This window comes from Triticum aestivum, chromosome 6A (assembly GCF_018294505.1).
Source record: "Triticum aestivum cultivar Chinese Spring chromosome 6A, IWGSC CS RefSeq v2.1, whole genome shotgun sequence".
Taxonomy (NCBI): Eukaryota; Viridiplantae; Streptophyta; class Magnoliopsida; order Poales; family Poaceae; genus Triticum; species Triticum aestivum.
In genome coordinates, this window is record NC_057809.1 from 590,760,169 (window position 1) to 590,831,268 (window position 71,100).

Here is a 71,100-nt window from a genome sequence, read left to right on the forward strand (position 1 = left end):
GAATATGATGATGAGCATGTTGAATATGGGTGGGTAGGGTTTTGGGTGTGGCAGAGAGAGGTGTGGGGGAGGATGGATTTGTAAAATATCACCAATGCCACTTTATTTTATGAGAACACTGCATGTATTATTGACATGATTAATATTGAACTATTAGAATTTTTGTGACTCTGTTGCAATGCACGAACAATTAGCTAGTTAGCACTAAAGTGACAATTCTCGCCAAGTCTAAGAAAAATGATTGAGATTAATCCCGGGATGGAGTGGTAAATTCACATTCAACCAGAATGAATGATCATAATGAAAAAAACAATGAAAATGTCCTACTTGTTATTTAAACAACTGGGTCCGGTGGAAAAAAACCACGCCCTCCACTTGTCATCTAACAAATCCATGGGGGCTATCAGCCTAATAGTGGTGGATCTCATGTCAAACACGTCATTTGTATCTGGAAAATACATGACATCCTCTTCCACTTCTCCGCGAGCAGAGAAGGTACTGCTAAAGCGATTGCTGATGAAGATCGCCTGGCCACCGCCTAGCCCACGATGCATTTAAGTTTGAATTCTCCAAGGTCTTTTAAATAAATTCCTAACGTTTATTTTTACTACTGAAATATAATGCAAAAGGAATTATTCAACTTAAGTCTTTAGTTTTAATTTAAAGTTATAACCACTTTAAGTTTGAATTTATTTGGATGCATGCCTATGGTAACTTTATATGAATTCTGGATTTAATTTGTGAAACTTGAATTTCATCATGTTCATTTGAAAGTACAATTTTTTAGATCAGTTTGCAAAAAGAATTAATTAAAATGGAGTTATAATTTGCAATTTAGACTCTAATTATGTTTGAAATGATTCTATTTGGAATTCAAACTTAAACTCTACAAAAGTTAATTTAGTCTATTCAGATTGAAAGCTGTTTTTCGGTGTTCAATATGCAAAAAGTTTCACTCCATTTAGACTCCTAACTGGTTGATACCGTTTTGAATTGAAACAGAACTCAACCGCTCGATTTAAAGGGCGATGGACGTCCAAGATGCGCCTGTATCACTTCACGTCATAATTGACGTGGCCACAGCCACCTAAGCCACCCGGTAGTTTTAGCTTCTTGAGCAGCTTATGTCAGTCCCCTCTTTTCAGATTGGGCTTGTACATAATCTACTTCTTTGAGCTTAATCGTCAAGATGGTGTAGGTGTATAGGAAGTCATGATAAACTTGTCTCGTGCTCTTTTCCACTTTTGGAATTTGGGTGTTCCGCATGGCTTGGGTAAAATTTACCTCAAAAGTACAAAATTTTGTAAGAAAAAAATGATTAAAATTAATCCACCGACGGAGTGGGAAATTCACACTCAACCAGAATGAGCGGTCCTAATTAAAAAAATACAATGAAAAATTTCTACTAGTTATTTAAACAACTAGGTCCGGTGGAAAAACCCACGCCCTCCTTCTGTCATCTAACAAATCCATGGGGGCTATCGGCCTAATAGTGGCGGATCTCATGTCAAACACGTCATTTGTATCAAGAAAATACATGACATCCTCTTCCACTTCTCCACGGGCAGAAAAGTGTTGGAAATATGCCCTAGAGGCAATAATAAAAGTATTATTATTATATTTCCTTGTTCATGATAATTGTCTTTTATTCATGCTATAACTGTATTATCCGGAAATCGTAATACACGTGTGAATACATAGACCACAATATGTCCCTAGTGAGCCTCTAGTTGACTAGCTCGTTGTGATCAACAGATAGTCATGGTTTCCTGGCTATGGACATTGGATGTCGTTGATAACGAGATCACATCATTAGGAGAATGATGTGATGGACAAGACCCAATCCTAAGACTAGCACAAAGATCGTGTAGTTCGTTTGCTAGAACTTTGCCAATGTCAAGTATCTCTTCCTTTGACCATGAGATCGTGTAACTCCTGGATACCGTAGGAGTGCTTTGGGTGTATCAAACGTCACAACGTAACTGGGTGACTATAAAGGTGCACTACAGGTATCTCCGAAAGTATCTATTGTTTTATGCGGATCGAGACTGGGATTTGTCACTCCGTGAAAACGGAGAGGTATCTCTGGGCCCACTCGGTAGGACATCATCATATGCGCAATGTGACCAAGGAGTTGATCACGGGATGATGTGTTACGGAACGAGTAAAGAGACTTGCCGGTAACGAGATTGAACAAGGTATCGGTATACCGACGATCGAATCTCGGGCAAGTAAAATACCGCTAGACAAAGGGAATTGTATACGGGATCGATTGAGTCCTTGACATCGTGGTTCATCCGATGAGATCATCGTGGAACATGTAGGAGCCAACATGGGTATCCAGATCCCGCTGTTGGTTATTGACCGGAGAACGTCTCGGTCATGTCTGCATGTCTCCCGAACCCGTAGGGTCTACACACTTAAGGTTCGATGACGCTAGGGTTATAAAGGAAGCTTGTATGTGGTTACCGAATGTTGTTCGGAGTCCCGGATGAGATCCCGGACGTCACGAGGAGTTCCAGAATGGTCCGGAGGTAAAGATTTATATATGGGAAGTCCTATTTTGGTCACCGGAAAAGTTTCGGGCGATATCGGTATTGTACCGGGGCCACCGGGAGGGTCCCGGGGGTCCACCAAGTGGGGCCACCTGCCCCGGAAGGCTGCGTGGGCCATGTGTGGGAGGGGACCAGCCCCTAGGTGGGCTGGTGCGCCCCCCACAAGGGGCCAAGGCGCAAGGGAGAGTGGGAGGGGGCAAACCCTAGTCCAGATGGGCCTTAAGGCCCACCTAGTGGGCGCCTCCCCTCTCTCCCCCTCCTGGCCGCCGCCCCCTTTGCCATCTAGGGCTGGCCGCACCCCTTGGGGGTGGGAAACCCTAGAGGGGGGCGCAGCCCCCTCTCCCCCTATAAATAGTGAGGCATAGGGCTGCCCATAACACGCGATTTGATCTCTCGTTGGTGCAGCCCTGCCCCTCTCCCTCCTCCTCTTCTCCCATGGTGCTTGGCGAAGCCCTGCGGGATTGCCACGCTCCTCCACCACCACCACGCCGTTGTGCTGCTGTTGGATGGAGTCTTCCTCAACCTCTCCCTCTCTCCTTGCTGGATCAAGGCGTGGGAGACGTCACCGGGCTGTACGTGTGTTGAACGCGGAGGTGCCGTCCGTTCGGCACTTGATCATCGGTGATCTGAATCACGACGAGTACGACTCCATCAACCCCATTCACTTGAACGCTTCCGCTTAGCGATCTACAAGGGTATGTAGATGCACTCCCCTTTCTACTCGTTGCTGGTCTCTCCATAGATAGATCTTGGTGTTACGTAGGAAAAATTTTGAATTTCTGCTACGTTCCCCAACAGTGGCATCATGAGCTAGGTCTATTGCGTAGATTCTTTGCACGAGTAGAACACAAAGTAGTTGTGGGCGTTGATGTTGTTCAATATGCTTACCGTTACTAGTCCAATCTTGTTTCGACGGTATTGTGGGATGAAGCGGCCCGGACCGACCTTACACGTACTCTTACGTGAGACAGGTTCCACCGATTGACATGCACTTGGTGCATAAGGTGGCTAGCGGGTGCCAGTCTCTCCCACTTTAGTCGGAACGGATTCGATGAAAAGGGTCCTTATGAAGGGTAAATAGCAATTGGCATATCACGTTGTGGTCTTGCGTAGGTAAGAAACGTTCTTGCTAGAAACCCATAGCAGCCACGTAAAACATGCAACAACAATTAGAGGACGTCTAACTTGTTTTTGCAGGGTATGCTATGTGATGTGATATGGCCAAAGGATGTGATGAATGAATATATGTGATGTATGAGATTGATCATGTTCTTGTAATAGGAATCACGACTTGCATGTCTATGAGTATGACAACCGGCAGGAGCCATAGGAGTTGTCTTTATTTTTTGACCTGCGTGTCATTGAAGAACGCCATGTAAACTACTTTACTTTATTGCTAAACGCGTTAGTCATAGAAGTAGAAGTAGTCGTTGGCGTGACAACTTCATGAAGACACGATGATGGAGATCATGGTGTCATGCCGGTGACAAGATGATCATGGAGCCCCGAAGATGGAGATCAATGGAGCTATATGATATTGGCCATATCATGTCACAACTATATAATTGCATGTGATGTTTATTATGTTTATGCATCTTATTTGCTTAGAACGACGGTAGTAAATAAGATGATCCCTCATTAAAATTTCAAGAAGTGTTCTCCCCTAACTGTGCACCGTTGCTACAGTTCGTCGTTTCGAAGCACCACGTGATGATCGGGTGTGATAGATTCTTACGTTCACATACAACGGGTGTAAGACAGTTTTACACAGCGAAAACACTTAGGGTTAACTTGACGAGCCTAGCATGTGCAGACATGGCCTCGGAACACGGAGACCGAAAGGTCGAGCATGAGTCGTATAGCAGATACGATCAACATGAAGATGTTCACCGACGTTGGCTAGTCCGTCTCACGTGATGATCGGACACGGCCTAGTTGACTCGGATCATGTGATCACTTAGATGACCAGAGGGATGTCTATCTAAGTGGGAGTTCATAAGATGAACTTAATTATCCTGAACATAGTCAAAAGACCTTTTGCAAATTATGTCGTAGCTCGCGCTTTAGTTCTACTGTTTTAGATATGTTCCTAGAGAAAATATAGTTGAAAGTTGATAGTAGCGATTATGCGGACACTAGAAAGCTCATGTCCTTAATGCACTGCTCAGTGTGCTGAACCCCAAACGTCGTTTGTGGATGTTGCGAACATCGGACATACACGTCTTGATAACTACGTGATAGTTCAGTTAAACGGTTTAGAGTTGAGGCACCAAAGACGTTTTCGAAACGTCGCGGAACATATGAGATGTTTCGAGGGCTGAAATTGGGATTTCAGGCTCGTGCCCACGTCAAGAGGTATGAGACCTCCGACGATTTTCTTAGCCTGCAAACTAAGGGAGAAAAGCTCAATCGTTGAGCTTGTGCTCAGATTGTCTGAGTACAACAATCACTTGAATCAAGTGGGAGTTAATCTTCCAGATGAAATAGTGATAGTTTCTCCAAAGTCATTGCCACCAAGCTGCTAGAGCTTCGTGATGAACTATAACATATCAGGGATAGACATGATGATCCTTGAGGTATTCACGATGTTTGACACCGCGAAAGTAGAAATCAAGAAGGAGCATCAATTGTTGATGGTTGGTGAAACCACTAGTTTCAAGAAGGGCAAGGGCAAGAAGGGATACTTCATGAAACGGCAAATCAGCTGCTGCTCCAGTGAAGAAACCCAAGGTTGAACCCAAACCCGAGACTAAGTGCTTCTGTGATAAGGGGAACAACCACTGGAGCAGAATTACCCTAGATACTTGGTAGATAAGAAGGCTGGCAAGGTCGATAGAAGTATATTGGATATACATGATGTTAATGTGTACTTTACTAGTACTCCTAGTAGCACCAGGGTATTGGATACCGGTTTGGTTGCTAAGTGTTAGTAACTCGAAATAAAAGCTACGGAATAAACGGAGACTAGCTAAAGGTGAGCTGACGATATATGTTGGAAGTGTTTCCAAGGTTGATATGATCAAGCATCGCACGCTCCCTCTACCACCAAGATTGGTGTTTGCGTTGAGCATAGACATGATTGGATTATGTCTATCGCAATACGGTTATTCATTTAAGGAGAATAATGGTTACTCTAATTTTTGAATAATACCTTCAATGGTCTTGCACCTAAAGGGTTTATTGAATCTCGGTCGTAGTGATACACATTTTCATGCCAAAAGATATAAGATAGTAATGATAGTACCACTTACTTGTGGCACTGCCATGTAAGTCATAATGGTATAAAACGCATGAAGAAGCTCCATGTTGATGGATCTTTGGACTCACTCGTTTTTGAAAAGTTTGAGACATGCGAACCATGTCTATTGGTGTATATGCATGAAGAAACTCCATGCAAATGGACCGTTTGGACTCACTTGATTTTGAATCACTTGAGATATGCAAATCATACCACATGGGCAAGATGACTGAAAAGCCTCGTTTTCAATAAGATGGAACAAGATAGCAACTTGTAGGAAGTAACACATTTTGATGTGTGCAGTCCAATGAGTGCTAAGGCATGCAGTGAATATCGTTATGTTCTTACTTCACAGATGATTCGAGTAGATGTTGAGAATATTTACTTGATGAAACTCAAGTCTGAATTATTGAATGGTTCAAGTAATTTCAGAGTGAAGTAGAAGATCATTGTGACAAGAGGATAAAATGTCTATGATACGATCATAGAGATGAATATCTGAGTTATGAGTTTTGGCACACAATTAAGACATTGTGGAAATTGTTTCATAATTAATACCGCCTGGAACACCATAGTGTGATGGTGTGTCCGAACATCATAGTTGCACCCTATTGGATATGGTGCGTACCATGATGTCTCTTATCGAATTACCACTATCGTTCATGGGTTAGGCATTAGAGACAACCACATTCACTTTAAATAGGGCACCACGTAATTCCGATGAGATGACACCGTATGAATTATGGTTTAGAGAAACCTAAGTTGTCGTTTCTTAAAGGTTTGGGGCTGCGACGCTTATGTGAAAAAGTTTCAGGATTAAGCTCGAACCCAAAGCGGATAAAATACATCTTCATAGGACACCCAAAACAGTTGGGTATACCTCCTAATTCAGATCCGAAAGCAATATGAATTGTTTCTTGAATCGGGTCCTTTCTCGAGGAAAGGTTTCTCTCGAAAGAGTTGAGTGGGAGGATGGTGGAGACTTGATGAGGTTATTGAACCGTCTCTTCAACTAGTGTGTGGCAGGGCACAGGAAGTTGTTCCTGTGGCACCTACACCAATTGAAGTGGAAGCTTATGATATTGATCATGAAACTTCGGATCAAGTCACTACCAAACCTCGTAGGACGACAAGGACACGTACTACTTCGGAGTGGTAAGGTGATCCTGTCTTGGAAGTCATGTTGCTAGACAACAATGAACCTACGAGCTATGGAGAAGCGATGGTGGGCCCGGATTCCGGTAAATGGCTTGAGGCCATAAAATCCGAGAGAGGATCCATGTATGAAAACAAAGTGTAGACTTTGGCAGAACGGCTCGATGGTCGTAAGGCTAATAAGTACAGATGGATTTCAAAAGGAAGACGGACAATGATGGTAAATGTCACCATTAAGAAAGCTCGACTTGTCGTTAAGATGTTTTCCGACAAGTTCAAGGAGTTGACTACGATGAGATTTTCTCACTCGTAGCGATGCTAAGAGTCTGTTGGAATTATATTAGCGATTACTGCATTATTTATGAAATCTTGCAGATAGGATGTCAAAACATTGTTTCCTCGACGATTTTATTGAGGAAAGGTTGTATGTAATACAACCGGAAGGTTTTGTCAATCCCGAAAGATGCTAATAAGTATGCTAGCTCCAGCGATCCTTCTAAGGACTGGAGTGAGCATCTCGGAGTTGGAATGTATGCTTTGATGATGATCAAAGATTTTGGGTTTGTACAAAGTTTACGAGAAACTTGTATTTCCAAAGAAGTGAGTGGGAGCACTATAGAATTTCTGATGAGTATATGTTGTTGACATATGGTTGATCAGAAATGACGTAGAATTTCTGGAAAGCATATAGGGTTATTTTGAAAGTGTTTTTCAATGGAAAGCCTGGATTAAGCTGCTTGAGCATTGAGCATCAAGATCTATAAGGATAGATCAAAACGCTTAATGGTACTTTCAAATGAGCACATACCTTGACATGATCTTGAAGGTGTTCAAGATGGATCAGTCAAAGAAGAAGTTCTTGCCTGAATTGTAAGGTACGAAGTTAAGACTTAAAGCTCGACCACGGCAGAATAGAGAGAAAGGACGAAGGTCGTCCCCTATGCTTGAGACGTGGGCTCTTCAGTATGCCATGCTGTGTACCGCACCTGAAGTGTGCCTTGCCATGAGTTAGTCAAGGGGTACAAGAGTGATCCAAGAATGGATCATAGGACAGCGGTCAAAGTTATCCTTAGTAACTAGTGGACTAAGGAATTTTCAGATTGGGCTTGTACATAATCTACTTCTTTGAGCTTAATCGTCAAGATGGTGTAGGTGTATAGGAAGTCATGATAAACTTGTCTCGTGCTCTTTTCCACTTTTGGAATTTGGGTGTTCCGCATGGCTTGGGTAAAATTTACCTCAAAAGTACAAAATTTTGTAAGAAAAAAATGATTAAAATTAATCCACCGACGGAGTGGGAAATTCACACTCAACCAGAATGAGCGGTCCTAATTAAAAAAATACAATGAAAAATTTCTACTAGTTATTTAAACAACTAGGTCCGGTGGAAAAACCCACGCCCTCCATCTGTCATCTAACAAATCCATGGGGGCTATCGGCCTAATAGTGGCGGATCTCATGTCAAACACGTCATTTGTATCAAGAAAATACATGACATCCTCTTCCACTTCTCCACGGGCAGAAAAGTGTTGGAAATATGCCCTAGAGGCAATAATAAAAGTATTATTATTATATTTTCTTGTTCATGATAATTGTCTTTTATTCATGCTATAACTGTATTATCCGGAAATCGTAATACACGTGTGAATACATAGACCACAATATGTCCCTAGTGAGCCTCTAGTTGACTAGCTCGTTGTGATCAACAGATAGTCATGGTTTCCTGGCTATGGACATTGGATGTCGTTGATAACGGGATCACATCATTAGGAGAATGATGTGATGGACAAGACCCAATCCTAAGTCTAGCACAAAGATCGTGTAGTTCGTTTGCTAGAACTTTGCCAATGTCAAGTATCTCTTCCTTTGACCATGAGATCGTGTAACTCCTGGATACCGTAGGAGTGCTTTGGGTGTATCAAACGTCACAACGTAACTGGGTGACTATAAAGGTGCACTACAGGTATCTCCGAAAGTATCTATTGTTTTATGCGGATCGAGACTGGGATTTGTCACTCCGTGAAAACGGAGAGGTATCTCTGGGCCCACTCGGTAGGACATCATCATATGCGCAATGTGACCAAGGAGTTGATCACGGGATGATGTGTTACGGAACGAGTAAAGAGACTTGCCGGTAACGAGATTGAACAAGGTATCGGTATACCGACGATCGAATCTCGGGCAAGTAAAATACCGCTAGACAAAGGGAATTGTATACGGGATCGATTGAGTCCTTGACATCGTGGTTCATCCGATGAGATCATCGTGGAACATGTAGGAGCCAACATGGGTATCCAGATCCCGCTGTTGGTTATTGACCGGAGAACGTCTCGGTCATGTCTGCATGTCTCCCGAACCCATAGGGTCTACACACTTAAGGTTCGATGACGCTAGGGTTATAAAGGAAGCTTGTATGTGGTTACCGAATGTTGTTCGGAGTCCCGGATGAGATCCCGGACGTCACGAGGAGTTCCGGAATGGTCCGAAGGTAAAGATTTATATATGGGAAGTCCTGTTTTGGTCACCGGAAAAGTTTCGGGCGATATCGGTATTGTACCGGGACCACCGGGAGGGTCCCGGGGGTCCACCAAGTGGGGCCACCTGCCCCGGAAGGCTGCGTGGGCCATGTGTGGGAGGGGACCAGCCCCTAGGTGGGCTGGTGCGCCCCCCACAAGGGGCCAAGGCGCAAGGGAGAGTGGGAGGGGGCAAACCCTAGTCCAGATGGGCCTTAAGGCCCACCTAGTGGGTGCCTCCCCTCTCTCCCCCTCCTGGCCGCCGCCCCCTTTGCCATCTAGGGCTGGCCGCACCCCTTGGGGGTGGGAAACCCTAGAGGGGGGCGCAGCCCCCTCTCCCCCTATAAATAGTGAGGCATAGGGCTGCCCATAACACGCGATTTGATCTCTCGTTGGTGCAGCCCTGCCCCTCTCCCTCCTCCTCTTCTCCCATGGTGCTTGGCGAAGCCCTGCGGGATTGCCACGCTCCTCCACCACCACCACGCTGTTGTGCTGCTGCTGGATGGAGTCTTCCTCAACCTCTCCCTCTCTCCTTGCTGGATCAAGGCGTGGGAGACGTCACCGGGCTGTACGTATGTTGAACGCGGAGGTGCCGTCCGTTCGGCACTAGGATCATCGGTGATCTGAATCACGACGAGTACGACTCCATCAACCCCGTTCACTTGAACGCTTCCGCTTAGCGATCTACAAGGGTATGTAGATGCACTCTCCTTTCTACTCGTTGCTGGTCTCTCCATAGATAGATCTTGGTGATACGTAGGAAATTTTTTGAATTTCTGCTACGTTCCCCAACAAAAAGGTACCGCCTGGCCGCCGCCTAGCCCACCGTTGAGTGGTACCCATGTCCCTGTGACCATATCCGCCTCAAACACCTTGATCTTGCGAGTGTGGTCGGTTGGAGTGGATGCTGCAATCAGCCGCTCTCGTTTAACCATGAGCAGTTTACATTGTGACTTGATAAGGTGCCTGCTGGTGTGGACGGCGTCGTACCCTTCTTTCACCCCCTCTTCACATTCAGAAAATGTATCCTCTTCACTGAAAGCCAAGTGTTCGTTGTCACTATCTTCACCGGCGGATTCGTAATGAGCGTCTTCTTGAATCAACGTGTCATGGTTGTCATGTTCACATGATGCCTCGTAGTCTCTCTCAGTGTGTTCGTCGTCGCTCGATGAACCGATGTCATTAGTCAACCTCTTCCACATGTCGGCTTCGTAGTACATATCGTCCTCATGGCCGGGGGCATGGTTGATGATTCGTTTGACACCAGTGATCATGGGCTTGCCATCCTTGTCCTCAGCAAGATGGAGGGCAAAGAGATCGTCGGCCTTGGTGACCACGTAGAGCTCGTCTTGGAAGAATGCAATGTCGCTGATACGAAGGTACATATTGAGTTTCATACGAAAATCAGGAAGATTTGAGTAATCTGGGTTGAAGAACAGAGAGAGAGGGCAGAGGCGATGAATGGGGAATTTTCTGGATCTCTCCCGATCCATCTCTCTCTATTCTCTATCTATATTATATGTACATTTTACACTTGAGCCCTCTGGCAGATACATAAATCTCAACTCACACCAACACCCCCCCTCAAGATGGGGCAAACACATCAGATAAACCCATCTTGCTACAAAAGATAGAGAACAACTTTTCTGGTAGACCTTTTGTTAGAACATCTGCTATCTGACTTGCTGAAGTCACATATTGTACACAAACCACTCCTCGGTCCAGCTTCTCTTTGATGAAATGACGATCAACTTCAACATGTTTAGTACGATCGTGTTGCACCGGATTATTTGCAATATCAATTGCTGCTTTGTTATCACAGTAAAGCATCAAAGGCTTACTATGACATAACCTCAGCTCTGCTAGGAGAATCTGTAGCCATAATAGCTCACATAGGCCATGTGCCATGGATCTAAACTCAGCCTCGGCAGTTGACCTAGCTACAACATTTTGTTTTTTACTTCGCCAAGAGACTAAATTTCTGCCAACAAATACACAATAGCCAAAAGTGGATCGCCGATCATCTAGGGAACCTGCCCAGTCCGCATCTATATAACACTCAACTTGTAAATTCCCTTGCTTTGTATAGAGAAGACCTTTCCCTGGACACCCTTTAAGGTACCGTAGGATTCTATTAACAGCATCCAGGTGAGCCGTTCTTGGGTTATGCATGAATTGACTCACAACGCTTACGGCAAATGCAATATCGGGACGAGTGTGGGAGAGATAAATTAATTTACCCACAAGTCTCTGGGAGCGATCTCTATTAACCGGATTCCCTACATCACTACTTAATCTATGATTCTGTTCAATGGGAGTAGCAGCTGGTTTTGAACCGTACATGCCAGTTTCTTTGAGCAGGTCTAAGATGTACTTCCTTTGTGTTAGAAATATACCTTTTTTGCTACGCAAGACTTCTATGCCAAGGAAGTACCTCAAGTGTCCTAGATCCTTCACTTCAAACTCTTGTGCAAGATGGTGCTTCAGGCCAGCAATTTCCTCGGTATCATTGCCTGTCATCACAATATCATCGACGTAAACTATCAAGATTGCTACCTTGTTATTGGAATGTTTATAGAACAATGTGTGGTCAGCATTGCTCTGTCGATAGCCTCTTTTCAACATAGCTTGTCTAAAACGATCGAACCATGCCCTTGGTGATTGTTTCAACCCATACAAGGAACGATGTAGGCGTAGTACATTTCCTGTATTACGACTGGACTCAAAACCCGGTGGAATTTGCATATACAACTCTTCATGAAGATCCCCATGAAGAAATGCATTTTTTACATCCATCTGGTAGATGCTCCAATCAAAATTAACTGCACAAGATATGAGAGTCCTCACAGAGCTCATCTTTGCAACAGGTGCAAAGGTTTCATCATAGTCTATACCATAAGTCTGAGTGTACCCCTTGGCTACAAGGCGTGCTTTGTATCTATCTATCTTACCCTCTGGGGTGTGCTTAATAGTAAACACCCATTTGCATCCCACCGGTTGCTTACCTGGAGGTAGATTCACGAGCTCCCAAGTTTTGTTTTTCTCCAATGATCTCATCTCATCCAGCATTGCTTCCTTCCATTTTGGGTCTTCCAAGGCTACTTTCCAGTTATTTGGTATAGAAACAAGATCTAGAGAAGCAATAAAACTTTGGAGGGATGGACTACAATATTTGTAGAAGATGTGATTGGCTATATCATGTTTGTAGTCTTTAAGATATCCTGGTGTGTTCCGAGTTCTAGTTGGTCTTCGCAAGGCAATAGGTAAATTGTCTACGGGAGTAGAAAGTTGATTATCACTCTGCCCTGATGTGCTAGTAGGAGCTACAGAATTAGAAGGCATAGTATTGGTACCTGGGCCCTCACGCATTTGAGACTCCTCACCTTGAGATGGAAGTGATAAGTGTCCAGTGACATCGCCCTTGTCTCCATGACAAGAGTTATCATCGCTAACACCATCATTCTCCTCCCCCTGATTTTGAGTGTTATCAGTAGACAGAGAATCACCTAAAGTGGGAGCAAGAACAAGGACAGGCCCTTCACTTCCCCTTTCTTGCTCCTCATCAGGAGGTGACAAGGAAATACCAGACCCAACATTTGACCCATAATACGGTTCATTTTCACGGAAAGTTACATCCATGCTCACAAAAAAACGATGCTCTGAAGGACACCAGCATCTATAGCCGTTTTTTGAGGGGGAATAACCCATAAACACACATTTTAGAGCACGGGGATCTAATTTCCCAATCGAATTTCTATAGTCATGCACAAAACAAACACTCCCAAAGACCTTTGGAGGAACCACAAATTCATTAGAATTTAGAAGACATTCAGCAGGAGTTTTGTAACCTAAAACACGAAGAGGCATGCGATTTATCAGGTAAGTTGCAGTTTTAATTGCCTCACCCCAAAGGAATTTGGGCACATTCATTGTAAACATCAATGAACGTGCAACTTCGAGCAAATGTCTATTTTTACGTTCAGCAACACCATTTTGCTCTGGTGTATTGACACATGATGTATGATGTTCAATACCATTCAAAGCAAGAAACAATTCAAACTCATGATTAACATATTCAGTACCATTGTCTGTACGTAGAATTTTAACAGTAGTTGCATGCTGATTTTTAATAAGGGCACACAAGTCTTTGAAAACAGATAATACATCACTCTTATGCTTCAGAAGATAAAGCCAAGTGTATCGACTAAAGCAATCAATAAAGGTCACAAACCACCGGTGCCCAGAAACTGAGTGAACCTCACAGGGTCCCCACACATCAGAGTGAATTCTTTCAAAAGGTTTTTCACTTCTAAGACCAATACTAGGATAAGAGCCCCTAGTATGTTTAGCTAGTTCACAAGCATCACATACCAGTGCCTCTTTAGGACATAACTTAAATAAAGCAGGATAAACGCGGGATAAAACAGCAAAAGAAGGGTGTCCAAGCCTGCGGTGATGCAACAATAACTCCTGACAGGAAGACAAACATGATGCAAGAGCCACTTCATCACTTCCATCATCAAGATAATAAAGTCCTTCATGCTCGGTCCCAGTCCCCAATTGTTTCCCAGTCCCTAGCTCCTGAAAAGCACAACAAGTAGGATCAAACCAACTTCTACAGTTATGAGATTTATCGATAGAGCTAACAGATAATAGGTTAACTGGAAGCTTGGGAACGTGTAGAACATGAGGTAAAGACAATGACTTGGTGCACCGGATGGATCCACGCCCCGCAATAGGCACCATGGATCCATCTGCTACACGGATTTTGTCTTTACCTGAACAAGGTGTATAAGATACAAACAGGTTTGAAACCCCTGTCATATGATTTGTAGCTCCTGTATCAATAATCCAAGGTTTTGATTTGGTGCTGGTGTTTGCTTGACAAAGGTTCATACCTGGGTGAGAAGTGGCAATTAGATTGGAATCAACCTTAGAAGTGCCTTGGGAGGAAGATGAGCTTTCTGAGAGTTTAAGCTTGGAGTTGAACTCTTCAAGAGCTCGTACATCTACCACTGGTGGCTCCCGTAGAGACGCGGTGTGTTTTGCCTGCCTTCTATTCACACTCTGAACTCCCCCTGTCCGAGATTTTCCTTTTTCCCACCATGATGGATATCCATGCAGCTCAAAACATCCAACCTTTGTATGTCCTTTTCTTTTACAGTGATCACAAAACAACTTGTTTTTCTATCTTGCCAAAGGGCCTGGGAGTATGGCGGTATTGCATAGATAAAGCCACACGGTCATCTCCACATTTTAGATCCTCCTCCTTGGGTTGAGCCAACCGGGTTTCTTCCTCGAGCACACTGGAAATAATATCATCAAGACTGGGCCATTCTGGTTGAGAGAATATGAGTTGTCGTCGAAGGTTAAGCTCCTGATTTAGTCCATCTAGAAACAGCTTGGCCACAATTGTCTCAAACCATTTGTGATGAATGGCCAGATCTTTCTTGTCAACTGGTTGAAAAGGATGATAATAGTGCAGATCCCTGTACAGCCGTTTCAATTCCCCAGCATATTCTGTTACAGACTTTGTACCCTGATTTAGATGAACTAATTCCTCCATAATGCGGGTTGCCTGCATTTTGTTTGATTTCCCAGTGAATTGCTTCTCCAAAGCGGTCCATATTTCAGACACAGTTGACATTATTTCGACTTGTTGTCGCACTACTGGATCCATGCTTCCCAACAGCCATACTAAAACTCTATCATTGATCTGTCTTGTGTGAGTACCATTACTTTTCTGCTTTTCTTCATCATCTACAAGTAGGTTCTCATAGCCATGAGAACTCAGTATCAATTGAGCATGGCGTGCCCAACTGACATAGTTGCCAGGACCTGATAACCTCACTGGATTTGGTTCCAGGGCATACTTAACTGTCTCTGGGACTGCTTTAAGCTGCTGCTGCTCAAGCAATTTACTGAATATTTCATACATTTTTTCTATACTTGAATCCCCTGATTTGTCCTTAGTTTGCTCTGACATTTTCAATGCAAAAGCACACCCCAAGCACACTCAACAATTGTATTAAAGTTCACCACGGCAGTTGCTAATTTGTTGTAGCCTGTAGCACACTAGTCTGATTTAACTTGGCCTCTCCTCTGTTTGTGATGGAGACCTCACGCAAGACAATATGTGCCAAATAAAAAACTTGGAGATGAACCAGCGGCTTGATAGGTACCAGGAAGAAGTAGGACAGCACTTTGGGGATGAAGTTGACCACGTCGCAAACCACTTGAGACCAAACCAGAGCAGCGTTGTAGACCTATGTCCGGGTCCAGCGGCGGTGGTGCAGCACCTCACTCCGGCGGACTGCAGAGTGCAGAGGGGATGAAGACAGAGACGCGGACAGATCACAGCACCACACACGACAACAACAACCGCACGCTCAAGACTACGGCGACACAGCACCTCGTCGGCGGCCAATCTGCGCTCAAAATTGCAGGGAGAGCGCAAAGGAATGAACCTGCTCCGATGCCATATTGAGTTTCATACGAAAATCAGGAAGATTTGAGTAATCTGGGTTGAAGAACAGAGAGAGAGGGCAGAGGCGATGAATGGGGAATTTTCTGGATCTCTCCCGATCTATCTCTCTCTATTCTCTATCTATATTATATGTACATTTTACACTTGAGCCCTCTGGCAGATACATAAATCTCAACTCACACCAACAGTACATCATGGCCAATAGCCTTGGCACCCACACTCCCTTCCCCGGTCGGCACAGGATCAGAGGGTACTTCCATATGTTACCGGTGACCGCAACGAGGTCGTCGGGGGTCGAGCGCATGAGCACCTTGCGGGTCTCGAACTCGTCCGGAACCTCGACGATGACGGAGTCCAGCTCCGGCAGCGGCACGGTGGCGCCGGAGAAGTGGTTGTGCAGCGCGTACCTGTGCGCCCGCGTGACGTTGTCCGTGGAGTCGAGGGCGATCCACTCGTTGGTGGATCCTACGCACCTGGTGTTCTTGGGCAAGGGGAGGCGGTGGACGGCACCATCGCAGGGCGTCAGGTAGTGGCCTTCCTCGAGGACGATCCACGGAAGCCGCCGCCGAGGGGAGACGTGCTGGCGCACGGCCGAGCGCCACGAGCGGCACACGGCGCGCAGACGGGCGCGGTCGGCGATGTGCGGGAGGCGGGCGATCACCTGGCCCAGGAGATCCGGCAGGAGGGTGGTCCAGTTCGGAGCGGACGCCGCCATGGACGGGGATCAGATCGCAAGCGTGCGAACTGCAAGGGAGGAAATTGCGTCTGTGCTGGGCGAGGGGGCGACAAATATGTAGTGTCAGCTGCCAAGATTGCCCGGTTGTGATCCGAGTCTGATCGGGGTCGGACTCCGACCGTGTCCTGGCTTACCGTGCCTGCCAGCCCATATTTCTCTGCCCTCTGCCTGCACCAGGGTGGTCGGGCATCGGCTGGGTTCCAAGCTTCCAGAGCAAATTTCTCTGGTGGACTACCGAGCTAGCGTACATTTTTAGTTTTTCAGTCCATTGGGTATGGAACGGACGCCATGGCGGAGCTCCTAGCTAGGTCGATGGCGGGGCTGTAACTTCCGATGTAGCGGCTCTGTCGCGTTCCTTGGCACGAGCACGGTAGAAAAAAGAAATTGAACCATGAGCACGAGCGCAACCTCCACCACGGAGACGCCACGATGCAGTGCGGTCGCAGAGCCGCAAGCCCTAGACTTGTTGCGCACAACCATTTCATGTAGCCGCATGGCATTTTTTCCGCGAGTACATAAGGCCCTGTTTGGTTCCAAATAAGTCACCAACTTATAAGTTGAAAAGTGCAAAAAGTGACTTATTTTGCCAAACGGACCTAACTTATAAGTCACCCCAACTTATAAGCCATAAGTTGCTCCACCCCAACTTAAAACTTATAAGTCACCCTCTTTTACATGGGTCCTACCACCTTTACATAAAAAACAAGATGGAAAGGTGTGCTCAGGTGACTTATAAGTCAAGTGACAACCAAATAGGCTTGACTTATAAGTCACTGATTTTAAGTCACCTGACTTAAGTCAGGTGACTTATTGGAACCAAACAGCCCCTAAATATTGGATATCATTACATTGATAGGTAAACAAATGTACAACAGTGATATAAAGAAGACATTTCGCAAAAAAAGAGAGAGTAAAAGTGAGAAGAGGAGAGAGAAGAGGAGAAAGAAGAGAGGAGTGGGCACCACAATATTCGTGTGCATGAGCACAAGAAGAGATGCTCAACCTTCGAGGAACCAACTAGTTAAACTCGCCTTGCCCATTCTCAGGCCACAAATAGCGTAGAAACAGTATAGAGAGCACGCATGTAGCGTCACAACCAAAACCAAACACCTCGGAAGCATGTCCATAACATCGAGTCGTACTAGGTCAGAGGCAGCGCACATTCCATTCAAAGTGTCTAGAGACGACAAGTGAACAACAGAAACCAGCCGGATCCAGGGAAGATATCTTCTAAGAGGTGTAAGAACAAACAAGACATCGAAGATATCAAGATGCAATGCCTATGCCAACACCAGCGGAGCAGCCTATGCGAATAAAGAGTGCTGCAAGTTGATATACCACTACTTCCCGGTTTACACATGTGTAGGTATGGACGAGTTAGTCTCTGAGTACAACCCAAAGAAGAGTCAGAGTCGTTTCAAAAACATGGACTTGAACCGCCAAAGAATCACACACATAGAAGATTTGTCAAGAGTATTTTCTATTTTGTTGTGGAGATACCCCTACAACATTCCTTTTTGCGGGGAATATGCTTACAACATTATTCGAGTAGTTCTAGTGGCTAATGATTTTATGGGTTCTACTAATCAAATAACATACACATAGCAAATATTACAATTCCCAAATTGTGAAGCTAACATTCAATGAACAAATGAAACAAAATGAAAAATACCTGTCAAAATAGGTTGGGGACACATACTGCGTGCGTGTGCGTAACTATTTTGTGGTTTGTGGTTGTGTGTATGTGTTTTCGTTTTGATGGTAGAAATATCATGTGTTCTTGCGGTAGCTTGGTGAACACGGAAAAATGGCAGCTAAACTATAAATTATTTGTTTCTTTGGCTCAGGCTTACTATTGATCAAAATTTGGGACTTCTGACCTAATTCGGGCTTGAAAGTTCAAGGTTGAGCTTTTTAAACCTGGCTGGCCTAAGTAATGCTTAAGTTTATCCCCAATGCACAACATCACCGAGAAGAGGGTCCATGATGTCGTCGGTTGTCGTAAATGATTTATGAATTTGGCATGCTTTTTTTTTGCAATGTCGGGTTCTCACAATGACATCAATGTGCTTCAAAGATCTCCCGTGTTCCGGAGGCTTTGTAATGGGAATCGCCATCGTGCAACTACACCGTCAACGACCGCGACTACAACGTGGGATACTATCTTGTCGATGACATCTATCCTCAGTGGACGGCGTTTGTGAAGATCATATCCGAACCACAAGGCAACAAACAAAGCCACTTTGCAAAAATGCAGGAAGCAACTAGGAAGGATGCGGAGAGGGTATACAGAGTGCTTCAAGCTTGTTGGAAAATTGTTCGTGGAGCTGCAATGATATACGAATCAGAAATTTTGTGACAGGCGGTGACATTTTGTATTATTTTGCACAATATGATTGTCGAGAATGAGGATGATGTGTAGCCCAAACCAATGGTTTTGAAGCGTATAGAGGACAAGTCCAAATCCCGGAAATCAAGATGCAAATCAGTTTATGAACTTTCTGCAAATTCATCATAATCTTCGAGATCATCAGGAGCACGCACAATTACTCAGTGATCTTGTGGAGCTTATGCTGACCCATAATGAAAATCAAAGAGGTAACGTTTGAGTTGTACACTTAATATAAATATTATGTAAGAACTATGTATTTTCACTACCAACATTTGTTATTTATGCGTGAGAATGGCGTGTATGATGAATTTGCATGTGTTTGAGTCTGGATTTAAGGTATGCGACTGGTGGCAGGACATATGAGGGGCTGTCCAACTACGTCCGCGGGCACATCCGAGCGTGTCTGTGGACGTATAGGGAGGCGGATTTGCCAGGTTAGGTTATAAATGCTCTAAGAACAAAAACGGAACAACTGAGATAGGAAAGACCACAATACTTGGTGAAGTATGTGTGAAGTCAACATTCATAGCAATGCACTTATGACGGAGAAAGAAACAAATAAATATTCTATTTGACATTTTTAGACAACTAGGTTAGGTAGGAAAACCCACGTCGCCCTCCACTGGTCATGTAACGGGTTCATGTGCATTAACAATCAAATTGTCTTGGATGTGATGTTAAATACTCCCTCCGTTTCAAAATATTTGTCTTTCTAGAGATTTCAACAAGTGACTACATACGGAGCAAAATAAGCGAATCTACACTTTAAAATATGTCTACATACATCCATATGTTGTGTCCATTTGAAATGGCTAGAAAAACAAGTATTTTGGAACGGAGGGAGTACATCATTAGTATCGGGGAAATAAATGACATCCTCTTCCACTTCTCCGCAAGCAGGAACTATGTTGCTGAAGCAATAGCCGATGAATATTGCCTTGCCGTCACCGAACCTACTGCTCGTGGGTATCCATGCACATGCATCCATGTCCGCCTCAAACACTTCGACCTTGCGAGTGTGGTGAGTTGGAGTCAAGGCTGCAATTAGTCGTTCTCGCTTAATCATGAGTAGTTTACCTTGTGACCTGACAAGGTGCCGGCTGGTGTGGACGGCGTCCCACCCTTCTCTCACACCGTCTTCACATTCAGAAAAAGTATCCTCTTCCATGAAAGCTAAGTGTTTCGTGTCACTATCACCACCGACCAGTTCATCGTGAGCGTCTTCTTGACTCAACACTTCGTTGTTGTCCTCTCCACCCAATGCCTCATCATCCGAGTCTTCCTCAGAGTCCTCGTCACTTGACGAATCGATGTCGGTCAACCTCTTCCACATGCCGACGTCATACATATCGTCCTCGTGGCCGGGAGCATGCCTGATGATCCGTTTGACATTGGTAACAATGGGCTTGCCATCATCGTCCTCAGCAAGATGTAGTGCAAAAAGGTCCTCGGCCTTGGTGATCGCATAGAGCTTGTTGTCTCCAGAAAACATAATGTCACAGATACAAAAGTAGGGCATGGCCAATAGCCTCGGTACCCAGACTCCTTTCCCAGGTCGGCATAGAATCAGAGGGTACTTCCATGCATTACACGTGACGGCGACAAGGTCTTGGGGTGTCGACCGCATGACTACCTTGCGGATCTGGAATTCCTCCGGAACCTTACTGATGATGGAGCCGAGCTCTTTTTTACCGATAAAAGGGCCACATGGCCCATATTTTCATTAAGAAAATAGAAGTCTAGATACAACCATCACACCACTTTTTTCCATCAGACCTGATGCATCACCTCATCAACTGATAAGCAACCTACATCCTAAACATATAACCATATTTATAGGATGCCAAATCACCCACTACCGGAGAGAGAACAGACTTTTAAACATCTTTTACAATTTGCACATCAGCCAAAACAATAGTTCAAACATACTACAGAAAAGCCTATATGTGTGTGTCTGCGTAGCCCCGTCTTTACAGTCGAGGGCGATCCAGTCGCCAGTAGAGCCAACACACTCTGTGTTATTGCCGAAGGGTGCGCGGTGGATGCCGCCGTCCGAGAGCGTCAGGAAGGTGCCGTCGAGAAGGACGACCGATGGGAGCCGCCGCCGAGGGGAGACGTGCAGGCGCACGGCCGAGTGCCACGAGCGGCAGACGGCGCGGAAGCGGGCACGGTCGGCGATGTGCGGGGGGCGGGCGATCACCTGGCCCAGCAGATCCGGCAGGAGGCTCGACCACTCCGGGCTCGAGGCCGCCATGGCCAGAACCGGATCAGATCTTCTTCTTTTTTGGGGTTGGATCAGGTCCATATCGATCGATCGCATGTGAACTGCGTAGGAGAAAATCGCGTCTGTGCCGAGCCGGGGAGAGGATTACATATGTAGTGCGACGGAGGTTGCCCGGCCGTGATCCGAGTCTGAGTCTGATGGTGTGCCGAGCGTGTACGTGCATGGTTCACGAACGAGTCACGCTCGGGTCGGGAAGTCAACCCTGGACTGAACGTGTTCTTTGTGATTCTAGTTACGGACGGAGCACAAATGCCTCTCCTTGTTCCGACCCAATCGGCGGCGCCCAGAACGCGTGCGTGCGTCCTCGTCGGACGGAGACTCGTTGACGACGGCGTCCGTCGGAAGCACAATCACCTCTCCCGCTGACGCACCTATATATGCGAGGTCGTCACGTTCCTCTCCGCTCGGTGTCGCCGCCGCGACGGGGATCGTCGACTCGCGACACAATCGATCGCGCGTACAGCCTCAATATCAATCGATTGAGCATATAAACAACATTTTTTTTCAGGTTGCACCGCCTCTTTCAGTATCCACACGCGCAAGAGGAACGTTGTGCGGAAGACTGGTAGGTCCGATCAGACAACCAGCGGCGAGTGGAGGTGGCTAGTTGCAACACATGCAAAGCCCTAGTGGGGGCGCCAAAATCAAATGAGTGTGCCGCATCTCCACTATATATAGCCATCTATCACGGGCTCAACACTTGGGCCGCACATGGACCCTAAAGCCCAAAGTTTACTCGGTCACGATCCAAGTCCAATTCGGATCACATGGGTCGAGCGATCTGTCCAAATACACCGCGGGTGGATTTGACATTACCAAGGATTTAGGGATGCGTATTTTCTATGGTGGACCAGGTTCCAAGAGAGGTTTGATGATAGTAATATGTATGGACTCGACAAAGCTAATAAAACAGTCACCATATGATCAAATGAGTGATTTTTCCTTTGTTCATAAATACAAGTCTTTTTAAAATGAGTGAATCTACACTCTAAATACGTTTATATACATTTGTATGTAGTCTCTGTTAAAATTTCTAAAAGACTTATATATCATCGAGTTCCATGTGCATGATCATAGCGAGAATATGTAATTAAATCACACTGAGCAAAACTATACCGAGTACTGATAGACCGGACGCGCGCGCCTCCGCTGTCCGTTGGTTCTACCTAAGCAGCGACTTGTCCTTATGCCTTCCTATTCGCTCCCTTTGGGTTCGACACTTTATTTATCACACGAAAGTGCTACAACAGCTCTGTACACTTGCAAGTCATCAATCCACGTGGGGCCCCAAGGGAAACGTTGTTGGATTGGCCCTTCGCTTTGGATCGATTGATCTCCAGCGCGCGTGCGTGAAAGAGTCTCTTCAAAAATATGTTGGTTGGGTAATAAAGTTGATGGTATAAAACATTTCAAGGATAAATGATGAAAGAAATTGTGAGGCCGTATTCAAACCTCACTTACTGACAAATTAACAAAACCATTCGGGTAGTATGAAAAATTAACCTTCTCATTTATATTTACTCCCTCCATTTCTAAATATAAGTCTTTTTAGAGGTTTCAAATGAAATACAACATACGGATGCACATAGACATATTTTAGAGTGTAGATTCACTCATTTTATTCCGTATGCAGTCTCTTGTTGAAATCTCTAAAAAGATTTATATTTGAAAACAGAGGGAGTAGCATATCTTTTGGTAGCAATAAATTAATCATGTTAACACTTTCCGTATCAAACTTGGAACTTGTGAAGATTTTCCTATGCATCAAACACATCACATCATTTATATGGCATTAACACCGTATATTTTGTACAAAAGAGAAGGATGATCATATCTTAGGGAAATTAATGGCATATTTTCCAACACAAATTATCATAGTGCAATTAGTGCTATAATTTTGTAGAGGTAATATATCTTAGTGCAATTAATATATGATATCTTTTGTACGCGTACAGTGAACTAATTCCTTATGATATATCTTATAATTATTTGCAACATTAAATGTGTGGTACGTTCAGAAGCATATAAATATGGTGGTATAGGAATTCCAAAACAAACAATTCCAGGTTCTAACAATGAAAGGAACACAAGCCATTAGTGTGACTCTTCTTATGTCATTTCTTGTTCTAGCGACCAGAGGAAAAGATGTGAGATATAGAAGGCAAGAGGAAGACAGTACCCAGATTCTGACTTATCAAGGAGTTAATAAAACCATTCAGGTATGACTAATTAACCTTCTCATGTATATTTAGCATATATTTTTATGACTAACAAGCAAAGGAAATCTCAAAATAGATGGAAGACGGAGACGTCTATGATTGCATCGATGTGTATAAGCAACCGGGTTTAAACCACCCATTGTTGAAAGACCATAAAATCAAGGTAAATTAATTTCATAAAAATATGATATACATCCATGAATTGCTCAGTATATTGTCAGTTCATAATTAAGTCCACGAATGTTGCTTTAGTGTGTTCTACTCCCTTCTTGTTTCATCAATCTTTCTGGATATGCTCTTTTACATTAGAAAATTAGGACTATTGAAAATGAACTAAAGTGACAACCTTTTGACATAGTATAAGCTATGTCAATGATGAATAAAACTACAACATGTTTTGTGTGTATTGTCTGATGCATTTGTAATATTTTGTTACATGGTGGTTGATTTTATTTTCAAACAGATGAAACCAAGTTCTATCCCTGTTTGGATGGATACCGAAACATTTCCTTCGGATTCTTTTTCACAAGCGGAACCATCTATCATCGAGTGCCCAACAGGAACAGTTCCAATACTGCGTAGTAACGGAAGTAGCACCATAGCAACACACAATATTGATGGGCTAAAAAACGATATGCAATGGGAGGTGAGTTTTTGTATAAGTTACAAAATGAATTTGTTATCATAGTTTGATGGGATGTTTTGATAGGGTTGATTATGCCAATTGACGTATAATTGTTGCATTTATGATGCATATCATATGTACAATGTTGGATTAAAGATGCACCATAGACACTATAAATAATCTAATTAAATTCTAAGAAAGTACTCTAAGAAAAAAAAGTAATATTTGGATGGTAACGGTTAATTTTCCATCGAGGGTCACAATAATGAACGGTTTAGATTCACCATGTTATTATGGAACAATGAGTTTTTTTGGCAATTTTATAGTGAATGAAGGACCTTGTACTCTACAACATTTGAGTAGTTAGGAATGATTTTTGTGCCCTTAGATTCTTATATCTACTAAATAAGTTATGTATGAGCATTATTTTAGTTGTACATGAAGGAATTCTGATTTCATTACCAAGTTTTAGTAACACTCTATTGGAGAGTTTCATATATACTAGTCCCAAATTCTTAGTTTTTGGCATTAAGTTGTATTCATTAATTTCATTACTCTTTCCTTCCCAAAATGTGAATGACCACACATCTTAAGATTTAAGTTGTATCGACAACATGGAAATATGAAACGAAAGTGATAACATTTAAAATGCATTTGAATATGAATAATATAATATGATTTATGTGTCACGTAACTTAGAACTTCTTAGCTTAATTAGTGGTCCAATTAAAAATTCTGATGGGATTGGTGCCTTACATTTTTTATAACGTGAATTAGATGTGATATCCTATCAGGTTTATCTATACATAGTATTCATTCTTGACATTTGCAGATGTTACTTTTATTTCTCGCAGAGGGCAGGACTCACATACATGGGTGATTTATATGGGGCGCGTGCTTCATTAAATGTTTGGGAGCCAAAGGTTAAAGGTAGCCAGGATTCTAGTGCAATTTGGATAAGTATTGAAAATAGAAGAGGACAACGGCCTGATCGGCTGAGCGCCGGTCTTCGGGTAGCTCCAGCATTGAGTGGTGATGCTTTTGTTAGACTTCATGTTGCTTGGGTAATGCATAATATTATTTGGATACATGCTCTATATATTTCTATGATAAGAAATTAATAATGTATGTGTGTTGATATTTTGTTTTTGTTTTTGACCTTGGAACAAACTTGACAGTTCGATGGCTATTCAAAGAAGGGCTGCATTGACCACAGCTGTCCTGGATATGTGCAAGTCCACCCACACATTGGTCCTGGATCAAGAATACAACCATCCTCTGTCTATGGTGGAGACCAGAGAGTAGCAGGCATTCAAATATTCAAGGTACGTATTATGTTATTCTTAAAATAAATTTGCAATATCTCAAGTACGTACCATGTACAAATGAACTAATTTATTTATTTATGGGCATATAGCTAACTAATTAATACTGAATTATTTTAGGAGCCGAAATCAAACTATTGGTGGGTGAGTTACAATAACATAGCAATTGGATATTGGCCGGGTGGGCTGTTCGAATTCATTAGATACAAGGGCGATTTGGCGTTCTGGGGCGGGCAGGTTGAGGGGCCGACAGCGTCATCAAAGTCTACGCAGATGGGCAGCGGGCGTTTTGCTTCGGAAGGATTTGGAAAAGCAGCGTTCATAAGAAAGATCGAGATTGCAGACGACACGGTCAAGTTTGCGACCCCTGATAGATACCTAGTGGGTCAAGGGTCGAGCGATCCGTCCAAATACACTACGGGTGGATTTGAAATTAGCAAGGATTTCGGGATGACTATCTTCTATGGTGGACCAGGTTCCATGAGGGCCTGATCTGATGATAGTAATATGTATGGACGCACTAGACAAAGCTAATAAAACAGTCACTATAGGATCGAATGAGTTGTTTCTAAATACAAGTCTTTTTAGAGATTTCAATACGGGCCATATATAGAACAAAATGAGTGAATGTACCCTCTACATCTGTATGTTGTCTCTACCGATGAAATCTCTAAAAGGCTTATATATCATGGAGTTCGGTGTGCATGATGATAGCGAGAATATGTAATGAAATCACACTGAGGTTCGGATGGGATTTTCTTGTTTCTTGCAAAGTATGCCGGGAGGGAGTAGAAAAGCCAGCCATGGGGATAATGGTTGCGACGGAGCACGCGCACCTCCGCGGTCCGTTGGTTCTACTTTTATCTGAGCATGGTGACCCGTTGGTTCTACTTTTATCGACAGGTTTAGATTGGTACATGTGGGTTGCTAGTAGTGTTAATTATATCTCATCTTCGCGGTCCGTTGGTTCTACCTGAGCAACGACTCATCCTTGTGGTTGGAGACGAGATTGGCTGTGTCGCGCCACCGAGACACCTCGCGCTCCTTGTCCCGCAGCTTCCTCTGCGCGCGCTGCAGCTCCGTCTGCAGCTCCGCGATCCGCTGCTCGTGCCGCGACTGCAGGAGCTCGTGCAGCCTCCGCTCCAGCACCCGGGCCGGCACACCGCCGTGGCACGCCTTGCTCTCTTCATCCTCCTCGTCAGTGTCTCCCTCCTCCTCCTCCTCGTTGTCTTCGTGTTCCTTGCAATCTCTTGCCGCGTCGCCGAGGACACCGTCGATGTCGACGCAAGCAGGGGAGCGGCTCTCCGAGGAGATGTCGCTCTTCGCCTCGGACTGCAAAATCAATGGGAATTCAGTTCAGGACAGCGTCAAATTGGCACAGAGCGAGCACGCCGCCACGCCGGCGGCAGTGGCGGCACGAGTGGACGGTACCTCGAGCTTGTGATCTCGCCGCGGTCTCACGCATTCCTCCTCATCGTCCTCCTCGTTGTCTTCGTGTTCCTTGCATTCTGTTGCCGCGTCTATGTCTTGGTCACCGTCTATGTCGACGCAAGCAAGGGAGCCGCTCTCCGAGGAGATGTCGCTCTTGGCCTCCGACTGCAAATTAAAGTTCAATCGGAACTTAGTACAGAATTGTCAAATTGACATAGAGCGGGCGCGCGTGAGCACCACTAGTTGTACGAGCACGACGGTACCTCGAGCTGGTGATCTCGCCGCGGTCTAACACATTCCTCCTCATCGTCGTGGTCGGAGTCGACCTGCAGGCGCTTCAGTTCAGCCTCGAGCTCTGCTTCCATTTGATCCAAGGCCGCGGCGGCATCTCCAACGCCGGCATCGCCGCACGCCGAGGCGGCATCGCGCGAACCACGGGACAACGGGGCGTCCTCGCCGCCGGCGTCCTTAAAGACGATGCGCTCCTTGACGACGCTGGCCCCGTCGTCGACATGACCGCCGTCAGACAAGTCGGAGCGGGTGCTACCACGCGCCTCCGCCTTGACGTCCATCACCAGCCGCTCCATCTGGGCGCGCAGCTCCGCCATCCTGCTCAGCTCCGCCGCGCCCCTGGACAGCAGCAGCACCAGGCCCGCGCCCAGCCCGAGGCTCGCCGCCGACACCTCCGGCGCCGCCTTCATCCCTGCGCAAACGAAACGATTAACCACGCCACGCCATTGACCATCACCATCAACGCCAATCACTAACTCAGCCAGTTCACGGTAATCACTCACGTACCCTGCAGGGAACTCCGAGGCGACTCGCGAACCTCTGTTTCTTGCTTGCTCGCCACGACCTTCGGCGCGGCCACCACCTCCTCTACGGCGTCCTCCTTGGCGGCCGCTCCGGCGCCGCTGGAGCAGTAGCGGGGAATGCGCAGGCGGCAGCCGAACCTGCTGCTGCCCCTGCCGAGAATGCGCGACAGCAAGGACCGTGGTGAGCGGTACTCGCGCCGGATCCTGCTGGCGCAGGCAGCATTGGTGAGGTGGGCGCCGACGGTGGCCGGCGAGGAAGTTGGCGAGGCCGAGAGGCGCGGGGGCAGCGGCAGCGTTTCCGCCGTGCTCCTCTCCATTGCCATTTGCGATCGAGACACTGAATGGCGCGGCAATGGCGAGGGGATTCGAGGAATGATGGAGGATTCCATGTTGGGCGCGCATATTTATAAGGAGACGGAAATTGTGGGCAGTGTGGGGTTTAAATGGGCGTTAAACCTTCCATGTCCTTTGACCAACCACGCTTCATTTTCCCTTGATTTAAGAAACGCTGTGCTAGTACAACTTCCTTCCCGTTCCTTTTTTGCATGCATGCGGCGTATTAATGATCCCGACTAACGAAAAGAATAATTGACTTGCAAAATCAGTCATTAAATTTTATCTTGGTACCTGTAATTTGAGTTTGTGGCCTTGTATAAGAGAATGGAGGGAGTAATGTTTTTTCAAATCTTCCCGATAATTTCCGGCGTTTGATTTTTTTTAATCTACTCTTTGAGTTTGAAGTGTACCACCTCCGTGATGAGTTTGTACAATTCTGATTTGTAAGGGTTGAGAGTTGATACATATACTCAAAATTTAATTTGCTATAAAAAATAATTCAGACAACGCCTTGAAGCAGAATCTTTGCCGAATTGAGGGGTTTCTCATTTTCAATTTCATTCCAACGAAATCAATAGACACATTTCGCACAAACAAAAAGAAATCAATAAAAACACATGGCGAGGCAATGGTTGATTGAAGCGGAATATCATGATATATTATATCTCGGGTTCTATAATCTGCACATGATAGATGGCTTACAATTAGAACTGTGTGACATTTGGCTAGTCGCCATTTTTGTCGACTAGGCCTTGTTTAAGACTTTGAGGACTATTGTAACTTACCTATGAATAAGTTGCTGGTCAGGTAAATCAAGACTCCATTTGCTAAATTAAAAAAACGGATAGCTCATCAAAAAAGAATATACACCTGCCATGATACCTTCTAGCGTCTGGATCACAAAAAAAAGTGTCATGCTCCTTTGGCTTTGGATGTTGGCTTACCCGAAATGATTATCCAAGGCATGGAGTAACAAGTCAAGGTTGAGGAAATTGTGGCTTCGAGCAATGGCATGGACCTGACTCAGCCGTTTTTACATGTTAGCTTGGTTGGGGAGATTGCCGCTTTTGGTTTCGTATCCAGAGTTTGATAGCGCCTAGTGAACTTCCAGCTTGAAGGCTTCTGAGTCCGACGAGTCGCTTGATGACATTGGCAGGTCACAAGTCCCAACAACCTCTACCTTCCTGGATGAGTTCTTGAGCAACTTCAGTTGCTTTGTACCACATTCCTTGCTCGATGCAGCAGTTTATGTGCAGATTGGAGGGGCCTCTAACCTTGCCGAGAGGCGTAGTCGACGTTTGGATAAGAAAAACAAAAATTCCAACGTCCCGACTTCAAAACATGCTGAATTTAGGCAGGCTGAGCCTTTCAGGAAAGAAAGATCACAAAAGTAATACTCCAAGAAAGCCTTAAGCACTAAATTGCCCGAATAGCTCATCAATGAAGAGTTCTTTTTAGTTCTTGTTACCCTGGATTACAAAATCTCGGGAAAAGAAAGATCACAAGAGTAATACTCCAAGAGACATGTTACTGCCCTGGAGTGATACTATCGGTGAGCCCGACACCAAAAGAAGTTACTTTGAGATGCATGTTTGCTGCACATTGTTATGAATCTCCGGCCAGGAGCGTGCCGATCGCGAACTCTAAGGCTGGTCATAATGGGCAAGAACATAACCTAGTAACTTCACACTTTCCTAGACTATGTTACTACCTCCATAGTGGGTAGGAACATCTATGTAGTGTCATGCAACGATGTATTTATTAGGTTATAGACTCATTGTTTCTTGGAATGTGTGATGTTCCGGTAACTTAGCTAGTTACCACAAACACCTCTCTCTTCATTAAATACGTGCCACATAAGCAAAGTTGTATTGGAGTGTGTGATGTTACTCCTAAGTTCCTCCCCACTGTGACCAGCCTAAGCAGGCAATGATACCCACCGCCGGCCGTGGTTCAAAACCCGAAATTTTTATTAATTAATAATTCAATAATTATGGAAGTAGTAAAGGATAAATGGAAATTTAAAAAATAGTAAGGACGTAGTGGATAACGGCGTCCAGCCCGACACAGATGAGAATAACGTCCCAGTATGGACGCTGTTGTTGCCAGCATCCACCATCTAGTTGTGCCTAACCCCGACTCTCTGAACCAAATAGCATGCTGGAGGCCGCCGCCTCCGCCTCGTCCTCGTCGCCAACCTTTAGCTTCCCGCTTCTCTGCTGGCCAGTGTCGTGGTTCTAAGCCTGACAGTAGAGTGGGGGGTAGGTATGGAGAGGCAAGGTCCTAGCTACGGAGAGGTTGTAAGCACAAAGGATGTACGAGTTCAGGCCCTTCTCGGAAGAAGTAACAGCCCTACGTCTCGGAGCCCGGAGGCGGTCGAGTGGATTATGAATGTATGGATTACAAGGTGCCGAACCCCTCTGCCTGTGGAGGGAGGGTGGCTTATATAGAGTGTGCCAGGACCCCAGCCAGCCCACGTAGGAGAAGGTTTAAGGTGAGTTAAGTCTGGGGCGTTACTGGTAACGCCCCACATAAAGTGTCTTTACTATCATAAAGTCTACTTAATTACAGACCGTTGTGGTGCAGAGTGCCTCTTGACCTCCTGGTGGTCGAGTGAGTCTTAGTGGTCGAGTCCTTCAAGCCAGTCGAGTGTGTACTCGTTGGTCGAGTGAGTCCTCGTTAGTCGACTGGAAGGCGACCTCTTCTAAGGATGTCCTAGGGTAAGTTACTTGGGACAGGTCCGTGACCCTACCCTAGGTACTTAACCCCATCATTAGCCCCCGAATGGATTGAGGCTTCGAGTGAAGAAGGCGTTGATGTCGTTTTTCGATTAACCTTTGCGCTCTAGTTGTGTGTTGTTCTGGATCAAAAATCTCTTCGTTGACAGGGAGCAATTTGTCTTCGGTCGACTCGATCCATTCTATTTTTGCGTCGAGTGATCTTTCGAGCTTCGACGATCTCCGAGCGACGGATCGCCGGAAACACCGCGTCTGACAGACTGATTTGTTGCCCGCGGATTCCGCGGGGTGCGAAATTTGGGGGCGCGCGCGAAGCGGGGCAGACCGTGGCGTTCGGATGGGACGGGGCATAGACGCCTCGATCTCCGCGCCGCCTTTTTCGCCACGTATCCAGTCCTCATAACTGCTCCCAGATATGATTAGATCGACCGGGCCCACATGTCAGTCACTCGGAAGAGACCTTATAAATGCGCCCGGTGGGGATTTCTGTGCTGCGCCTCAGCATTCTCCCTGTCTCCCTCTGCCTCCTTCCTCTCTGCTCAGCGCGCTCGCTCTCACCTCCGCACCACTTTCCTTCGCGCATTTCGCCGGCGACCATGGCCAAGGAGAAGACGGCGGCGCTGGAGCGTGCCAAGAAGGCGTCGGCATCGGAGAAGGCGAAGGGGAGATCCACCACCCGCAGGGGGTCCTCGTCCAGATCCCGCCTGCCGAAAGGCTGGGTCCAAGGAGACTGGATCCAGTCGACCATCACGGAGAAGGACCTCCTCGACATGGCCAACGAGGGCTTGATCCCTCACGGAGCTGCGAGGTTGCCGGGGAAGGAGTGGCAGCCACAACCAGAAGAGGGTGAGTGCGTGCTCCTGGCCACTCATGTTGACCGAGGGTTTTCCTTGCCACCCAGCATTTTCTTCCGTGGCTTCTTGAATTTCTTTGGAGCGCAGCTCCACCACTTTACCCCAAACTCCATTGCCTATCTTGCTGCATTCGTGTCCATGTGTGAGGGTTTCTTGGGCTGCCGACCGCACTGGGGTTTGTTCAAACGCATCTTCATGTGTCGCTCTCAGACCGTGAAGAAGGCTAGCCCAGGTGACGAGAAGACCCGAGTCGTCCAAATGTGTGGGGGCCTGGGGATTCAGGTGAGGAACAATAGCACCTTCCCGCCCATGTCCTTTCCCGAGTCCGTCAGGGGCTGGCAGTCGACTTGGTTCTACTGCCAGGTCCAATCGACGCCAGGGCAGTCGAGTGGACTTCCTCCGTTTTCCATGGACCGAGTGAGCAAGCCCTCTCCTCTGAAGCTGATTCCGGAGGAGAAAGCCGACGTGAAGATGTTGATGGAGCGCGTGGTGCAGCTGGTTCGGGACGGTGTGACAGGCATGGACCTCCTGGAGGTTTTCCTCAAGCGCCGCATCCAGCCTCTCCAGTTCAGGAGCCACTGCATGTGGTTGTACTGCGGGCCCGAAGACGAGACTAGAGTCCATCCAGAAGAAGTCGACGACGCCACTCTGGAGAGATGGATGGCAGCCGTTACCGGAAACAGGGATAACCCGCGCGGAGCCAGAAGAATTCCTCCACTCGACCACGACAGCATCCCAAACAAGGTACACTTGCTCTGCTTTCCATTGTGTCTTTGTCGTATTCACTCCTGCTAACCCTGTCGACTGGTCGACTGATCCTTGTTTCTGCGACTGCTAGGCCTTCACCGAGCTGTACTCGATGCCCAATGGGGCACAAGCTTCGACTGAGGAAGGCGAGGCGAGTGGGGGCGAGGCGAGCGGGGGCGAGAGCCAGGAAGAGGAGGAATGGGACTCGGATGCCGCAGGGGGTGATGACGACGATGATGATGATGAAGATGATGAAGATGACATCGAGGACGAGGAAGAAGAGGAAGAGGAGGTCGTTCCACCGCGCTCAGAAAGGCGGTCGAAGCTTGTCCACGACCCTTCGACCGAACGTGGCAAGGGGGTTGCGACCGCCATCCAGTCGACCAAGCGCCCCCGGACCACCTCTCCAGCGCCGACTGAAAAGGCGCCGAAGCAGCCCAGGGCGGCCTCATCGAAGCCGACCAAGCTCCTGCCGAAGATGAAGGTGTCCATCCCCACCATTTCGGGGTAATTGTGTTGCTCATATTTTCTTATTCTTATGCGAACTTTATCTCTGGTCGACACCGAGGTTAGTCGACTGATCCTTTGGAGTTGCAGCGCTGCTACTTCTGAGACCTCGGCCCGGGCCGATGACCACGAGATGGAGGACGCAGCCACTTCGAATCCAGGTGCTGTGTTCTTAATACCATTCTTAGTCGACTGACTCGCGATCTCTGATCCTGACCCTTTTCTGCAGCTCCACCCAACACTGTTATCGATCTTCCTGACGACGACGAGGATGAAGAACTGCTGGCACGCAGGGAGAGTCGAAAAATGCCCGCTAGTAAGGTGCCTCAGGATGCGACGGCGCCTGAGACTCTGACTGTGGAGGAAGGGAACACCACTCGACACACGGTGTCCTTCGCGAGTCCACTGACGAGTGCTCAGCCGCCCTCCCTCTTCACGACCCACCACGTCCCAGAGGACCAAGCTGGCGCAGCGAAGGAGGCAATACGCCATGCGGGACTCATGATGAAGCAGCTGAAGACTATCCGGGACGCGAGCCAGGCAGCTTATGACGCCAGCTCTGCCCTCCAAAGCAATGTCCAGGTCAGTCGACTGCTGTTTGTTCTGTTGGATATGCTACCAAAAACTTTTCTTTTCCGGGATTTATATTAGTCACCCACTGGGTGTGTCGAATAAACTCCATGTTAGCGGGGGCACGCTTAGTGCACCCGCTGGGTGTAGTCCCCAAGGCTAAGGTCGACTGCTGGCAGTCGGCCTTAGGCTTTATGATGTCAATCTTTCTGTCAGTCGACTGGTCGACTGGATTTCGCAAACCGGTGGGGGCACGCTGAGTGCACCCACTGGGTGTAGTCCCCGAGACTGTGGTCGACTGCTTGCAGTTGATCACAGTCTTAGAGAATGCGTCTCGCGCACTGTTTTTTTTTTTTTTTTTTGAGGTCGACTGGTCGACTTTGTCTTCAACAGGATTAGTGGGGGCACGCTGAGTGCACCCACTGGGTGTAGTCCCCGAGACTACGGTCGAATGCTTGTATTCGGCTGTAGTCTTAGAAACTTGTGTTTTTCCCTTTTTCACTCGGAAGTGAATTATTTTTGACGTTTAGTCGATTGGTTCTTCGCAGAACTCCTGTGATCTTGTGGCTCGCTACTCAGAGCTAGAACAGAAACATACTCAAGTCGAGCTGAGCTTGAAGTTGGTTCAGGAGAAGCTGACAAAGGCGAAGGAGGAGACTGAAGGTATGTTTGGTGAGACCTTGACGACTACTTTTCCTCTTGCTTGTTTCAACATCTGATCTTACTGTGTCTTGCAGGTAAGGTAAGGGAGGCCCAGCAGAAGAAAGACCTTGAGCTAGCTGAGAATATCAAGCTTGCCGACGAGAAGTTAGCTTCAGTCACCAAGCTTGAACAAGACAACACCAACCTGAAAACTGCTCTTGGGATTGCCAACAAGGAGGTCAGTCGACTGAGAACTGACAAAGCTGCCCTGACCGACCAAGTCAGCAAATTGACTGAGAAGAAAACTGAACTGGAAACCTTCCTGAGTGGCCTTGCCAAGAAGCTGTTTCTTATGCTTGAAGGTAAATCTTCATGTTTGGCAAATATTTCCAATTGCGGCCTTTTCCATTCGACTATCTCTTTGACTTAATGATCATCTTTGCAGAATTTTGTCAAAACTTTGAAGATGAAACCAGCCGACTGGAGCCAAACCTTGACCCCGTCAATTCTCCGGTGAACGACGAAGTTGCCATGGATGTCTTCCGACTGGAGTCACGTGTTGCAGCTGTCGTGGACTATCTCGCAAGGCTGAAGGCCGCCACATCTCGCATCGACTCGACGCTCTGGCCTGAGGAGACACTTCAGAATGACCTTGAGTCGCTGATGGCCCGCTTGAACACGATCCCTGGTCGAGTGCAAGAGTGGAAGAAGTCCTCGGCTCGATGTGGTGCAGATGTCGCTCTGTGTCTGGCCCGAGTCCACTGCAAAGATGCACGAGAGGAGAAGCTGGCGGCCCTTCGGGTGGCCAATACCAAGAAGCACGACTTCAGGTCCTTTATGGAGACTTTCCTTGCAGCTGCCACTCGGATCGCTGACGGAATTGACCTTGATGAATTCGTTGCACCTTCCAGCCCTCCGCAGGAGGGGTAAAAAACTTCTTCTGGCTCGACTCTTTAAATTTGCCTCGGTATGCCGAGTGGAATTGTAACCGACAAACTTTAACAGGCTTGACGCCTGAGCACTTTCGGTTCCTTTAAATGTCGATTCAAACTTGAATTTGGCGCTTGAATATGACTGCCTTTGGCTCAAAATGTCTTATGCAGATTCAGAGCAAGGTGCCTGTGCTTAAGCGAGCGCTTGGACTGCAGCTAAGCCTTCGAGAGATTCAGAGCAATGTCGCTCTTCACTCGGTAGGATTTTTGTAACTTAGGCGAGCACGAGGCTGCAGCTAAGCCTCCGAGTGTGAGGATCGCTCATCACTCGGTAGGATTTTTATAACTTAGGCGAGCACGAAGCTGCAGCTAAGCCTCCGAGTGGAAGGCTGGCTTACCACTCGGTAGGATTTTGATAAACTTAGGCGAGCACGAAGCTGCAGCTAAGCCTCCGAGTGGAAGGCTGGCTTAGCACTCGGTAGGATTTTGATAAACTTAGGCGAGCGCTTGGACTGCAGCTAAGCCCCCGAGTGTGAGGATCGCTCGTCACTCGGTAGGATTTTTATAACTTAGGCGAGCATGAAGCTGCAGCTAAGCCTCCGAGTGGAAGGCTGGCTTACCACTCGGTAGGATTTTTATAACTTAGGCGAGCACGAAGCTGCAGCTAAGCCTCCGAGTGGAAGGCTGGCTTACCACTCGGTAGGATTTTGATAAACTTAGGCGAGTGCTTGGACTGCAGCTAAGCCCCCGAGTGAGAGGATCGCTCGTCACTCGGTAGGATTTTTATAACTTAGGCGAGCACGAAGCTGCAGCTAAGCCTCCGAGTGGAAGGCTGGCTTACCACTCGGTAGGATTTTGATAAACTTAGGCGAGTGCTTGGACTGCAGCTAAGCCCCCGAGTGGAAGGCTGGCTTACCACTCGGTAGGATTTTGATAAACTTAGGCGAAACGGATTCGCAGCTAAGCCTCCGAGTGAGAGTCTGGCTCACCACTCGGTAGGATTTTTACAAACTTAGGCGAAACGGATTCGCGGCTAAGCCACCCACTGAGGGGGAGTTTTTATATGGACAAAGATAAAAAGTGATGACACTATTATTCCTAAACCCATGAACTACAGAAGTACTTTATTGCAACTCATCCGAGTGACACAACTTAAGTGTAAAATGGGCGGAGTAGCTCCGCGTTCCAAGCTCGGGGCTCGTCGATATTATGCTCGACGTTGTAAAGACGGTACGCCCCGTTGTGGAGAACCTTAGTGACGATGAAGGGGCCTTCCCAAGAAGGAGCAAGCTTGTGTGGTTTGTGCTGATCCACTCGGAGAACCAGATCCCCTTCCTGGAAGGCTCGACCTCTCACATTTCGGGCGTGAAAACGGCGCAGATCTTGTTGGTAGATGGTCGAGCGGATCAGAGCCATCTCCCTTTCTTCATCCATGACCAAGTCGACCACTGCTGGGACTTCCACTTCAGTCGGATCTGTGGCGCTCTTTGGCTGCGGAGTTCCTTCTGTGAAAGGGTCTTCTTTGACTGACGGAGTATGTATATGCTCCAAGAACACGCCACTCGGAATGGCTTCTCTCTTGGAACCTATCTTTGCTAGATCATCAGCTGCTTGATTCTTCAGTCGGGGTATATGATGGAGCTCCAACCCCTCGAACTTTTTCTCCAGCTTCCTCACTGCATTGCAGTATCCAGTCATGGCTGGGCTTCTCACGTCCCACTCTTTCATCACCTGATTGACCACTAAATCCGAGTCGCCATAGACCATTAGGCGACGGACGCCGAGTGAAATGGCCATGCGCAACCCATACAGGAGGGCCTCATATTCTGCCTCATTGTTGGAGGAATCAAAGTGAATCTGGAGCACATATCTGAGCTTATCTCCTCTGGGGGAAACCAGGACAACCCCAGCACCGGAACCATTCAACATCTTAGAACCATCGAAAAACATGGTCCAATGCTCCGAGTGAACTTCAGTCGACTGCTGTTGTTCGATCCACTCGGCGAGGAAATCTGCTATTGCTTGGGACTTAATGGCTTTCTTTGCCTCGAACTTGATATCAAGGGGAAGAAGTTCAATCGCCCATTTGGCCACTCGACCAGTTGCATCTCTGTTGTGCAAAATCTCTGATAGTGGAGCGTCGCTGACGACTGTGATTGAATGGTCAGAGAAATAATGAGCAACCTTCTTTGTGGTCATGTATATTCCGTACACAAGCTTCTGATAATGGGGATATCTCTGCTTGGATGGAGTCAAGACTTCAGACAAATAATACACTGGGCGCTGAACTTTGAGAGCTTTTCCTTCTTCTTCCCGCTCGACCGTTAGCACAGTACTGACGACTTGTCCTGTGGCTGCGATGTAGAGCAACAGAGGCTCTTTGCTGATTGGAGCAGCAAGCACCGGCTGGGTGGAGAGCAGAGCTTTTAGCTCGGCAAACGCTGCATCAGCTTCTGGAGTCCACTCGAACTTGTCAGCTTTCTTCATCAGTCGGTAAAGAGGCAATGCCTTTTCACCGAGTCGTGAGATGAATCGACTTAATGCGGCCAAGCATCCAGTAAGCTTCTGGACATCGTGCACTCGCACAGGGCGTTTCATTCGGAGAATAGTGCCAATCTTTTCTGGGTTGGCGTCGATTCCCCGTTCGGAAACGAGAAAACCGAGTAACTTGCCACCAGGAACTCCAAATGTGCACTTTGATGGATTGAGCTTGATATCATACCTTCTGAGGTTGGCAAATGTTTCAGCAAGGTCAGCGAGCAGGTCGGAACCTTTTCGTGACTTGACAACAATATCATCCATATAAGCTTCCACATTCCGACTGATTTGAGTGAGTAGACACTTCTGGATCATTCGCATAAATGTGGCTCCGGCATTCTTGAGACCGAATGGCATGGTGACATAGCAGAAGCACCCGAATGGAGTGATGAAAGCTGTTTTTACTTCATCGGGCCCATACAGGCGGATCTGGTGGTACCCGGAGTAAGCATCTAAAAAAGACAACCTCTCGCATCCCGCGGTCGAGTCAACAATTTGATCTATGCGAGGGAGAGGAAAGTGATCTTTCGGGCAGGCCCGGTTGATGTGCTTGAAATCAATGCACATTCGGAGCGATTTGTCCTTCTTAGGAACCATGACGACATTAGCGAGCCACTCGGAGTGGAATATCTCTCGGATAAATCCTGCCGCCAACAGTCGAGCCACTTCTTCACCGATGGCCTTTCTCTTCTGGACGGCGGACCGCCGAAGATGTTCTTTGACTGGTTTTGCAGACTTGTCGACTCTTAGGCGATGCTCAGCCAGTCCCCTGGGAACACCTGGCATGTCAGCGGGCTTCCATGCAAAAATGTCCCAGTTCTCACGGAGGAACTGGATGAGCGCTTCTTCCTATTTTGGGTCGAGTGTTGTGGAGATGCGGGTCGGAGCTGCTTCAGGGTCGGTCGGGTGAATGTGAACAGGCTTTGTCTCACCGGACGACTGGAATGCAGATTCTGTGGCGGGCTTCTTGGATCGCAGCAAGTCACTCGGATCTGCGCTTTGCTTGTATTCTTCGAACTCGACCGCTGTCACTTGGGAATCGGCAATTTTGGAGCCCTTCTGAAAGCACTCTTCTGCCTTTTTCCTATCACCGGTGACAGTGATCACACCTTTGGGACCGGGCATCTTCAATTTGAGGTACACGTAACATGGTCGAGCCATGAACCGTGCATAGGCTGGCCTCCCCAAAATGGCATGATATGCACTTTGAAAATCCACGACCTCAAACGTCAACTTTTCTTTGCGAAAATGCTTTGAATCGCCGAACACTACGTCCAAGGCTATCTGGCCGAGTGACTCGGCCTTCTTCCCTGGTATAACTCCATGGAAGCTCATGTTACTAGTGCTCAGTCGGGACATCGGAATGCCCATACCTTTCAACCTGTCTGCATATAACAGATTCAGCCCGCTTCCACCGTCCATCAGCACCTTTGTCAGTCGAGTGCCTTCGACAACTGGATCGACCACCAAAGCTTGCCTCCCAGGGGTGGCAATATGGGACGGGTGATCAGATTGGTCGAATGTGATGGGCGTTTGAGACCACTTCAGATAACTTGCCTTTGCTGGGGCAACCATGTTAACCTCTCGGTTAATTACTTTCAGTCGACTTCTGCTTTCCACATCTGCGAAGATCATCAGAGTGGAGTTGATATGCGGGTATCCTCCCTCACTGTCCTCTTTGTCTTCGGCTTTGTCTGGCTCCTTTTCCTTGTCCTTAGACTGTTTTCCCTGAAACTGCTGGATCAGGAGTCGACATTGGCGAGTGGTGTGCTTTGGGTAAATGATATTCCCCTCTTCATCTTTCTTCGTGTGGATGTGGCACGGCATATCCATCACGTCGTTCCCTTCTTTATCCTTCACCTTCTTGGGGTTCCAGGATCCTTTTGGTTTCCCCTTAGACTTTCCTTGAGTCACGGCCAGAGCCTCCCCAGGAGCTGCCGGTTCGGCCTTCCGCTTCTGTTTCCGACTGGTGTTCCTTTTTCCGACTGACTCGGCTTGTGCTTGCCGCTTCGGAGTCGGTCTTCTTCTTCGCCGTTGGCGTACTTGGTAGCAATCTCCATCATCCGACTCAAGGTCATGTCACCGGTTCGACCAAATTTCAAACTCAGTTCTCTGTTCTTGACACCATCTTTGAAGGCGCATACTGCCTGATGGTCAGAGACATTTTCCACAGTGTGGTGCAAAGTGATCCACCTCTGAATATACTCTCTGAGAGTCTCATTGGTTTTCTGCACGCAGACTTGCAACTCTGTCAATCCCGCTGGTCGCTTGCAGGTCCCTTCAAACGTTCTGACAAACACTCGGGACAGATCTTCCCAAGTGTAAATGCTGCTAGGAGGTAATTGAGTCAACCATGCCCTGGCAGAACCTTCCAACATGAGGGGCAAATGCTTCATGGCCACCTCGTCGTTCCCACCACCGATCTGAACTGCCACTCGGTAGTCTTCAAGCCAAGTTTCAGGCTTGGACTCACCAGTGAACTTGCTGACTCCTGTCGCCAGCCTGAAATTGGGGGGATAACTGCGGCTCTGATAGCTCTGCTGAAACATTCAGGACCAGAAACATGTACTCGACTGCTCGTGGGCGCATCTCTGTCGAGTGCGCCTCGATGGGCTCTGTTCCGGTCGACCAACCCTTGCACGATAATGGATCGCGCGTCGAAGCCTGGCTCTCTATGGTCAACTGGAACCCTACGCCCTGTACTGTACTGACGCCTATCATCTGGCCGCCGAGGAGCGTAAGACCCACCCCTCGGAGGGGAATAGGGCACTCGACGCCTATCATCTCGGTCGAGTCTATCGCCATATTGATCTCGCCGATTCTCACGCCCTTCGCGCCGCGGAGGCGATCTGGGGCTGTGAGCCGACTGAACCGTATTCACAGTGACAGATCGACTGTGAATTCTGTTGCGCGACTGAGACACGGCTGAATTCTGATCTCCTGCTGCCCGGAGCAGATCCCTGATCTGCAGCAAACCTCTGCCAGCCTCTGACTGCGAAGGCTGAATGGACTCTGCTATACGGGTCGCAGCTGCTAAATTCTGAATTGGGGTTCGATATACCTGAGTCGGCGGGAAGAGTTGACGTCGACTGGTGTCGGGAACTCGTTGCCGCGCGCGCTCGTCGAGTGCTCGCTGAAGGTTCTCCAGTCGAGTGCGCTCGGCCAAGTTGGCCAGACGCGCCTCCTCCAAGGCACGAGCCTCGGGGGTTTCTCCTGCGATGGGAATACGCAGGGGATCCTCGTTCCTGCGGCGAAGCTCTTCTCTTTGCAGAGAGTCGAGTGGCTCGGGCTGGTACTCTTCGTAGCCTCGAGCAGGGTCGCTGCCATCGCCTGCTCCACCACCGCGGGCGAAGCCAGGAGGGCTGTGGGGTCCGTCGACCATCAAGATTTCCGCCGCTGGATCACTGCTTCCGCACTCGGATGCAGTCTCTCCGGAGCCAGTCGACTGATCGAACAAGCCGTAGAGAGATTCGTTGGGCTCGATTGCCGCAACTTGTGTAGTGGTCGACTGGCGAGCCACCGCGTGACTCACCCATCGCTGAAGCCTCGACCGGCCCGAGCGCTCGCGCTGGCGGGAGACCGGGAGGGTGGAAGACGGAGGAGCCGACCGGTACTGGGTCGATGGCTGCCGCAGCAGAACACCGCGGACACATGCGCGGAAATGCGTCGCACCGCGGACGGGGAGCGCATCCACGTCGAGTGGAGCCTCCTGAAGCCATGCGGAGTCGTCGGCGATGAAGGTGAGTGCGCCGAGACGGATCTCTTGGCCCTCGACCAAAACTCCAGCAAACACCATGATGAAAATACTCGGAAGAATCGCAACTTCTCCGAAAAATCGCTAAAACACCTGCCCCACGGTGGGCGCCAACTGTCGTGGTTCTAAGCCTGACAGTAGAGTGGGGGGTAGGTATGGAGAGGCAAGGTCCTAGCTACGGAGAGGTTGTAAGCACAAAGGATGTACGAGTTCAGGCCCTTCTCGGAAGAAGTAACAGCCCTACGTCTCGGAGCCCGGAGGCGGTCGAGTGGATTATGAATGTATGGATTACAAGGTGCCGAACCCCTCTGCCTGTGGAGGGGGGTGGCTTATATAGAGTGTGCCAGGACCCCAGCCAGCCCACGTAGGAGAAGGTTTAAGGTGAGTTAAGTCTGGGGCGTTACTGGTAACGCCCCACATAAAGTGCCTTTACTATCATAAAGTCTACTTAATTACAGACCGTTGTGGTGCAGAGTGCCTCTTGACCTCCTGGTGGTCGAGTGAGTCTTAGTGGTCGAGTCCTTCAAGCCAGTCGAGTGTGTACTCGTTGGTCGAGTGAGTCCTCGTTAGTCGACTGGAAGGCGACCTCTTCTAGGGATGTCCTAGGGTAAGTTACTTGGGACAGGTCCGTGACCCTACCCTAGGTACTTAACCCCATCAGCCAGGCCTCCGGTTCATCCATCCCCGTTGCCCACTTTTTCATGGACCGCGCTCGGCCTCTGCCTCGTTGCCCCGACCTCTGGGTCGTCCCCGTCGTCCACACCCTTACGGCTGCCCCCGACCTCATCACGGCCAAAGGGGGTGGGCAGAGGACGTGGCTGCTGCATAATCAATAATTCGGCTGGAGGTGATCATCCATGTCTCTTCACTGCTTGTTCGTGTGTCATCTCAACCATTGGTAGCAGCATGGATCGTCGCAGGGTACAGCACGACACTGTAATTTGCCCTGATAAAAGGTACACATTCTGCTAGTCCCCAAATAAACGGTAGATGCTTTCAAATTACTTCTATTAATGATTTACTATTTGTCTCTTGTTCTGGTTAATAGACTGGTATTGTCTGTCGAACCAAAATAATATAAATTTCGAAACTGTTATGAAATGACCTAGTACTTAAGCAGTTGAGCATAACTGATTGATATGCTATCTTGCGGTAGCTTTACTAATTTCACTGACTGCCTAAGCGTGGGTGAAAACATTGGATTGTTTGAGTTTTGATATTTCATTCCAACATCTTACTCATTCCTTTTATGTTGTAACATGGTCTTCAAATGGAAATAAATGGCCATTTCAATGATTTGTTATGGATGGCTCACAGCCAGCACAAAATACCCAAAACTTGGGAAAATGTGAGTATCCTTTAAATTTGCATGCCTTATGTTAAACTAAGTGGTTAACTAAAGACTAATTGTTCTGTGTATTTATGCAGCCTAACATTTTCTTGAATGTATGGTGTTATTGTGTCGGCATCCCATTTGATCCTCTATGTAGCTCAGCTTTAGAGAACCTTGCTTTTTATCAGATTGCTAAGATGAGGAAAATTCAATGTCTACAAATATTTGATATTGGCCTCGGGAGAGCATTGGCGGCCCAAGACACATAGTTTTCACCTATGTGTACTAGAATTTGAAAATTCACCGACAGATGTTTGATGCAATGACGAATGCATTGCACTTTCATACCTTTGTGATTCCCCTTCAATTATTGTTGTGTTGCTTCCACTGCTGACTTTGCTCAACATGTCTCGATTTTGCATGAAATTAACATATAACTCTATTACTTGTCATGTAGTCTGGGACTTGGTCTTCTAAAAAATCATTGTCCATCCTCTTTCCTCGTATACCGGAATTAATTGAAAATAATATGGTCTAAGAGCTCAAATATCAAAGCGAGGTTGGATATTCAGGTTGTTTTGAGGACTGTCATTATTAGTTCCAAGTCCTCGACACGTCTCACTCTTGATGTCTTCTCGGAGGAAGTGCTAATTTGGAAGGAACACTATACTCCACACTCATAGATCCATGTTGCACTTCACCATCCACTTAAACGAGAACATTTAACACGTTCTTACATTCGCCTACAAACATGAAGTGCAGTAAGTGAATATCTTAATTTTAAATTGATGTACTGTAGACTCATAACAAAAAAATTGGCTTCTCATAAACTAGCATAACTTAATATCACCGAGCTTCTATCTGTTAGTAGGAAACAACCCGATTTAGTTCAATCTGATGGTTGGGCGAACAACAGAACTGGATGCTATTTGTGATGGCGTCCACACCTGGACGCTGTCCTCAATAGCATCCAGCCCTGGACGCTATTGTTCATTGCGTCCTTCTCATTTTTAAAATTTCCACCAACCTTTGACCAGTTTCAAAATAAATGAATTATTAATTACTATTAATAAAAATTTTGGGTTCAAAACCGTTTGGCACGTATGCATATGCCTCCATCCGCGGTACAGACAGGGTGGACCGACGGTAGGTGTCCCATTGAATCCATGCACGCGCGCACCTGCACACATTTACAAGCCGACCCCTTTTGAATTTCCAACCCGGCTGGCTCGCTCGAATTTTAGTCGATCGGTTCGTACGCCGTTTTTGGTGCGCGATTTGTATATGAAAAAATGCACTGACGCGAGATGGGGTCGCAGGAGCAATGAGGGTGGCCCGGCGGTGGTAGCTGGGTGCGCTCCCGCGCTCGCCGGCTTGGCTTGGCTGGCTAGTCCACGCCCGACCGTCGCGGGGGACTCGTGACCCACCTTTATAAATCGGCGCCTCATCCGGTTCACGGGTGGATCGGCCTGGTCAGCGACTCCCGATCATTTGCTCAATCGGCGGTCCCTCAACACGTCCGAGACCTGCGGACCATGGTTGGATGGTTAGAGGGTTGTGGTATCTCAGTTTATGAGGGTTTAAGTCCTGGTGACCGCATTTATTTCTGAATTTATTTCAGGATTTTCGGAGATGCGCATTCAGTGGAAGAACATGTTTCCGTCGACGACGAGGTGCCTATGGTGATTTCGTAAATTTCAAGATGATATGTTGGCTCAGTCTTTCGAAGGTACTCATAGGGGTAGGGGTGTGTGTGCGTGCGTTCATAAGGGTGAGTGTGTGCTTGTATATGAGTGTTTGCGTCTGTATTGTGTTAAAAAAACACGTCCGAGACCTGTCAAATGCTAGAGGCGCGCCTTGTGAAACGTCGACGCACACGCGCCCCTTGTGGTGCTCGGCCATGCGCCTCCACGACTCCCATCGCCGGGGGCTGCCCTGGGCCGTCCTTGGGGATGGCACCTACCTCATGACGAAGCTATGTATCTGGGGTAGGGTCATGGATCTGTTCAAGATACCCTCCCCAAGGACATCCCTAAAGGTACTAGGAGCATTCGAAGAAAAATCATCATCCACTTGACCATAAAGTTATGTTCCACTCGACAATCCTGAAGACACTCGACCGTATAGATAATCACTCGACTATCAGAAGATCTAGAGCCTCTCCACTCTGCAACGGTCGGGAATTAAGTCATAGCTTTAATGGTCATTATGTATCTTTATTGCAGGCGTTACCAGTAATGTCTCCATCTTTATGTACCTTAAACCCCTTTGTAACTGAGGGTGGGAGGGGTCTAACGAACTCTATATAAGCCACCCCTCCTCAAGGACAAGGGTTCGCACTTTCTGTAACACACACACATATAATCCAGTCGACCGTCTCCGGGCTCCGAGACGTAGGGTTGTTACTTCCTCCGAGAAGGGCCTGAACTCGTAAAACTCCCGAGTACAACTCCTCCATAGCTAAGATCTTGCCTCTACATTCCTACCCCCCATTCTACTGTCAGACTTAGAACCACGACAGTTGGCGCCCACCGTGGGGCAGGTGTCTTAGCGACTTGTTCGAGAAGTTGCGATTTTTTCCGATCTTCATCGACATGGTTTCAGGTGGAGGTTTGGCCAAGGGCCACGAGATCCGTCTCGGTGCGCTCGTATTCATCGTCGACGACTCCGCTTGGCTCCAGGAAGCGCCACTCGACGTCGAGGCACTCCCCGTCTGCGGGGCAACGCACTTTCGCGCGTGCGTCCGTGACGTCCTCCTTCGGCAGCCGTCGACTCAGTATCGGTCGGCTCCCATGCCGACCTCCCTCCCCGCAGCCCGCCGGGGCAAACGTTCCGGTCGGTTGAGGCTTCAGCGGTGGGTGAGGCATGCGGTGGCTCGCCAATCGGCTACCCCCCAGGTCACGGCAATCGAGCCCGATGAAACTCTCTACGGCCTGTTCGACTGGCTCCGTAGAGACTGCATCCAAGTGCGACAGCAGCGACCCCGCGGCGGAAGATTTGATGGTCAATGGACCACGTAGTCCTCCTGGCTTCACCCGTGAGGACGGAGGCGATGGTGGCGGCGATCCGTCGCGTGTCCATGAAGAGTACCGACCCGAACCCCTCTCTTCACAGAGGAGGGAGGAACTTCGCTGCCGGAACATGGATGCACTTCACACTCCTATTGTTGAAGAAACCCCTGAGGCTCGGGCCTTGAAGGAGGCGCGCCTAGCCAACTTGGCTGAGCGCACTCGACTGGAGAACCTCCAATGCGCACTCGACGAGCGTGCTCGGCAGCGTATCCCCGAGTACAGTCGACGATAACTTTTTCCGCCTCTGACTTAGGTATACTGAACCCCGATCCAGAATCTCGCAGCTGCGGCCCGAATAGCGGAGTCAATCCAACCTTCCCAGTCAGAAGCTGGTCGAGGTCTAGTGCAGATCCGTGGCCTTGCTCCGTGCGGCAGGAGATCAGAATACAACAGTATCTCAGTCGCGGAATCGGATCCATAGCAGATCCGTGGTGGCAGACACCGTCCAGTCGGCTCACAGTCCGAGATCGCCTCCGAGGCGTGAAGGACGTGGAGACCGGCGAGACCAGTACAGAAGCCGTGAGCAGTATGATCACCGACTCGATCACGACGACCGTCGTCGAGTGCCCACGCCTCCCCCAAGGAGTGGATCATACGTTCCTCGGCAACAGGATGACAGACGCCCTCACAGTGGTGGGCGAAGGATTCTGGTCGACCCCAGGGAACCGGGCTTTGATGCGAGATCTATTCTCGTTCAGGGTCTGGTCGATAGAAACAGAGCTCACAAAGAAGGTCCCGACAGAGATTTTCCAACCAGCAGCAGAGTGCATGTCTCAGGTCCAGAGTGCTTCAGCAGAACCATCAGGGCTGCGGTGATTCCTCCCAACTTCAGGTTGGCGACTGGAGTCAGTAAGTTCACTGGAGAGTCCAAGCCTGATACTTGGCTTGAAGATTACCGAGTGGCTGTTCAGATCGATGGTGGCAATGATGAAGTGGCCATGAAGCACCTTCTTTTGATGTTGGAGGGCTCAGCCAGAGCGTGGCTGAATTAGTTAGTGCCTGGTAGCATTTAACTTGGGAAGATCTTTCCCGAGTATTTGTCAGAACATTTGAAGGTACATGCAAACGGCCGGCAGGGTTGACAGAATTACAATGTTGCGTTCAGAAACCGAATGAAACTTTGAGAGATTATATCCAGAGATGGATCACATTGCACCACACGGTGGAGAATGTGTCTGATCATCAGGCAATTTGTGCCTTTAAAGAAGGCTTTAAATATCGGGAGTTGTATCTGAAATTCGGTCGGACAGGAGATATGACTCTGACTCGGATGATGGAAATTGCCACCAAGTATGCCAACGGCGAAGAAGAAGACCGACTCCGGAGTGGCAAGCACAAAATAGTCGCCCACGAAACCGGAGGAGCAAATTCCAGTCGGAAGCAGAAGCGCAAAGCCGAACCAGCCGCTCTTGGTGAAGCCTTAACCGTGACTAAAGGAAAGTTCAAGGGGAAGCCCAAAGGCCGTGGAACCCCAAGAAAGTAAAAGATCAAGATGGAAATGATGTGTTGGATTTACCATGCCACATTCACACCAAAAAAGATGAAGAGGGTAATTTTATTTACCCGAAGCATACCACTCGACAGTGTCGACCCCTAATCCAGCAATTCCGAGAGAAACATCCCAAGAAAAAGGAGAAAGAAGAAGACAAGGTTGAGGACGAGGAAGAGGATGATGATGGTTATCCCCACGTGAATTCCACTCTGATGATTTTCGCTGACGTTGAGAGCAAGAGTCGACTGAAAGTCATCAACAGAGAAGTGAACATGGTCGCTCCGGTGACACCCAGTTATTTGAAGTGGTCCCAGACTGCCATTACATTCGACCAGTCTGATCACCCAACGCACATAGCCACCCCTGGGAGGCAAGCGTTGGTGGTCGACCCAGTAGTCGAAGGCACCCGATTGACTAAGGTTCTGATGGATGGTGGCAGTGGCCTGAATATACTGTATGCAGAGACATCGAAAGGAATGGGCATTCCGATGTCCAGACTCAGTGAAAGCAATATGAGTTTCCATGGAGTCATCCCCGGTGTTGGGGATATTACCACTAGGCATAAACCGGCCTACTTGGGCCGGGTTAACTTCCTTAGTGGCATAAACAGATGAAGGCCCAAGGCCTGTAGTCGGTTAGAACATGTAGCCGTGAACCGGCCTGATGTATGGCTTGTATTGTAAGTAAGGAATAGGGAGATACCAATCGGAATACGAGTATGAACCGGTTAGGACTCTATGGACCGACGGGCGTCACCCGTGTATATAAGGGGACGACCCGGTGGCGGTTCAAGAGAGACAACCACAACTCGAGCCTAGGCGAAGCTTGTTTGCTCCCTAGCCATCGAGATCATATCAATTCCATCACAACTAGACGTAGGCTTTTACCTTCATCGAAGGGGCCGAACTAGTATAAAATCCTCGTGTCCTTGTGTCCGCTTTAACCCCTTCAAGTAAACTCGTAGCGATGGCTCCACGACTAAGTCCTTTCGCTAGGACATCTGCCGTGACAAATCCACGACAGTTGGCGCCCACCATGGGGCTATCGCACGATGGTTTGACGATCTTGGAGGGCAAGCTCAAGGGACTCGAAGGCTATGTTGTGGGCCGGATGACCAAGAGTCGTCGGGGCAGGATCTACATCGACGACGCAGGATGGGGTCCCGAGGCCGAGTCAATCGAGTACGGGTACCGGGTCCCCTTTGGTGGCATACACGTTTTCATTGGCAAAATCGGTGAGCCTGGGCCTGAGCCGGACATCTGCACCAATCTCATCGAGACGGCTCAGCGTGCGAGATCTGCCCGGGTTAAATCGGCCGTGAAGCGTGTCTTCGTTGGAGTCGTCCACGAAGGTGAGCGGGAGGACGAGTCAGAACACGGTAATGAGACCGTCGTCTATTCTGATGACGAGTCCTCGACCGGAGAGACCGAATCGCTATACCAGTTGCAAGACGACCAGATTAGGGGCTGTTCCGATGGCGACAGTATTCCGGACCCCCCGGGCCAGGTCAACCGGGTTGGAATATTCATGGCCGGTACACAGGCGGCGAATCACTCTTCGACCGCCGCAGCAATGCTCTCCGAATCAGCAGCGGCAGCCGCAGCAGGGGCAGGAGGCCTTGTGCGCCCGCCGGTTCAGGTTCTATCTGATCTGTTTGATGCACTAGCCGTGCTTATGGCAGAGGATAATCCGGCGGATCAGGAGGCCCATAATGCAGAAATCGCGAAGGTGAAAGAGCAGATCGTGCAAGCCAAAGCGGATCTGGCAGCAGAAAAAGACAGGATGACTGCAGAACAGGCCGCTTTGGACGCCCAGGCCTATAAACTCATGCTTGACCAGAACGCATCACAGGAGGTTTTGAAGCGGAAGCACAGATCACGCCTGCCGTCAGGGTTTGACCCCCGAAATCTCTTTCACACTCCAGGGGCTGGGCCCAGTAATCCGCCGCAGTACCCGGAGACAAACCGGATTGAGGCACCAGGACCAGGGGAGCCAGTCCAACCTCGCCTGATGGAACCCCCTCAGCAGAACATTATGAATTTTCCGCCGGTCCAGACGCCCCCAGGTCATTATTCTAATCCTATGGACAACCTTGTTGCGGCCGCTGCACGGTTAGAGGCCATCCCAGTCGAAGGGGATTCTCCGCAAGCAATAGAGACACGCCGGGTTAAGGAGCTTCTCCGGACTGCGCTGATTCAGCAGGAGGCATACTCATACAGCCGTGATCGGATTCATTCTACGCCCCGTCCGAGCCGGAGCTATAGCAGGCGCATGGAGGAACCAGGCATATCAAGCAATGCGCGAGGCCGTGAAGCGGCCCGTGGTAATGACCCGGCAGGTGGTGTTGGAGATGCTCAGGATGTGGTGGACCGGGCCCGGGCACAAAGGGAGGCCGAGTTAGCAGCACAGGATAATGCGGGCCAACTTACACCGGTTCGTTCTACAACCTTTGCCGGACCAGGGATCACATCCGCTTTGGGAGTGCCTTGCTTAATCCCAGCTTTACGTAATGTGCGCCTGCCCAAAGATTTCAAGGGTCCACGCAAGGTGCCGAATTACACCGCTGATTTACCCCCTGAAGCATGGGTAGAGAGTTATGAGATGGCCATGGAGATGCTGGACGTGGATGAGGCCGCATGTGCAAAATACTTCACCATGATGCTTGAGGGCACGGCTCGTACTTGGTTAAAGAGCCTGCCACCCAATTCTATCAGCTCATGGGCCCAGTTGCGGGCCCGATTTATACAGAATTTTAAGGATACATGTAAGCAACCCAAGTCCATAGTAGACCTGGCGGCTTGTGTCCAGGAGGAAGGAGAATCAACGACCCGTTGGGTGCGCCGCGTTTCGGAAATTTTGCACTCATCTGACAGGATTAATGCTGACTCTGCGATCTTAACTCTGGAAGGCAACTGCCGGTTTGAGCCTCTAAAATTGAAATTGGGACGCATGAAGCGGTTCTGTAATGACATGGGAACCCTCATGGCTGCTTTAGTAAAGTATGCCGATTCGGACAGTACCAAGGATCCCGAACCTGATGATGATGAAACAGGGAAGGGAAGGAAGAATAGCAACTCTAAACAGCAGCAGTACAAACCGGCGGGTCATGGAAACGAAGGCAAACGCAAGGCGGAGGGTAGCATGGATTTTGTGGCCAACGCTAATGCACAGGACAGGGGGCAGCGGCGCAGAGGTAAAGCGGCAGATCGTAATGGGGCCCCCAATCCTAATGCAAGCCGTTTGAATTATTTGTTGAATCAGCCTTGCCCAAAGCACGGGACGAAGGAGACACCGGCTAACCACCTTTGGAAGGATTGTTATATTATGCGGGAGTTTAAAAACTCTAATGCCTTCCGGTATGACCATGGGTCAGGTGGCGGTTCAGGATCCGGTTTACACGGCCCGGGTCACGATGGAGCTTCCGGTTCAGGTTTCAATCAGGGCGGTCACAATAGTCAGAATAATCAGAACGGCCAGCAGCAGCAGCAGTCAGGTTATCAGAGCCAGCCAAAGCAGTTGAGCAATGGGCAATACCATGTCTTCACAACTGGCTTGGATAAGCGCGACCGAAAACTCCACAAGCGAGCGGTGAATTCTGTTGAACCGTCCTTACCACGTTACTTACGCTGGTCAGAGCAGCCCATCGTGTGGAGCAGAGAAGATCACCCGCCCCGGGTTGATAATCCGGGCCAGTTAGCATTAGTAGTGGACCCTCAGGTGGGGGGTTATAAGTTCACCAAGGTGCTCATGGATGGAGGAAGCAGTATTAACATACTATACTATGAGACATTCCGGCGCATGGGAGTAACAGACAAGGATCTCAGACCGTCGAATACGGTATTCCATGGTGTTGTGCCAGGCAAATCTGCATATCCTGTTGGCAAGATAGCCCTAGATGTGGCTTTTTGGGACGAGCACGATTCTCGGTCGGAAAAATTAAACTTCGAAGTGGTGAAGATCCGGAGCCCGTATCACGCCTTGTTTGGGCGGTCGGCTTATGCCAAGTTCATGGCGCGGCCTTGTTATATCTATTTACAGCTCAAGATGCCGGGTTACAAGGGGACGATAACAGTTCACGGGAACCATAGGATCGCTTTGGAATGTGAAGAGGGTGATGCGGCTTATGCAGAGTCAGTCTGTGCCACGGAGGAGCTGAAGTATTATAAGGATAATGTTGATCCGGCGGATATGACCCCTTTAAAGAAGCCAACTACAGAGCATGATTCAGATCTGAAGTTCAAATCGGCAGCTGAGACCAAGCTTGTTGACTTCGTGCCTGGCGATTCGTCCAAGCAGTTCACTATCAGTGCCAACCTGGATCCCAAATAGGAAAGCACGCTCATCGAGTTCATCCATGAGAATCGGGACATTTTCGCATGGAAGCCGTCTGACATGCCAGGTGTACCGAGGGAACTCGCTGAGCACACTCTTAATGTGGATCCTAAGTATAAACCGGTGAAACAGTTCCTCCGCCGGTTTAACGAAGAAAGACGCAAAGCCATTGGAGAGGAAGTGGCCAGGCTTTTAGCAGCTGGTTTTATTATTGAGGTGTTCCATCCAGAGTGGCTTGCTAATCCGGTGCTGGTTCTTAAGAAAAACAGCACTTGGCGTATGTGTGTGGATTACACAGATCTTAACAAAGCCTGTCCGGCAGATCCTTTTGCCCTCCCCTGTATTGATCAGATCATTGATGCCACGGCAGGTTGTGAGCGTTTGAGTTTTTTGGATGCATACTCTGGATATCATCAGATTAAGATGGCGGTTAAGGACCAGGAGAAAACGGCATTTATTACTCCCTTTGGAGCCTTCTGCTATGTATCTAAGCCCTTTGGGCTCAAGAGTGCCCAAGCCACCTATCAACGGTGTGTACAGAATTGCTTGCATGAGCAGATCGGCCGCAATGTGCACGCCTATGAGGATGATATTTTAGTAAAATCAAGACAGAAGGAGACGCTGGTGGGTGATTTGAAGGAGACCTTCGACAACTTGCGAGCTTACAGGATGATGCTTAATCCGGCCAAGTGTGTTTTTGGTGTTCCGGCAGGCAAGTTACTGGGTTTCCTGGTGTCTAACAGAGGAATTGAGGCTAATCCGGAGAAGATTACGGCTATTACATCCCTAGCTAAACCGAAGTGTATCAACGATGTTCAGCGTTTGGCGGGCCGAATCGCTGCGCTGAGCCGGTTTATCAGCCGCCTCGGGGAGAAGGCTATCCCTTTGTACCAAATGCTGAGGAAGACAGACAATTTCGTCTGGAGTCCAGTTGCTGATGAGGAATTTGAGGACCTGAAGCGGCAGTTAGCCAATCCGCTTGTTCTTGCAGCTCCGGTCGACAAGGAGCCACTATTATTATACGTAGCGGCCAATGCTCGGGCAGTTAGTGTGGCTATTGTGGTGGAACGCAAAGAGGCAGGCAAGGAATATCCGGTTCAGCGGCCGGTTTATTATATCAGCGAGGTGCTTATTGAATCCAAGCAAGGTATCCGCATTGGCAGAAGCTGGTCTATGGTGTTTTTATGGCCAGTCGGAAGTTGAAGCAGTATTTTCAAGGGCACCCCATCACAGTGGTCAGTTCAGCTCCCTTGGGTGATATTATACAGAATCGGGAGGCGACTGGCCGGATTGCCAAGTGGGCTATAGAGCTTGGGCCACACGGACTGAAGTACGTGCCTCGGACGGCAGTGAAGTCTCAAGCACTTGTTGATTTCATCAATGATTGGACGGAGTTACAAGCACCAGAGGAGAAGCCGGATCACACATATTGGACTATTCATTTTGACGGATCCAGGCAATTGGAAGGCTCGGGGGCTGGGGTCGTATTAACTTCCCCACGAGGTGATAAGTTTTTGCTATGTTCTCCGCTTAATGTTCCCTTGTACTAATAATGCAGCTGAGTACGAAGCCTTGCTCCATGGTCTCCGGATGGCTAAAGAGATGAATTTAAGCCGGGTTAAGTGCTTTGGTGACTCGGACCTAGTGGCTCAACAGGTGTCTGGCACTTGGGATTCTAAGGACCCGCTCATGGCTGCATATCGTCGGGAAGTGGATAATATTGCAGGTTGTTTCAAGGGTTATCAAGTGGATCATGTGGACCGTCGGAAGAATGAAGCGGCGGATGCTTTAAGCCGGTTGGGCTCTCAGCGTAAACCGGTCCCGCCTAACGTCTTTTTGGACGTGTTGCACAACCCGTCAGTCAAGCTCCCAGGTGAGGTGGATTTGGCTATCCCTGATCCAGAGGCTCAATTGGTGGCAGCCCTGCATGTTATTCCGGATTGGACAGTTCCTTATCTTGCGTACATGAACCGGGGGGAGTTACCAGAGGATGAGATTCTGGCCAGGCAGATAGTCCGGCGATCCAAGTCTATGACGATTGTCAATGGTGAATTACATCATTGCAGTGTATCAGGGGCGTTTCAACGTTGTGTTTCTCCTGAGGAAGGCTGTGAAATCTTAAGAGAAATCCATGAAGGGGATTGTGGGCACCACACCGGTTCAAAGTCTCTGGTGGCAAAGGCGTTTCGTCACGGGTTCTACTGGTTGACAGCGCATGCTGATGCGGAGGACTTGGTTAAACGGTGTGATGGATGTCAGAAATTTTCAAGGTGTGCTCATGTGCCGGCTCAAGAATTGAGGATGCTCCCAATAACATGGCCGTTTGCAACTTGGGGGCTGGATATGGTTGGGCCTTTTAAAAGATCCAAGGATAAGAAAACCCACCTTTTGGTGGCAGTTGACAAATTTACCAAGTGGGTTGAAGCGGAGCCTGTCAGCAAGTGTGATGCAGCAACAGCGGTGCAGTTCATCAAGAAGGTGATTTTCCGGTTTGGTTTTCCATACAGTATCATTACTGACAATGGTACCAATTTATCCAAGGGTGCTATGAAGGAGTTCTGTGAACGTGAGCACATCCGACTTGACGTGTCGTCAGTGGCACACCCCTAGTCCAATGGATAGGCAGAACGAGCTAATCAGGAAATCTTGCGAGGCATCAAACCCCGGCTTTTGGTCCCGTTGCAAAGAACACCAGGATGTTGGGTTGAAGAGCTACCATCTGTGTTATGGAGTATCAATACTACGCCAAACCGGTCCACAGGATACACGCCATTTTTCATGGTCTATGGAGCAGAGGCAGTTCTCCCTAGTGACATCCGGCACGATTCGCCTCGTGTGGCAGCCTATGTTGAAGCAGACAATGAGACAGCACGGCAAGACGCTTTGGACCTATTGGACGAGGAGCGTGATATAGCGGCTGCCCGTTCGGCGATTTACCAGCAAGATCTTCGTCGCTATCACAGTCGCCGGGTTAGAACCAGAACTTTTCAAGAAGGAGATTTGGTGCTTCGACTCATCCAAGATCAAACGGATATGCACAAGTTATCCCCACCTTGGGAGGGACCTTTCGTGGTCAGCAAAAATTTGCACAACGGGTCGTACTATCTGATTGATATTCGAGGGCATCAAGACTCACGTACATCAGAGGAGGAGACCAACAGGCCGTGGAATATAGCTCATCTTCGGCCTTACTATACTTGAGCCATCGGCTCTATCTATATACATATCATGACAATGTATATATTATCTTTGATATATCAAACCGGAGCCTCAGCTAAAGCGGGGTCTCTGTCTTTCTCATCATGCGAGGTTACACGGAGTGGTTCTGTTTAAAGCAGCCTCCGGTTTACCCCTTGACATTTGTTTTTTATATATCACTGGGGGCCTTGGTCGTGTCCGAACCAACGAACACCCTTTGATAGGCGACAGCCACCAGATCATTTGGGGACATGGTCAAGTCTGAACTAGTCACGCCTCTTGGTCGGCCTAAGGCCACAAAATCACTTGGGGGCATGGTCGAACCCAAACCATTGTCACGCCTCTTGATCTGGCATATATGCCACGAGTCATTTGGGGACCTGGCTGACTTGAATCATTGTCACTCCTATTGGGGGCCTTGATCCTGTCCGACCATGGTAATACCATCTGAACAGCTCAGTATAGCATATTTTTGCAAATGGTTTTTATCATTGCCTTTGCTTCCATGTTGTTTTCATGGTTTGTTCGTTCTTTGTTTTTGTTGGATTTCTTTTATATCAACAAGCATATTTTTCTCCGGTTCAGCCAATGATTTTTGATCCCCCTTTAAATCTGGCGGAGTCTGCCTGGTTTACCTTTTCCTTGTTAACATCATGGAGTAACCAGGGGGCTCGTATTAAGTCAGTACGGTTTGTATGGGAGCTACTTTCTCCCTTTTTGACGGTAATGGTTTATAAAACCACCGCTTCAGGCTTGGCTAAAGCCAGCTTTATGCTCAAACGTGGCAGGTATTTATGTATCATCTATTTGTTATATTACTGATACACATATCAAGATCATAATCCGGCTGACGGTATAACCGCTACCGAAGTTCAAATTTTTCTGATTGCAGGAAATATGAATTAAAGTTTTTCAAGCAAAAGCTTCAGTACTTATGCACGAAGGCATATTCCAGACAGAAGTTTTAACTATCCTATTACAAGGCGGCATGGTGCTCAAACAAAATCATTGTTTTGTGGAAGGATGTTGCAAATAGCTCTTCAAACCGGCTTCCGGTTCAAGCCTGCTCCTCATCCTCCGCCGCTTCAGCTTCCTCGTCTCTACCCATTGGCTGGAAATCAACAGTGGTCCAGTCGATTCCCATTAAAGCTTGGAAAACAGCCTCTTCATGGATCAGGGAAGACGGTTCAATATTAGGGGCGTAAGTGTGCTTACGTATTGGAGGAATCAGATTCTCCGCTTCAACAGTTGGGGCAGGCATTCACTTGTTTTGATTATTATATTGCGCTTGATAATGCGTCAAATCTGCCTCTTCAGCTAGCTGGCAAGCCAGAGGGCGCACTGCACGGTTTATGGCCCTTAAATCTTCTTCGTTAAATTCAGAGCCATCTTCTTTCAGACTGGGATAGCCCTGAGCTGCTTCCACAGGATCAAAGTCGGGCACCCATGCCTTTGCCCGGATTAAGGCATTGATAGCTCCGGTTCGGGCAGCGGATTTTTTCAGCTCCTCAATCCGGGCTGGAAGCATTGACAACTTGTTAAGAGTGTCCTGGATTAAAGAGGGTGCCGGATTGTTGTGAGAAGCTGTGGTGATGATCCGTTGGGCTCCGGTATACAATTGTTCCACCAAGGTGTAGGCAGCTTTCAATTTCTTCCGCACATCATTTCCTAAATGCCCAATGCGTGTGCCTACAACAAGATTGGAATGGTCTCAAACCGGATTTACGATACAGCAGGTTCAAATTTATCACAGAAATTACAAGGAGCTTACCAAAGATTGCAGCAGTCATGGAGTGTATTTGCCGCTGTACGGCCGTCAGTTTATCCACCACCGGTTTAAGGGCCGCTTCAGCATTTTCCGTTCTTTTGGTTAAACCGGCCTTCTCAGTGGCGCAGTCAGCCCGCTCTTTCTTGAAGCTTTCTTTCAGCCGTTTCGCAGTGCTCAAAGCGCTGGTTAATTCTTGCTTGGCCTTATCTGTTTCAGCCTGCTGGGTCTTTAGGGCCTCCTGCAAATCGGCAATCTGGTCCTCCTTGATTTTCACTTCAGCCTGCATACAGATGGCATTTTAAGCTTTGCACAGGCGATCCAAGAAATGGAAGTATCAACCACATAACAAAGTTATATGCCTGATACTTGGGGGCTAATGCACCTTCAATTTTTTGTATATTGCTAGATTACAAAGTCCCAAGCTCAATACAAGTATTCAACTTGGCACTTGGGGGCTAATGGCTATTTGATCAAGTTATGTTCTAAGGACAGCTTTTTATTTTTGAGCCCCGGTTTACTTATGCTAAGTTAGAACGGCCCTCGAGGGTTATGCCGACGGATTTCAAAAATGTTCAGGATCAAGTCCCGGTTTGACCAAGGTCACAAACCGGCCCTTGGGGGCTACAAGGATGAATGCAATGGCAGAAAGGAAAGAAGGAATTTACCTCAAATTTATCCCTCATCATTTTGACCAAGCCAGCTTCACAGTCATGGCTAGTGTAAAGCCGGTTTAAATAGCCAGAGTGAAGATCTTGAGCATTCAGAGTGGCGTATGTCTCTAATTCAACATCCCATTTTCCTTTGTTCAAAGGGGAAGAATCCTCTTTGATGGTATGCCTGGCAAGGGTGGCGGGATTCCCAGGTTCAGAGCGGCCTACGCCGGTAATCACAACATCATCATCTTTTGACTCGCCGGTTTGGGTTGGCGCGGCCGGTTTGTCAGCAGGAGTGTGGGATTTCTCAATCTGGACAGAGCTGGCAGGCGGATCAGCAGAGGCTGGAATATGAATAAGACCTTCTTCAGGGATAACATCGTCTTGTAGAGGAGGATCATTGGGGATATCTTCACAAGTAAACACTTCATGATCAGGTGCTTGGTCATGTTCTGGGGCCACATCTTCTTCAGCCGCTCTATCCAGGCGGGCCTTCTTGCTTGGTTTCGGTTTAGCCCTGAAAGAAAAATAAAAAGTCAAGGAAAAGTGTAAGCCATTGCGCAGTATACTGGAAGCATATGTTCGGTTTAACTTACCCAGCAACTGTTTTCAAAGGTGGTAGCTGGGTGGCCGACGATTCACCAGATGATGAATGAGAAATGACCTGATAATCGGAGTCGGATGGATTAAGAGGTTGATGGAAGAAACCCGCTTTACGATTTAAATCAATAAAAAGGTCGGAGACCTCGGAGCGGCGTTTTCGAACCGGACTGTTTGGTAAACCGGCAGAGGTAACTACCTGGCCACTGTGCCAGGTTGTGCGGTGAGCTTCGTGTTGCTGGGTCTTCACAAGAAATTGGGAATCCAGATAAGCAAGAGGATGAGAAAATTTAATTTTCCGGTTTGCCCGGCGAAATTTTGGCAAAGGCAGGATTTCTGAATCGGAAGAGAGAATGGTTACCTCAACGAAACCCGCATTGCTGGCTTCAGCGTCATCCTGACAAGTATTATCATCAATAAGGCGTGTAAAAAGCAAGCCAAGTGAATCAAGTTCTACCTCAAGATCACGATTACCCACATCATCATCAATGGCTGGGTCAGATGAAGCGGTGGTTTTTCTCTTATGAGCTGGTTTCTTGATAACCTTGGTCTTGGGCCGGGTTGGCCGTCCTGCCTTCTCCGTTTTGTCTTGAGGAAGTTTCTTACTCCAAAACGGATTATCACCCTGGATCAGCAGTAATTAAACGTTGAACATATAAAATAGTAAACCGGTTCAACAATAGAGCAATTAAAATATTACCGCTGGCGGTTTGTTGGTGGTGCAGTAAGGAAGCAGACCGGTTTGAGCACAGAGGTGCTCCGGTTCATTCAGCATCTTTTTCACAGATTCTGTGACTTCGTCATCAGGGAGTTGGATTTTAGTGTGTCGGAGTGGGTCATCGACACTATCAGTATACTCACACATCAAATTTGGGCGCCGGCTTATAGGCAAAATGCTCCATGATATCCAGCAGCGTGCAAGGTCTATTCCTGTTAAACCATTGGCCATGAAGGCCCGGAGCTTGGACAGTTGAGGAGCATATTTAATTCTCTCCTTGGCGCTTAGCCTTTGTGGAAAAGGGTGAGTGTTGCTGAGCCGTTCCGGACGGAAGCCGGGCAAGGGATTTTCATTGTCAGGAGATGTATCCTTGCAATAAAACCAAGTTGCGTTCCATTCCTTGGGGTGAGTATGGAGTTTGACGTGGGGATAGGTGATTTCTTTCCTTTTCTGAATGGCCATACCGCCCAGTTCGGTATTAGGGCCGTCAGTGAATTCAGTACGGCGGTTCAGATGAAAGAGATCTCTAAATAACTCGACTGAAGGCTCCTCTTGAAGGTATGCCTCAGAAAGTACTTGAAAGTGACATAGATTGGTGACGGAGTTGGGGCCAATATCCTGTGGACGGAGTTGAAAGTTGGCTAACACATCCCGGTAAAATTTAGAGCCGGGCGGTTTGAAGCCCCGGGCCATATGATCTGCGAAAACCACGACCTCTCCTTCCTGGGGCGTAGGAGGACATTCATCTCCAGGAACCCTCCAGTGAATCGTATCTTTGCTATCCAAAGCGGCGATCAGGACTAGATCGTTCAGCTGTGATTCTGTGACACGGGAGGAAACCCAGTTGCACTCGTACACTTGTTTGGCCATGACGAGATCTACAAGAAATAAGTGATCCGGCTCAAGGACATGCCGGATAAAAAGGTGTTGATCTAATTACGGTAAACCGGAGGCAGTACCCGTAAACCGGTCTTCTACAACGCGGTATCAGATGGATTCTGGCGGTTCAACCAGGGGACTAATGACATATATACCGGTTTAGCAATTTTTTCTCTATGGTGAAGTTAAACCGCCTGGCCTAAGCATCGGAAGCAATTGAAACTATGGATAACTAGTTATGCAGAAACAAATTTCACAAAATCGTGTTACAGCTGCGGATCTACAGCAAGCTCACAAAAACAGGAAATATTTCAAAAACTAAGGCGGAAACAGAAGTGAACCATTGAGCAGATATGTGCGGGAGATTTATGAGCTTGGATGAGAAATAGCAAGCGGATACTAAAGGGATCGCTATTAAGCACAGCAAGAGTTCACAGATGCATTCAAGGTCAGAGAACAGCCATGAACACGCAATGAACATAGCAAGAACATGGAACCCTAAGAACAGATCTAGGTTAAGAAGGAGAGAGAACTTACCGGGAACGGAGAAGATGCGGAAAGACGCCGCAACACTCTGGTACGTTCAGGTTGATGCAGCGGCCCGAGACGAGGCAGAGGTCGACGGTGGTGGCGGAGCTCCAAAGCCGGCGATGTGAGGAAGAAGAAGAAGGGACGAAGGGAAGAAAAAGGAAATGACCCTTCGGTATTATTTATAAGGCAACCGAGCTAGGTCAAATGCGCGAATCCAGGAGCTGTCATTAAGAGGGCGTTAGGAATTTCACAATGACGTCATGCCGGTTTACAGTAACCAAAACTGATGACGTCATGCCGGTTTACAGCAACCAAAAATGATGACGACATGAAGATTCGCCAATTAACAGAAGATATCCAAGACGCAAGATGGTGTGAAGGATTGACATGAACCAGTTCAAATCAATCTGGGGCCTAATGTTGGGGATATTACCACTAGGCATAAACCGGCCTACTTGGGCCAGGTTAACTTCCTTAGTGGCATAAACAGATGAAGGCCCAAGGCCTGTAGTCGGTTAGAACATGTAGTCGTGAACCGGCCTGATGTATGGCTTGTATTGTAAGTAAGGAATAGAGAGATACCAATCGGAATACGAGTATGAACCGGTTAGGACTCTATGGACCGACGGGCGTCACCCGTGTATATAAGGGGACGACCCGGTGGCGGTTCAAGAGAGACAACCACAACTCGAGCCTAGGCGAAGCTTGTTTGCTCCCTAGCCATCGAGATCATATCAATTCCATCACAACTAGACGTAGGCTTTTACCTTCATCGAAGGGGCCGAACTAGTATAAAATCCTCGTGTCCTTGTGTCCGCTTTAACCCCTTCAAGTAAACTCGTAGCGATGGCTCCACGACTAAGTCCTTTCGCTAGGACATCTGCCGTGACAAATCCATGACACCCGGCAAGAAGGCTGCATCACTCGGTCAGATCGCTCTCGATGTAGTGTTCGGTGACTCCAAGAATTACCGTAAAGAAAAGTTGACATCTGAAGTTGTGGATTTCCAAAGTGCCTATCATGATATTCTGGGCAGGCCAGCTTATGCATGTTTTATGGCTCGACCATGTTACGTGTACCTCAAATTGAAGATGCCTGGTCCCAAAGGTGTGATCACCATCACTGGTAGTCGGAAGAAGGCGGAAGAGTGCTTCCAGAAGGGCTCAAAGATCGCCGATGCACAGATGGCCATAGTGGAATTGCAGGAATATCAAAGAAATGCATATCTGAGTGATTTGTTGTGAACCAAGAAGCCTGCCACGGATTCAGCATTCCAGTCGTCTGGCGAAACAAAGTCGATTCACATTCACCCGACGGATCCCAATGCTACTCCGACTCACATTTCAACAACACTCGACTCCAAATAGGAAGAAGCGCTCATCCAGTTCCTCCGTGAGAACTGGGACATCTTTGCATGGAAACCTTCTGACATGCCAGGTGTTCCCAGGGGACTGGCTGAGCATCGTTTGTGAGTCGACCCAAAAGTGAAACCAGTCAAAGAACATATTCGACGGTCCGCCGTGCAGAAGAGGAAGGCAATCGGTGAAGAAGTGGCTCGTCTTCTGGCAGCTGAGTTTATCCGAGAGATTTACCACTCCGAGTGGTTAGCTAATGTTGTTATGGTCCCAAAGAAAGACGACTCACTTCGCATGTGCATCGACTTCAAACATATCAATCGGGCCTGCCCGAAAGATCACTTTCCTCTCCCTCCCATCGACCAAATAGTCGACTCGACTGTGGGGTGTGAGCATTTGTCCTTTTTGGACGCTTATTCCGGGTATCACCAGATCCGTCTGTACGGACCCGATGAGATAAAAATAGCTTTCATCACCCCATTTGGGTGCTTCTGTTATGTCACTATGCCATTCGGTTTGAAGAATGCTGGAGCCACATTCATGCGGATGATTCAGAAGTGCTTGCTCACTCAGATCAGTCGGAATGTGGAAGCATACATGGATGACATTGTGGTCAAGTCACGTAAAGGTTCCGACCTACTGGCTGACCTTGCTGAAACCTTTGCCAACCTCAGAAGGTATGATATCAAGCTTAATCCATCAAAGTGCACGTTTGGAGTTCCAGGCGGAAAATTACTCGGTTTTCTTGTTTCTGAACGAGGGATCGATGCCAACCCAGAGAAAGTGGGTGCCATACTCCGGATGAAACGCCCTGTGCGTGTGCACGATGTCTATAAGCTTACTGGTTGCTTGGCCGCCCTAAGTTAATTCATTTCTCACCTCGGCGAAAAGGCACTGCCTCTTTACCGACTGATGAAGAAGTCAGATAAGTTCGAGTGGACTCTTGAAGCTGATGCAGCATTCGCAGAGCTTGAAGCCCTGCTTTCCACCCAGTCGGTGCTTGCTGCTCCAATCAGCAAAGAGCCTTTACTGCTTTACATTGCAGCCACTGGACAAGTCGTCAGTACAGTACTTACGGTCGAGCGGGAAGAAGAAGGAAAAGCTTACAAAGTTCAGCGCCCAGTATACTATGTCTCTGAAGTTTTGACTCCATCAAAGCAAAGATATCCACATTATCAGAAGCTTGTTTATGGGATTTATATGACCATGAAGAAGGTTGCACATTACTTCTCTGATCACTCCATTACAGTCGTTAGCGACGCCCCATTATCAGAGATTCTGAACAATAGAGATGCAACTGATCGAGTGGCAAAGTGGGCGATTGAACTTCTTCCCTTAGATATCAAGTTTGAGGCAAAGAAAGCTATTAAGTCCCAGGCAATAGCAGATTTCCTCGCCGAGTGGATTGAACAACAACTGCCGACTCAAGTTCACTCGGAGCACTGGACCATGTTTTTTGATGGTTCCAAGATGCTAAATGGTTCCAGTGCTGGGGTGGTTCTGGTATCCCCCGAGGAGACAAGCTCAGATATGTCCTCCAGATTCACTTTGATTCCTCCAATAACGAAGCGGAATATGAAGCACTCCTGTATGGGTTGCCTATGGCCATCTCACTCGGCGTCCATCGCCTCATGGTCTATGGCGACTTAGATTTGGTAGTCAATCAAGTGATGAAGGAGTGGGACGTCAGAAGCCCAGCCATGACTGGTTACTGCAATGTGGTGAGGAAGTTGGAAAAGAAGTTTGAGGGGTTAGAGCTCCATCATGTACCCCGACTGAAAAATCAAGCAGCAGATGATTTAGCAAAGATAGGCTCCAAGAGAGAAGCTATTCCCAGCAATGTGTTCTTGGAGCATATTCATGCACCTTCAGTTCAAGAAGATCCCTTCACTGAAGAGCCCCCACAGCCTAGGAGTGCCACGGATCCGACTGAAGTCGAGGTCCCAGCCGTGGTCGACTTAGTCATGGAGGTGTTGGTCATCACTCCTGACTGTACTGTGCCATACATTGCATATATCCTGAGGAAAGAGCTCCCAGAGGATGAAGAAGAGGCCTGACAGATCGTCCGTTGATCCAAAGCCTTTACTGTAATAAGATGTCAACTGTTCAGAGAAAGTGCAACTGGGGTCAGCCAGAAATGCATAATGCCAGAAGAAGGCCGAGTGATCCTCCACGACATCCATTCGGGGACTTGTGGTCACGATGCGTCCTCTCGGACCATTGTGGATAAAGCATACCAAGCTGGATTTTATTGGCCACGAGCAAATGAAATGGTGAAAGATATAGTCGACAGATGTGAGGGCTGCCAGTTCTACTCCAATATGTCACACAAACCTGCATCAGCCCTGAAGACCATCCCGCTCGTCTGGCCCTTTGCTGTTTGGGGATTCGACATGGTTGGTCCACTGAGGACTGGTAGGAGCGGCTTCACCCATGTGCTTGTAGCAGTCGACAAGTTTACCAAATGGATCAAAGCCAAGCCTATTAAGAACCTTGAAGCTAGTACTGCTGTCAGTTTCATCAGAGAGTTGATTTTCAGATATGGAGTTCCGCACAGCATCATCACTAACAATGGATTGAACTTCAATTCTAATGAGTTCAGAACCTTCTACGCCTCACAAGGCACACGGGTCGACTATGCTTCAGTCGCCCATCCTCAGTCGAATGGACAAGCAGAAAGAGAAAATGGCCTGATTCTCAAAGGACTGAAACCCCGACTGATGCGAGATCTCAAGCACGTGGTGGGCGCCTGGGTTGACGAACTTCCATCAGTTCTCTGGGGATTGAGGACAACTCCTAATCAGTCGACTGGTCGAACTCCATTCTTCTTGGTCTATGGAGCTGAAGCTGTTCTTCCGAGCGATTTGCTTCATAATGCACCACGAGTTGAGCTCTTCTCTGAAGATGAAGCAGAACAAGCTCGGCAAGACGCAGTCGACCTCCTAGAGGAGGAACGGGAGATGTTCTTGATCCGGTCGACCATTTATCAACAAGACTTGCGTCGATTCCACGCTAGACACGTGAAGGGTCGAGCCTTTCAAGAGGGAGACTTAGTTCTTCGAGTGGATCAGCAGAAACCACACAAGCTCGCCCCAGCTTGGGAAGGTAGCTTCATTGTCACCAGAGTGCTCCACAATGGAGCATACCACCTTTACAGTGTCGAGCATAAGAAGGACGAGCCACGGGCTTAGAACGCGGAGCTGGTCCGCCCCTTTTATACTTAAGCACTTGTTCGAATAAAATGTAATAAGAAATACCTTTGCAATTTGTTCATCAAAGACAAGAGCTTTACAGCCTTCTCGTACGATTGTTGTTGTTTTTATTTACCTCTGAAATCCCCCAGTGGGTGGGCTTAGCCGCCAATCCGTTTCGCCTAAGTTCGAAAGAAAATCCTACCGAGTAATGAGTCAGCCTCTCACTCAGGGGGCTTAGCCGCGAATCCGTTTCGCCTAAGTTTGAAAGAAAATCCTACCGAGTGGTGAGCAATCCTCTCACTCGGGGGCTTAGCTGCAGTCCAGTACTCGCCTAAGTTTGTAAAATCCTACCGAGTGGTGAACAAGCCTCTCACTCGAGGGCTTAGCTGCAGTCCAGTACTCGCCATAAGTTTGTAAAATCCTACCGAGTGGGTGAGCAAGCCTCTCACTCGGGGGCTTAGCTGCAGTCCAGTACTCGCCTAAGTTTGTAAAATCCTACCGAGTGGTGAGCAATCCTCCCACTCGGGGGCTTAGCTGCAGTCCAGTACTCGCCTAAGTTTGTAAAATCCTACCGAGTGGTGAGCAATCCTCCCACTCGAGGGCTTAGCTGCAGTCCAGTACTCGCCTAAGTTTGTAAAATCCTACCGAGTGATGAGCAATCCTCCCACTCGGGGCTTAGCTGCAGTCAGTACTCGCCTAATTTGTAAAATCCTACCGAGTGGTGAGCAATCCTCCCACTCGGGGCTTAGCTGCAGTCCAGTACTCGCCTAAGTTTGTAAAATCCTACCGAGTGGTGAGCAATCCTCCCACTCGGGGCTTAGCTGCAGTCCAGTACTCGCCTAAGTTTGTAAAATCCTACAAGTGGTGAGCAATCCTCCCACTCGGGGGCTTAGCTGCAGTCAGTACTCGCCTAAGTTTGTAAAATCCTACCGAGTGGTGAGCAATCCTCCCACTCGGGGCTTAGCTGCAGTCAGTACTCACCTAAGTTTGTAAAATCCTACGAGTGGTGAGAAATCCTCCCACTCGGGGCTTAGCTGCAGTCCAGTACTCGCCTAAGTTTTTGAAATCCTTACCGAGTGTGAGCCAATCTCCCACTCGGGGGCCCTTAGCTGGCAACCATACTCGCCTAAGTTTGTTAAAATCCTACCGAGTGGTGGCAATCCTTCCCACTCGAGGGCTTAGCTGGCAGCCAGTACTCGCCTAAGTTGGTAAAATCCTACCGAGTTGATGGCAATCCTCCCCACTCGGGGGCTTACTGCAGTTCCACTGACTCCCTAAGTTATAAAAATCCTTTCCTTAAGAGCTATGCCACAAATACTACGTACGCTCCATACTTGTCTGCAAGGATGACGAAGCGCAGGTCGACTGCAACCTTCTCCTCCGAGCTACGCCACAAATACAACGTACGCTCCATCCTTGTTCGCAAGGACGACGAGGCGCAGGCCGACTGCAACCTTTTCCTCCGAGCTACGCCACAAATACAACGGAGCAGATCCCAAAAGCAATCGGCAAGTATAATCAAAAGCAGTTCGGATAAATCCTAAAGTTCCAAGAAACAAATCAAAAGTATTCGAGCATCAAGCCCGAAGGAGTTTAATGGTTACAGCAACCACTCGGCATTCCGAGGCAAATTTAAGACAGGTTTAAATCTCATAGTTTGTTCACTCGCTAGGAGGAGGGCTGGCGGGTTCGACGAATTCGTCCAAGTCGATTCCATCTGCGATCCGAGTGGCAGCAGCGATGAAAGTCTCCATAAAGGACTGGAAGTCGTGCCTTTTGGTGTTGGCGACCTTGATCGCCGCCAGCTTGTCTTCACGAGCTTCCTTGCAGTGGACTCTGACCAAGGACAACGCCACGTCAGCACCACACCGGGCAGAGGATTTCTTCCATTCTTGCACTCGACCAGGAATATTGTTGAGCCGAGCCATTAGAGATTCAAGGTCATTTTGAAGCGTCGCCCCTCGCCAGAGTGATGAGTCGATCCGTGAAACTGCCACCTTCAGGCGTGTGAGATAACTTGTGACGCTAGCGACACGAGATTCCAGTCGAAGCACGTTCATGGCAGGATCGTGGCAAACCGGAGAAACGATAGGGTCTAGACCAGTCTCGATCCTTCCGGTTTCCTCGTCAAAGTTTTGGCAGAATTCTGCAGTTAAAGAGTTAGTGAGTCGACTGGACAGGATTAACTTGCAAGCAGCAAAGCAGTCGGATTAAAAGGAGTACCTTCTAGCATAAGATAGAGCTTCCTGGCAAGAGTTCTCAGATAGGCTTCCGTGTCATTTCTCTTGTGGACCGCAGACTCCAGCTTCTCACTCAAGGCAATCTTATCCTTCTTCAGATGACCTACTTCTCGGTTAGACTCATTGAGACAGGACTTCAGCTTGTTCACCTCCCCTTCCAACGCTCCGACCGAAGCCAACTTCTGGTCTGCAAGGGCAGTCTTGTCTTGAGCTTCCTTCTGTGCAGCTGCAAGGTCCAAGTCCTTCTTCTCCAGAGCCAACCTCATTTTCTCTGCAAAAGAAGCAATCGGATCAAACAAGAGATCAAAGAAATATCTTAAAAGACGATCAACGTGAACAGTCGACAGGCAGCTACCTTCCATACCAGCAGCTTCATCTTCGGCTTTCTTCAACTTTTGTCGGGCCAACTCCAAGTCGAGGTTGAGTTGCCTCTGCTTCTCCTCAAACTCGGCAAACTTAGAAATGAGAGAACAAGATTTCTGCAGGAGGTAAAAGACGTGTCAATCGACAAGATCAAAGGTTATTTACTTCCGAGTGAATAAAACTTAAAAGTTCACCTAGACCCCAGCCGACTGCCCGCAGTCGACTACGGTCTCGGGGACTACACCCAGCGGGTGCACTTGGCGTGCCCCCACTGATTCAGACCCAACTCGACCGGTCCGCCCGGGTCAAGTAAAAAAAGGAAGAGAAAAGAACTATTCAGACCCCGGCCAACTTCCAGCAGTCGACCACGGTCTCGGGGGCTACACCCAGTGGGTGCACTTGACGTGCCCCACTGGTTCAGACCTCATTCGATCAGTCCGCCCGGTTCAAGTGGAAGAAAAGAAAGAAAAAAGAACTCAGACCCCAGTCGACTGCCCGCAGTCGACTGCGGTCTCGGGGACTACACCCAATGGGTGCACTTAGCGTGCCCCCGCCGGTTCAGATCCTACTCGCCCAGACCGAGTGGAAGAGCGCAAATACCAAAGACAAAAAAACACCAAGTGGGTGTACAGATTCGACGCAAACAATAAGAGATTGTATGGAAGAAAATATTTCAGGTAGCATATCCTAATAGAACAAGGTCAGTCGAAAGTTTACTTACCTGGACATTAGCCCGGAGAGCAGCGCTGGCGTTGTAAGTAGCCTGGCTATTCTCGTGCACCGTCTTCATCCGCTCCATCATCACGTTAGCCTGACGGATGGCTTCCGCAGCCGCGTCCGACTGGTTTTCCGGAACATGGTAGTTGGTGAAGAAGGGGGCAGACGACCCAGGTGCAGTAGCTTGGAGCTCCGAAGTGTGAGGTTGGACGACTGAAGGGAACACCAGTACAATCGACGGTGCAGGGCGCTCACTCGACAATGGTACAGCGAAAGTTACAGAGGCCCCGCCTGCGTCTTCAGATTGCTGGGCGGTTGGTGTTGTCGTCGGTCCCTGCTGAGACGTCTTGCCAGCTGCTACCTTTTTGTTTTTTCTGGGCCTAGGGGCCACATCTTCATCATCATCTGGAAGATCGATGATGTTGGGTGGAGCTGCAGAGAAATCAGTCGACCCCAAGTGAATCGCTAGAATTTAACCGACCAAGTAATCCAGAACAAGATCATAAGAGTTTTTACCTGGGTTGGAGGTAACCGTGTCCTCCATCTCCTCGTCTCGATATTGGTAAGAGGAAGTTCCAGATGTAGCAGCACTGCAAATGTCAACATTCAGTCGGTTATGTTCTGTTGCTCGAGTCGACCAAAAGAATGGATCAGATGATTACCCGGAGATGGTGGGGACAGTCACTTTGATTCTGGGCAAAGCCTTCGGTGGTTCAGAGGAGGTGGCTTTTGATGCTTTGGGCGCAGGAGGCAGCACAGTCTTGAGCTGTTTAGATACCTTCTCAGTCGGCGTTGGGGAAGACGTCCGAGGGCGCTTCGAAGAATGCCCAGTCGGTGCAGCCGCCAGGACCGGGGCACTCGCCGGGTCTTGAGCGTGCTTGGACCTCCTCTCTCTGCGAGGAGGCGAGTCGACCTCTTCGTCATCACTCGAGTCATCGCTCTCCTCGTCCTCCTCTGCATCCGAGTGCCACTCACCCCCGCTCTCCCCTTCCTCGACGTCTTGCTCCTGCACTCCATTGGGCATCGAGTACATATCAATCAGAGACTAAACAAACAATGAACGAAAGAAATACAGTCGACCATCAACAAGGTGTTACACAGTGAATCGAGAAGATACTTGACAATGCAGAATCATACCTGTTTCGGCTGGCGCGAATGGTCGAATGGAATCACCCTCCTAGACCCCCGGGGATTATCTTTGTTGTTGGTGATTCCTCTCAGCCACTTCTCCACCGTGTCTTCACTGACGTCCTCCGGGTGGATCGAGTGGAGTCCTCGACTCCCGAGTACATCCACATCGGATGGTCACGGGCTTGGAGTGGTTGGATGCGTCGACTGAGGAAGACCTCCAGCAGGTCCATTCCAGTCACCCCGTCGCGGACAAGTTGGACGACCCGCTCGACCAACGCCTTCACCTGCACCTTCTCTTCTGGGACCACCCTCAAGGAGGAGGGCTTCTCCACTTGAGCCAAGGAAAAGGGGGGAAGTCCAGTCGACTGACCCGGGGTCGGTGGTCCTTACAGTAAAACCAGGTCGATTGCCAGCCCCGGACCGAGTCGGGAAGGATCATAGCTGGGAAGGTGCTCTTGTTCCTCATTTGGATTCCAAGGCCCCCGCACATCTAGATCACGTGCGTCCTCTTGTCACTCGGGTTGGCCTTCTTGACCGACTGGGAGCAGCAGATGAATATGTGCTTGAAGAGATCCCAGTGAGGTCGACAACCCAAGAAATTTTCGCACATTGACACAAAGGCAGCAAGATACACTATGGTGTTTGGAGTGAAGTGGTGGAGTTGAGCCTCGAAGAAGTTCAAAAAACCATGAAATATGCCCTAGAGGCAATAATAAAGTTATTATTTATTTCCTTATATCATGATAAATGTTTATTATTCATGCTAGAATTGTATTAACCGGAAACATAATACATGTGTGAATACATAGACAAACAGAGTGTCACTAGTATGCCTCTACTTGACTAGCTCGTTAATCAAAGATGGTTATGTTTCCTAACTATGGACAAAGAGTTGTTATTTGATTAACGGGATCACATCATTAGTTGAATGATCTGATTGACATGACCCATTCCATTAGCTTAGCACCCGATCGTTTAGTATGTTGCTATTGCTTTCTTCATGACTTATACATGTTCCTATGACTATGAGATTATGCAACTCCCGTTTGCCAGAGGAACACTTTGTGTGCTACCAAATGTCACAATGTAACTGGGTGATTATAAAGGTGCTCTACAAGTGTCTCCAAAGGTACATGTTGGGTTGGCGTATTTCGAGATTAGGATTTGTCACTCCGATTGTCGGAGAGGTATCTCTGGGCCCTCTCGGTAATGCACATCACATAAGCCTTGCAAGCATTGCAACTAATGAGTTAGTTGCGGGATGATGTATTACAGAACGAGTAAAGAGACTTGCCGGTAACGAGATTGAACTAGGTATAGGATACCGACGATCGAATCTCGGGCAAGTAACATACCGATGACAAAGGGAACAACAACGTATGTTGTTATGCGGTCTGACCGATAAAGATCTTTGTAGAATATGTAGGAGCCAATATGAGCATCCAGGTTTCGCTATTGGTTATTGATCGGAGACATGTCTCGGTCATGTCTACATTGTTCTCGAACCCGTAGGGTCCGCACGCTTAAGGTTTCGATGACAGTTATATTATGAGTTTATGCATTTTGGTGTACCGAAGTTTGTTCGGAGTCCCGGATGTGATCACAGACATGACGAGGAGTCTCTAAATGGTCGAGACATAGAGATTGATATATTGGACGGCTATATTCGGACACCGGAAGTGTTTCGGGTGATTTCGGAGAAAACCGGAGTACCGGAGGGTTACCGGAACCCCCCCGGGAGAAGTAATGGGCCATATGGGCCTTAGTGGAGAAAGAGAAGGGCAGCCAGGGTGGGCCGCGCGCCTCCTCCCCCCTGGTCCGAATTGGACTAGGAGAGGGGGGGGGGGGGCGCCCCCTTTCCTTCTCCTTCCCCACTTACTTCCCCTCCTAGTAGGAGTCCTACTCCTACTAGGAGGAGGACTCCTCCTTGGCGCGCCTATAGGGCCGGCCGGCCTCCTCCCCTTGCTCCTTTATATACGGGGGCAGGGGCACCCCTAGGGATACAAGTTGATCCACGTGATCATATTCTTAGCCGTGTGCGGTGCCCCCTTCCACCATAGTCCTCGATAATATTGTAGTAGTGCTTAGGCGAAGCCCTGCGACGGTAGTACATCAAGATCGTCACCACACCG

At 48.1% G+C, this 71,100-nt stretch overlaps 4 protein-coding genes across 4 annotated transcripts; 1 reads left to right on the plus strand and 3 right to left on the minus strand.

Moving 5' to 3' along the window:
- Window positions 1–13,936: 13,936 nt before the first annotated feature.
- Window positions 13,937–16,684, minus strand: LOC123131183 (putative F-box protein At2g04810). Its single transcript, XM_044550916.1, has 2 exons — window positions 14,360–16,684; window positions 13,937–14,042 (listed from the first exon to the last, which is right to left on the minus strand). The coding sequence occupies exon 1, from the start codon at window positions 16,661–16,663 to the stop codon at window positions 16,058–16,060; it is 606 nt and encodes a 201-aa protein (XP_044406851.1). The 5' UTR covers window positions 16,664–16,684; the 3' UTR covers window positions 13,937–14,042; window positions 14,360–16,057.
- Window positions 16,685–19,511: 2,827 nt separating this feature from the next.
- On the minus strand, window positions 19,512–21,442 carry LOC123129759 (uncharacterized). Its single transcript, XM_044549795.1, has 4 exons — window positions 20,967–21,442; window positions 20,853–20,884; window positions 19,904–20,736; window positions 19,512–19,527 (listed from the first exon to the last, which is right to left on the minus strand). Exons 1-4 carry the CDS (start codon window positions 21,328–21,330, stop codon window positions 19,512–19,514), a joined length of 1,245 nt encoding a protein of 414 aa, XP_044405730.1. The 5' UTR covers window positions 21,331–21,442.
- Window positions 21,443–23,431: 1,989 nt separating this feature from the next.
- LOC123131185 (uncharacterized) lies at window positions 23,432–26,126 on the plus strand. The gene is made up of 6 exons (XM_044550918.1): window positions 23,432–23,579; window positions 23,656–23,742; window positions 24,043–24,225; window positions 25,059–25,268; window positions 25,383–25,529; window positions 25,650–26,126. Exons 1-6 carry the CDS (start codon window positions 23,436–23,438, stop codon window positions 26,019–26,021), a joined length of 1,143 nt encoding a protein of 380 aa, XP_044406853.1. The 5' UTR covers window positions 23,432–23,435; the 3' UTR covers window positions 26,022–26,126.
- A 109-nt stretch (window positions 26,127–26,235) lies between these two features.
- On the minus strand, window positions 26,236–28,135 carry LOC123131184 (sodium/potassium/calcium exchanger 1-like). The gene is made up of 4 exons (XM_044550917.1): window positions 27,759–28,135; window positions 27,224–27,663; window positions 26,961–27,125; window positions 26,236–26,861 (listed from the first exon to the last, which is right to left on the minus strand). Exons 1-4 carry the CDS (start codon window positions 28,096–28,098, stop codon window positions 26,499–26,501), a joined length of 1,308 nt encoding a protein of 435 aa, XP_044406852.1. The 5' UTR covers window positions 28,099–28,135; the 3' UTR covers window positions 26,236–26,498.
- Between the last annotated feature and the right edge of the window lie 42,965 nt (window positions 28,136–71,100).

Coding starts and splice junctions, on each gene's coding strand:
- LOC123131183 (XM_044550916.1), bottom strand. CDS start 16,663: ATGGCGGCGTCCGCTCCGAACTGGACCACCCTCCTGCCGGATCTCCTG.
- LOC123129759 (XM_044549795.1), bottom strand. CDS start 21,330: ATGGCGGCCTCGAGCCCGGAGTGGTCGAGCCTCCTGCCGGATCTGCTG. Junction 20,885..20,966: donor TTGGCTGATGTGCAAATTGT/AAAAGATGTTTA, acceptor TTTAGGATGTAG/GTTGCTTATCAGTTGATGAG. Junction 20,737..20,852: donor TTGATGAGGTGATGCATCAG/GTCTGATGGAAA, acceptor ATCATCAGTAAG/GTTCCGGAGGAATTCCAGAT.
- LOC123131185 (XM_044550918.1), top strand. CDS start 23,436: ATGAAAGGAACACAAGCCATTAGTGTGACTCTTCTTATGTCATTTCTT. Junction 23,580..23,655: donor GAGTTAATAAAACCATTCAG/GTATGACTAATT, acceptor ATCTCAAAATAG/ATGGAAGACGGAGACGTCTA. Junction 23,743..24,042: donor TGAAAGACCATAAAATCAAG/GTAAATTAATTT, acceptor ATTTTCAAACAG/ATGAAACCAAGTTCTATCCC.
- LOC123131184 (XM_044550917.1), bottom strand. CDS start 28,098: ATGGCAATGGAGAGGAGCACGGCGGAAACGCTGCCGCTGCCCCCGCGC. Junction 27,126..27,223: donor GGCGAGATCACCAGCTCGAG/GTACCGTCGTGC, acceptor TTTAATTTGCAG/TCGGAGGCCAAGAGCGACAT. Junction 26,862..26,960: donor GGCGAGATCACAAGCTCGAG/GTACCGTCCACT, acceptor TTGATTTTGCAG/TCCGAGGCGAAGAGCGACAT.